Source organism: Poeciliopsis prolifica, unplaced genomic scaffold (assembly GCF_027474105.1).
Source record: "Poeciliopsis prolifica strain line A6 unplaced genomic scaffold, Auburn_PproV2 SCAFFOLD193, whole genome shotgun sequence".
Lineage (NCBI taxonomy): Eukaryota > Metazoa > Chordata > Actinopteri > Cyprinodontiformes > Poeciliidae > Poeciliopsis > Poeciliopsis prolifica.
Window position 1 is genome coordinate 74,508 of NW_026562568.1, and position 57,260 is coordinate 131,767.

Below are 57,260 nucleotides of genomic sequence, written 5' to 3' on the forward strand. Positions count from 1 at the left end.
CTGGAGAGAAATAAGAAGAATCAAATTAGCTCTGACATATTGGATGTAAATAAGAAGTAGTCAGGATGGAAATGTAAATTCAACAATATTAAAATATTGTTGGGAATACTCAAAGTTCCAGAGTAATGGATTTGGATGGATCATAAACAAATGGATTAAAATGTATGCATTAGAAGATAAAGAAATAGCTCAATTTAATCCCATTAGTGTTAGCCCTTCATGGATGTTTCCGGAGGTAAATGTAGACATGAAACTCCTTAAAATGAAACATGATTGGAATTTAAATGACATAGGGGGAAAGACTGAAGCATATTTAAAAAACTCATATTATAACTATATTAAAATATATTCAGATGGTTGTAAGAATTTAAAAGGACGTGTGGGAAAAGGAATATATATATATCTGAGTTTAAAATTGACATCTCTAAAAGATTATCTGATCAACTATCTGTATTCATGGCACAAATGGTGGCAGTTATTATCAGTTTACAGTGTAGAGGAGGTTTGTCCAGGCAGATGAACAGTAATTTGCACAGATACCAAAGCAGCAATAGAAAGTATTCAAGGAGAAGGAAACAACAGAAAAGATCTAGTACTTGAAATTCAACAGAGCTTATTTAGATTATATAGAGGTGGCATTGATATTTGGTTCTGTTGGTTGCAGCACGTGAAGGTGTAAAAGGCAATGAAAGGGCAGATAAATGAGCAAAAAGGGCTTTTGATGAGGCAATAACGATTAAAATACCTATTGGGAAAGGGGAAGGAAAATCCATTAGTAAGAGTAAAGAAATGGAAATTTGGCAAAAAAGGTGGAATGAAGATAAGAAAGGAAGGGAATTATATAAATACAGAAGTCAGTATTAAGTAGAAATATTAAGGAGAGAAATAGAAAGGAAGAAATAATGATGATTAGATTAACAGTAGGGCATACATATTGAAATGATACTTTATATTTAATAGGGAAGAAAAACAATGATATGTGTGAAGAATGTGGAGAGAATGTAAACATAGAACATGTATTAATGAACTGTAAAACATGAATGTGAAAGGGAGAAATTGAGAAGAATAGTTGGAAGGACAGATCAAGAATGGAGTTTGAAAGGAATACTGGGGAATGATGGAAATATAATGGATATTTGCATATTAAGGAAAGCACTATTTATTTATCTTCAAAATAAAACAATAGAATCTGACTGATGTAAAATACTGTTGCTACACACTCGTGTACAGTAGGTGGCGGTATGCACCTTAAAGTTGCTTGCGATCCGCCATAATAGAAAAGAAGAAGAAGAAGGCCAGGGTTCTTGAGTTATTCTGAAATGTTTGTTTTTTTTTTTATTTAGAAAAGTAAAAAACTATTTTAAACAGGATCAGGAACTGAAGTCGGTCATGTAGTGAAAGACGACTGGATGGATCCGACTGACTGAAACTTTAACAACAAACATCCACAAGTTACTGGATGATAAAAATTATTTCCTCCTTTCTGGGTCTTTTTCTTCTGCCCAGATCATTGATTAATATCTGGATCAATACAGTGGAGATGCAGAGGAGATAATAATGTTCCTGTAAAGCTGATCACAGTCAAAAGACGTTTTTACACCAAGATTGAATCTTTGGAGGGAAACAAAACAGACGACTTTAAAACTTTTACACAGTAATGTTTCATTTTTAGATGTTGTCTTTCATTATTATTGTAGCAGAATGAAGCCTGCCCTCAGGATTGAGGACATGTGGCACCTATTGCCTCATAATCAGTGTGAGCATAAAGGAGACTCTCTTCAGTGGGAAGGTCACCTGGTTGACTTGCAGTGGTCGAAACTCTGAAATCAGTAAGTAATGTTTCTCCTTCTGTATAAGGCCTGTAACTTGAGTTGGATAATTCAAATAGTTTAAATCTAGAAGCTTCCTGAAGTCTCCTGTTTGATGGTGGGGTGTGGCTGTAATTTACCCTCCCCAGTTCAGCTTGGCAACAGAAAACGGCTCAGTAGTTTTATATTGTACTCATGCAGTTCAATAACATGAAATGACAATTATTTCTATATTAAACATACTGGTAATCGGATCCTCCTGCCATTTGGCTGGAAGGCTCTCTGGTCGGGGTGGAGTCATCCAGCTCTGCTAGGTGACAATGGCTTCCTCTTCCTCCTGCCATTTTTCTAAATCTCTCCTATTAATCTAACTTCATTTCAGACATAAAGCTGCTGCAGCTCACTGGAGGCCCTGCTGCTTTGTTTTTGCTTTGTTTGTTTTTTATATCCTGCTTTGTTTTCAACTATTGGTTTCTGGGTTTATCATTTTTGATTAAATTTGCTTTGTTTGACCCCATCCTCTTGTCTCCAGGCTGAAGGCAGTAAGGGTGGTGGGGGGGCATCCAGGGGCCTGGACCCATGTGATGTGCAAGTGACCAGTGTTGGGATTTCTTCACGATCAAGTGTCTGTTCACAAGAGCTCGGTGATTTATTTTGTTTTAGGAACCAGGACCCCACATTTGGGCTGGTAAACCTCAGTACGATGCAAATCTCTTCCCATTGTGGTTCTTTAATTTTTGTTTTTAAAACATGGATCAATGATATTAACTATTTTATGGAGGAATAAAGTTTTGTTCTCGTTGTTTACGAACCTTAAGTGCCTTACTGACCAAGTTCTTGGGTGCAACTCCCAACGTGGCGTTGACACCTGTTGGTCACCCTGGTTTGAAGGGGCAGAGGAGTCGATTCATATACTCGTGTTGCCACAAGATTATTTTTACCTTTAATCTGCAGTAATGAAAATGGTTCCTCTCTTTGCTGCTCAGGTTATAAATGTTCAAACTGGTTGAACTGGTGGATGAAGAACTGGAGGCTGCAGAGCCAACAGGCTGGAAAACCATCAATCTGTCCAGATCTTCTGATCAGAACCAGAACCAGAACCAGGCACCAATAGAGAGCAAATCATTTAGTTTACAAAAACTAAATGAGCAAACTGATGAAGGAGGAAACATTCCTGCACAGCAGAGACAGAAACTGATAAACATCTTCCAGTGAACAGCTGCAGCAAGTTAAAACCTGTTTGTAACTCAGGGTTTTTAACTGTCATTGGAAACGTTTGAGACAAACTAGTTGAACAACTTAAAGCCTCCAGGCTAAAAGAGACAAAGATTAAAGAAGTTTATGTTCAGCAGTGAAGGAGGATCAGGTGAGAATCATCATGGAAAGTTTCCTTCATATCAACATTAAACAAGATTAAATAAATGAATAAAATCTGTATTTAATATGAACATGTCAGATGGAGAAACATCAACATTTCAAGGTTCTTGGTTCTGTTGGCTCAGATCATAACAAGCAGCAACTATTATTACTTTTATTTGTTAAATTTCTTTATAGATGAAACTGAAAATCTCCATTAATTTAATAAAATATTGATTAAAATCCTGAATATGTTTCAAACTTAAAGAAGCTTTAAACCTAAACGTGAACTTGTTGTTTAACATTTATTTCCTGGTTTCTTGTTATTCAACAGGTGAACACACCTCTGCTGTCAGGGGGCGGAGCCTCAGGTGGGTCCCATTAAAGTTCTGGAGAATCGGTCCGGTTCTCCAGTTCGCTCCCACTGGGTTTGTGTGAACAGAAGGAGAAGCAAAGATCTGATCAGGTGAGTTTTAACTCCACAATCTTCTGGTTTCCAGTCCTGACTGGTTTCTCTCTCTGAGCTGCTGGTTCTGGTTCTGGTTCTGGTTCAGCTGAGATGTCTGGTTCCTGGTTGGTGGATGAAAATTGTCAATAATTTATTGATCAGAGAGGATTTCTCCAGATTGAATCAGTCTGTGGAACCAGAGGACAGCTGATCACATTTCAATCAATTATTGATCAGTAATAAGTGATTATGGTGAAATATCAACACAGCGCCCCCTAGAGTATTTAAAAACATCCACTGCTGTTATTTAGACCTGAACTGAGTTAAAACGTCAAACCATCAGAACCAATAAAAATTACTATTGGACCCGTTTGCACACCCAGCAGGAAGTCGGCCATTTTGGATCAAATGTCTTGTTTGTTAGTTTGTTTGTTTCAATAGTGATGCGTAAATGACGCGTCATGAAACGTTTCCACCCCTTTACAAAACTGTATTGATTATGTGTCACTCAATAGTGACACCTGCTGGACATTGAACATCCCTACAGGCAAAGCAGTTGACAGACATATTTCATCACCTGGTCTATATAATAAGACTTAAATCATGGTATTTTATTGTATTTATAAATTGTATTATGTCATCAGTTAAATTCTAAATCTTAGATTCTAAAATTTAATATTTTTTGATTCAGTCAATAAATGAAGTGAACATGGACCATAAAGTGAAAATTTAAGTGAATGTGTTTGGAATGAGGATGCTTAAAGACTGAGTGTTTTTATTTTTGTTTTGTTTTTTTTTCACAAATTTTCATAAAAAAATGTTTTTCAGACATTTTGAAGTTTAGTTTGTTACGCTTTTGACACACGACTGCTACTGTAGAAAAAAAATGAAGTAAACAATACATTTATATGAAATAATTAATAAAAAGCCACTGAGTATTTAGTAGAATGATTATATACCTGAGTTTCTCCAGGTGTGTCTGGGATTCATTCTGATGCCCTGTGATGCCTCAGCATTGAGAAGGTGAATTTATTGAAATAAGTCATTTCTGTCAAAAATGTGCAACTCTAAACCTGCAGAGCATAATATGAAAGTAAACTAACAGCTGAATTTGGATTCAGATAGATCAAGTAGAAAGTGGAAAGAACCGGATGAAACAACGACAAAGTGAAAACCAATTCCTTATTTTCTAATTAAGATCAAAATGGTCAAAATTACAAAACCTTTTGTTTGCTTTGAAAGGTTTCATAGTTGTCGCTGTACCGTAAAAGATCAAGAATTAGTTTGGAAATGCATCAAGTTGACAGATTTGCTTCCTTATAAACACAGTTAGGCGCCTCAGTGTCATTTCAGTTCCTCTTGGTCATGTGACTGGATGAAAGCAACACGCACCGACACGATGTTTCGTCTAAGGGCTTCATGTATGCGCCAACACATCGGTGTTGCTGGACCCATCACTATATTTGACATTTTGACCTTCCAAGTAAAAAGTGAACTAAAAATCTGAGGTTTGTTTGTGAAAGCTCAGATGTTTGAGCTTCTTAAAAACCAAGAAAACTTTGCTCCACTCCGACCGTTGCTCTATTTCTGAGTCTCACTCTGTTTTTTTAATAATTCAGCAAATATCTGATGAATTATTGGTTCAACCACAGTAATAATTTTTACAAACCCTTAATAGTAAGTCTGAATTATGAATTATTCCACTGACGGATATTTCCAGTCCAGTTCAATTGGTGGCAAGATTTTGACCTTTGACCTTTGTGCTTGTGTGTTTTAAATAAATACTTTTGGGGTATTTTTAGTTTCCATTCAAACTGCATAAGATAAAGTAAATTATTTATGAGATAAAGTCTGAAACATAATAAATCCTTCATGTTTTCCAGATAAAAGATGGCGCAGCAGCAGGAAGTCCAGCAGGAAGTCCAGCAGGAAGTCCAGCAGGAAGTCCAGCAGGAAGTGGATTTCGGTAAGTGATCAGAAGCAGAAATGAACCTTCATGAAGGAACAAACTGACCAATCACAGCCCGTGTTGCTGCCATGTGATGAACCTCAGCCTCAGAGTATTTATTGTTTTCATGCTTCCTGTTCAGTGAAGATCTGCTGGAAACTGAGTTTCTGTGAAACCTGAAGATAAAAATTTATCCAATAATCACATCATTTATTACTAATTTATTATCAAAGGCTGTCTCTGTCTTTTATCCCAACATTTGGTGACAGAGATGCTAAAGCTTAGAGATGGAGATTAAAAACTTGTTGAAAGTAAAAGACAGAAAAGTGATGAAAATGTTAATCAGTCGATATTTTCACCAATAGGTCAGACAGAGGTCATGACTCCTCTTTCTGACCTAGAACTGCCTTAAAGTTCAGTTAACAGATAAAAACTGAACACATTCACAGCCTCAGAATAAACTGGTCCATGCTGATGAAACATCCCGGTGAAACAAAAACTGGTCTTTTATTTTGAAAAAGCAAGCAGCTGCTTCCACTTAGGATCCGTTAGACTGATCCAAAACCTTTTGAAGTAAATGAGAAGGCCAGTTCTCATATTCAATAGTACCGTAATTTGTATCTGTACCTCACTCACAGTAATAGCAGCGATGAGAGAGAAATGGTGAGCACTGAGCGCTGATATTTTTGATAAAAGAATGAAAATTAATAGTTAGGAGCCTAAGATATCCCAGTGACACCAGTACACTCTGGAGGACCTTGACAGAAAACCCCAGAGCAATTTCAAAAGATTGTAGGGAAGCTGACACTCGATGCAACGATCAAAATTTTCACCAATAGAGCAATGTTTGTAGGCGTGAGAGCAAGTTAAAAATGTTCAGCTATGTAATATGAGGTAAAGGTTAGGCAGTAGAAATCAATGGAAGTCAATGGGAAGTCTCCACAAAGACAGTCTGACAAACATGTGTGTGTGTGTGTGTGTGTGTGTGTGTGTGTGTGTGTGTGTGTGTGTGTGTGTGTGTGTGTGTGTGCGTGTGTGCGTGTGAGCATCTCAGCTGTAGGTCCTACAGACAGAGAGCTGATCGGGTCAGAACCCAGAGAACAGACACTAACAGGTCTAGTTTCTATTTTATTCACTTTAAAGGAAACGAAGTAAAGACACAAACATGATTCCAGTTTAGACCTGAAAATGTTTAAACTCAGTTCTATCTCTAATTTCCTTCCTAAGTTCTGCAGATGTTTGTGAGGAGATGAGCCAGCAGACATCAGAAGGTCATGAAGGACTGAAGGAGAGAACAATTCAAACCAGATGTTACCTGCTGGAATCTGGTTCCTCTGATGATGGGAACCAGCTTTCTGCTTCACAGGACAGTTACTGGGACTGGATCACTGGAATGACTGGGTCTGGTTTCTCTCTCCAGAAGTCCAGAAGACAGAATATCAGCATCAAAAGAAGGAGAGAGCAGAACCTCCAGGATCCATCAGTCCATCTATGAGGAGTGACGAGTCCAAAGGAAACAACCCAAAGTTCAGTGATGAACCTGGATCCTCAGACAGAAAGTAAGAAACCAGTTTCTAACTGATTCATGTGAATCTATAGAGATAAAATATAAATGATATGAATTGGTTGATCTCAGTGTTTGAATAAAAAGTATTTTTTATTGTAAATTAATTTAAAGCTGAATAAACATGAAGGATGTTGGTCAGAAAATCAGAGTTTGAATGAAGGTCTGAATGAATCAATGATGAAAATGTTGCATGAAAACAAAACCAACCAAGAATGTGAAGAGCAATGGTCCAGTTTATACTGGGAACACTGGGTCCAGTTGATCCAGGTAGGCTGATAACCTGGCCACGCCCACTGAGCCTCAGCAGCTCCAAACAGAAAGGTCAAAGGTCAAAGCGGCTCCAGAGGACTGGGCTGGACTTCTGGTTCTGAGGTTCTTCTTCCTGGTCGGTTCTTGGGTTCTGGTCTTTCATGATCCACATCGGCTCTTCAGACCAGATGAACAGCTTTAGTTCTGATCCTCTGCGCTCCACCTTCTACCACTAGATGGCAGCAGTGAGACTCTTTGCAGTGCATTCTGGGTATTGGACTTCTATCAATGGATACGATAGAAGAAATATAATATGATCAGCTCCATCAAACTGGAACATGAGCCTGTTGTTCTGCAGGTTCTGCTGTGACCCAGAGAAAATGTGCAGTTTGATCCAACAAATCAGTCTGAATGTTTTATTCTGAAGCTTTAAGCCTTCTGCTTCTCTGCAGCAGTTTGTGTTCAGATCTTCTTCTCTGATTTTTATCTCAGTTTCTCACTGATTGATGTGATTTGAATTACAACATGTTTGTGTTTCAGAGGGCAGAACCACAGATGGAGAGCAGAACCTCCAGGATCCATCTGTCCCTCCATGAAGAGTGACTGGTCCAAAGATCATCCTCCAGTCTTCAGTACTGAACCTGGATCATCAGAATCAGAGTAAGAAACCATTTTCTAACTGATTCATGTGAATCTATAGAGATAAAATATAAATTAACTGGTTGATCTCAGTGTTTTTTAATAAACAGTAACTTAATTTTCTTACTTATTAATTTAAAGTTAGACCTGAAGGATGTTGGTCAGTAAATCAGTTTGAATGAATTAATATGGATTAAAATGTTGCATGAAAACAAAAACATGTGAGGAGCAACAATTCAGATTGTCTGTAAACCCACTGAAGCAGTGAAACCAGCATCTTCCAGACTGGGAACACTGGCATCAGTCATCATACCAAATATAATTCAATGAAGTGCTTAAAACCAGAAATCATCAATGTTCTGAGGTTCTGTTCTGACCCAGTTTCTGGTCCCTGGTTCTTTGTGGACCTTCATGAACATGTTCAGCTCCAGCCTGTTGCTAGTGAAATTTCAGTGATGAAGAAATGTCTTCACAGGAGCAGCTTTAGTGAGGAGGAGCTTCCATCCTGCTGTGCTTTGGGTCAGAATGTTCTGATGGATCCGGGCTGTACCAGCTGCCCCCAGTGTGGGAAACGACCCAGAACAAGATCTGGACTGACAGCCAATCAGAGCAGCCGTGCTCCAGGTGAGACTGAACATGTCCAATAAGAGCTTCTTCCTTCCAGGGCCACGTCTTTAGTTGAGATTTGGACATTTAAGGATTAAAAGTCTTTTTGTGGTCAGTTGTTTCAACTGAATCTGACTTTTTTTCAGCTGGTGTAACTGGAACTTATGTCTCTGTAACTCGGCTTAAGAAAGTCCTCATTTAATTTGACTCTGTTCAAAAAATGGCCACGAGATAAATGTACAAATTATAATACAAATTTGAAACAAATTTGAAACACAACAGCAGGTTCAGACCTGAGGAGCTGATCAACAGACTCTGAGGAGAATCTCTGGATGGAGCAACAGGAAGAGTTGATCTTCATCACGTTTGTCTCTCAGATGTAAATTAATCCTGTTTCTGTTTCTGCCTGCAGAGGAAAAACTTTTCAAGGTTCGTGCTGACTTTGTGAAGAGAGTTTCTGAGGTACTCCTGAAACGGCTCCTCGATGACCTTCTATCAGATGGGGTCTTTATGCATTCGGAGATAGAAGATATACTGCAGAAGAACCAAACCAGAGCAGACAAGGCCCGTGACACCATAGATGCTGTGATGAAGAAAGGACAGAGAGCCTGCAGGTTGATGATCAAACATCTTCATCACAGGAATCTGACTCTGTCCAACCAGCTGGGTTTGTCCTCTGACTCCTTTGGTCCAGGTGAGACAGCCTGAGTTGACAAGATTTCAATTTGTCACCACAAAAAAAAGTTAAATAAATTAATCTGCTGAATGTATGAATAGACAATGGATTCTCGGTTCAGCTTGTTGAATATTAATGAAACAAAATGAAAACTAAATTCATTTGAATATGTAATTACTATGCCATATTCAAGTTTAGAAATTCATAGGTTAATATGGATTATGAAATTTTTTGATGAAAAGGTTTTGTACAACTTGTACAGCCAACAGAGATAAAATGAATGGTTCTGTTGATTTACTTCAAAATGAAGAGAAGCAGCTGTGGTGCATCAACACTCAGCGATGGAGAACCTCCAGGTTCTGGTTCTGTTGGGCTCAAATAGAAATTGTTTTATAGAAATTAATTGCTGAGCCAAACATAATGATAAAACTCAGATCAGCTGATTATGATGATGTATAAATATAACTACATTCTGACACTTGAAAGCCCTTTGAATTTAGGTCATAAGTAAGAAGATGTAAACCAGTAGCCACTTGTGAATTTCATTTCTTTTACATCCAAAGGAAAAATGTGAGAGAGGAAATACTATTTATGGAGTTGTTTTTGCGAAAGGATTCATGGCACCGCCCTGGGTCAAACTGACTTGGTGCTCTCCCTTCCCTTGCATACGAATCACAAAGTTGGACCAAATGTGACTTGGGAAAAGATGTGGTTTGGACAGATAAGAACACCAATCTGTGATGAATTGGCTTATTCTGCAAATCTGAAATGGAGCAGATGTTGAGGTCAAGAGGTCCCAAATATTCTTAAGGAGGTCCAACACACAATCAGTCTAGGACTTGCCAGGATCCTTACATCAGTCAAGGGTTGTAATGCTGTTGGTTGAAACTTTCCAGCTCACATCAGGAAAGATGAGATTGTATAAAAAAGGGTGATGTTAGGAATATGAGGAGATTTTTGTTTTTTGTACTGATGAAGTTGTAAGACATGTCCATGTAAGAATGATAAATCTCCCAACTCGCCATGGCCTGAAGCAGCAAAGAACCTGAGTCTGGAGTGCGTTATTTCCTTTACGTGTGTATATATATATAAATATAAGAGTTTAGCCACCTTTCTATTCTCCAACAAAAACAGTTAATATTACGTAGTTTGGTCTTTCATGTTTGTGCAAATGGCAGCTCCGACAGAACCCTGACACAGTCGCATCATTTCTCTCTTTTTTATTGCTTTCTGTTCCTCAGAGTAACAAATTCAAATCTTGAATATATTCATATCAACTTTGATGTAAATATTCCAAGAAGGCATGAGCATATATACAATCATAGAAAGGTGGTTAGTGGTTGCAGCATGGTCACTACAGGATAGATGATTGATGTGTTCAAAGCCAAAACATTTACATAGAATATCAGAGGAGGCGTATGTGTTACTGAGAATCTCTTGAGCTTTAGGTGCAAAAGAAAAAATTTTGAATTTTTCATCTTAAGGCTTTTATCACATCTGTTAGTCTGGTTCAACCTTCAACCAGAAAAAACCGTGAAAGAGTTTAATGATCAACTAATTCAAATCAGCTCTGTTCAGTAAGAACCAGGTTTATGGTTTTTCTTACCATGCAGATTTTTTATCAAATTTGAGGTTATTTATTGATTTACTTTTTTCTCATTCATTAAAGGTGATGCATAAATCATCTCTGAGAATATAAAAATTATTGTTTTCCTTATGTTCAGCTGAAATGTCTCATCTCCTGTCTTTGTCTCTTCTTTCAGATTTTGATATTCGGTGTCAACGTGACCTTAAAGAGTCTCTGAAGATGAAGATCCAGAGTCTCTCTGAAGGCGTCGCTGAACTTGGAAAGAAAACCGATCTGAACCAGATCTACACTGAGCTCTACATCACAGAGGGGTCAACTAGAGAGGTCAACCAGGAACATGAGGTCAGACAGATTGAAACAGCATCCAGGAAACAAGAAACAGTCAGAAGAGAAGACATCTTTAAAGTCCCACCTGGAGGAGATCAACCAATCAGAACAGTGATGACCATGGGCGTGGCTGGCATTGGGAAAACACTGTTAACACAGAAGTTCACTCTGGACTGGGCTGAAGGCAAAACCAACCAGAACATTGATTTTATATTTCCATTCACCTTCAAAGAACTGAATTTACTGAGAGAAGAAAAGTTCAGCTTATTAGAACTGATTCATGAACGTTTCACTAAAACCAAAGGAATCAGAAACTTTGAATCGTTCCAGGTTCTGTTCATCTTTGATGGTCTGGATGAAAGTCGATTTAATCTGGATTTCTACAACAATCTGATCCTGACTGATGTTACAGAGTCCAGCTCAGTGGATGTTCTGCTGACAAACCTCATCAGGAGGAAACTGCTTCCCTCTGCTCTCCTCTGGATAACCACACGACCTGCAGCAGCCAATCAGATCCTGCTCAGTGTGTTGACATGGTGACAGAGGTCAGAGGGTTCACTGACCCCAGAAGGAGGAGTACTTCAGGAAGAGATTCAGAGATGATGAAGAGAAGGCCAGCAGGATCATCTCCCACATCCAGAAATCCAAAAGTCTCCACATCATGTGTCACATCCCCGTCTTCTGCTGGATCACTGCTAAAGTTCTGGAGGATGTGATGAAGACCAGAGAGAGAGAAACTACCCAAGACTCTGACTGAGATGTACATAGAGTTCCTGCTGGTTCAACTCAACATCAAGGAGGAAAAGTATGATGGAGGAAAAAAGAGCAAATCTATCTGGAGTCCAGAGAACAGGAAGCTGATTGAGTCTCTAGGAAAACTGGCTTTTGATCAGCTGCTGGAGGGAAACCTGATCTTCTATGACAAAGATCTCACACAGTGCGGCATCAACATCCAAGATGCTGCGTTGTTCTCAGGAGTTTTCACTGAGATGTTTAAAAGAGAGAGAGGGACATGCGACGTCTCCGTCTACTCCTTTGTTCATCTGAGCATCCAGGAGTTTCTGGCTGCAGTCTACATGCTCCACTGCTTCACCAGCAGGAAGTCAGAGGAGATCAAGACGTTCCTGGGAGACGAATACAGAGAAACATCTCTAGATGAGTTCATGATGAAAGTCATGAAGAAATCCCTCAGCAGTCAAAATGGCCACCTGGACCTGTTTGTCCGCTTCCTTCATGGTCTCACTGTGGAGTCCAACCAGAGACTCTTAGAAGATCTGGTGGGTCAGACAGAGACCAGTCCAGAAACCATCCAGAGAATCATCACCAACCTGAAGAAGATGAACTCTGATACAATCTCTCCTGCCAGAAGCATCAACATCTTCTACTGTCTGGTGGAGATGAACGACGTCTCATTTTATCAGGAGATCCAACGGCTGCTGGATTCAGGAAGAAGCTCTCAGAGACTGACTGTTCAGCTCTGGCCTTCATGCTGCAGATGTCAGAGAAGGTTCTGGATGAGTTGGACCTGGAGAAGTACAACACATCAGCATCAGGACGACAGAGACTGGTTCCAGCTGTGAGGAACTGCAGAAAGGCTCGGTGAGTCCAGATGTTTTCATTGTGTGATGCTGATTCAGCTCTATTGTCCTCCTGTTTCTTCTTCTGTCTTCAAGTTGATTCTGGATGTTTTTGCTCTTTATCTACTTCCTTCATCCTCTGGATTATTTTTCATAAACTTTTATTTTGTTGTTTTTACAGTTTCAGAAATATAAATACTTTGAACATTCAAACCTCCACTAACAAAAGCTGCAAAGTATCTTGTTGAACAAAGACAATTAAATAATAAAACAATAAAACCCAAAGTGAGAACTTTCACAATAAAACTAGATGATTACATTGATCCTCCAGTTGGTTCCAGGTTCAGGTTTCTTCTCTTCCAATATTTTATTGATCAGCAGAAAGTCTTCATGACAGTCAGTCTCTCCACTGGATGAATTTCCTTAATTATTTCCTTCCAGTCTAATGTGAATGTTCTGATCATCATCATCATCATCATCATCAGTGTTGCATGTTATTCGCCCAGGAAAACATGAAAACATTCTGGGGAGGAAATTTTACATGTTCTCTGATGAGATTAAAATAAGTTTGTGTCAAACTGACTGTCTGTTCGTGTCTGCTGCTCCTTTGTGGTGTTAATTTAAAAACTCAGCATGCAGAAGCTGCTGGTTGCTTATCTTGACTCAGAGCATTCTGCTAAAGAAACCAGGTTCTGCAGAGCAAGAGAGACGTTTTGTAAAGCAGAAATATTAAGTAGGGAACTGGTTACAGGTCTGAGAACAAACACAAAGCGTTCGGTTCCCCATGTACACTCAATCAATCAATCAATCAATCAATCAATCAATCAATCAATCAATCAATCAATCAATCAGTCAATCTGATTGATTGATGTACACTCACTGCTAAGTTAATGATGAATATTCATGAATATTTATCTTATGCTAGTCGACACATACAGTTACATTTAGCTATCAAGCTGCAGCATTTATGATGCTGCACTATGCTGCAGCATCATAAATGCTGCATGCTGTAGCATCATAAATGCTGCAGCATAGTGCAGCATCATAAATGCTGCACTATGCTGCAGCATTTATGATGCTGCAGCTCGTGGTAAAAATGAGTCAATTTTTTAAAATAAAGTGTTTATCAGAAAACCTAAAGATCAAATCAGGATTGATTTAACACCAGAGACAGAAAAATAGAGCAAAAGGTGATTTGAACTGCAGTTGGAACAATTATTGACAATATATACAGGGGTTAAAGTTCATCAATAACTGGTTCAATCCTCCATTAATCACAAACACTGAAAAATAAGTTGATTAAATTCATAAAAAATGTCCAAATGCTGATAAAGATCCAGTTCAGTTTCACCAAACCAAGAACCAAAGTACTGAAGAGGGAGTTGGGAAAGCATTTATTGATTTAATATAGATCAGACATTGACTCGATCAATATCTGCCGATAACAGATATTGATCAGTTATCGGCGTTTGATTCATCAATTTCAACCTCAAATGATTCGTTGACACATTTTCAACTTTGGTTCTGACTAGAATTGGATGATTGTTTGCTGATTGATCATTGATTATGGACCAGAAATCAACCATTCTGACTATAATCCATCGTTGACGTAGCATCCTGTGCTATCAGGTCGGCTAACTCCGGGTCAGTTAGCGTTAGCAGTTAGCGTTAGCAGCTCATCGTCTGGTCTTGTTCCTTAATAGTTCCTCCCATAATGTTGTTGTTCTCTGATGGATCAATAAAAGCAGCAACGTGGCGATGAGGGTTCAGCCTCGGCCACAGACCCTTTCCTGAATCTGATAATCCACATTAATCTTAATCCTGGCAGAATGTGATTCATACAGACTGAAACAACTATAATCTGATTATTAAAGCCAAATCTGTCCAGAGCTCAATAAAGATATTTCCAACACATTGAATCAAAAGCCTTTTCAGCATCTAAATGACTTTATTGATTCTGTTTAACCTTTGACCTGTGAGGTCAGGAGCCCACGTTGTCATGGTTTGAATGTTGATGATAAAACCAGATTAAATCTGATCTGTGTCTGTAATTCCTGGGATTATAATATTTATCCAGTGTTGCTGCAGTGATCCTGTAATCAATGTTTCAAACTGATGTTGGTTTATGAACCACATCCAGTTTCATCTTTACCAGGTTTAGGAATCACTGACATCTCTGCTCTGATCCAAGATGGCGGCGTTTCCCCTCCACAAAGTTCTGATCAAATCAATCCTTCAGCAGCCGCTCTGCCGGGTCGCCTCCTCACCTGCCGTCTGATTCCCTTTCAGTCTTTAATGACTTTATTGATCAGTGATTAGTTGTTAGTGGATGATTTGGATCTGTTCCTATCGATGGTGAATCCAGAGCAGCAGCAAAAACTGCATGAGGCTGAGAGCAGAACTGAGTGGAGGATCATTCAACAGATTCTCATGTGTTTTAGAGATCGGTGTCTTTATCTGTTGGATTTTAATTTATTGATAAATCTATTAGTATGCTATCGGTTTCTTTGCTTTGATCTATTTCCATAATAGTTGAGTTGAATAAATTTATCCTTTTCCTCCATCTGGTTTCATAGAAACAGTTTCTCCTTGTTTCTCTGATTTGTTATTATTATTATTTTCCATACGTTGTATTTGTAGAGATTTTAGTTTTCTAATCTTTTAAACATTTCTCTCTTTATCGTTAGAGAACCAGATAATTACAGTTTTTGCTTCGTCCCATAAAATCCAGGGAGAAAAATCCTCTGTGTTGTTCTGGTTCAAATCATCTTTGAGTCGTTTTTTCTGAAATCTGTTACATTTAGTGTCATTAATAAACTATAATTATTGTTGATTCTCCACAGGGTTTCTTTGGTTCATGACCCAAATGGAGTCAGAAACACTCTGCATGATCAGACGTCTCTCATCTGTCACATTTTATGATTCATCCACCAAAACATGATTCATAAAACAGGATTTTAATATAAATGTTTCTGTCTGCAGTGGCGGAGCTCGACTTTTTTTCAAGGGGTGGCCAAAGGGTGAGCAGGGCTTTATCACAGGGGTCCATATACAAATGATGGTCTTGCGCTGGTCCGGCCCGGGTCCGGCCCTGGTCTGGCCCGGATCCGGCCCTTTCCAGGCCCTGGTCTGGCCCGGATCTGGCCCTTTCCAGGCCCTGGTCTGGCCCGGATCCGGCCCTTTCCTGGCCCGGGTCTGTCCCTGGTCTTGCGCTGGTCTGGCCCGGGTCCGTCCCTGGTTTTGCCGTGGCCCGGCCTTGGTCCGGCCCGGATCCGGCCCAGGTTCGGCCCGAGTCCGGCCCTTTCCTGGCCTGGGTCTATCCCTGGTCTTGCGCTGGTCCGGCCCGGATCTGGCCCTGGGCTGGCCCTGGTCCGGCCCTGGTCTGGCCCGGGTCCGGTCCTGGTCTGGCGCTGGTCCGGCGCTGGTCCGGCCCTGGTCCGGCCCGGGTCCGGCCCGGATCCGGCCCTTTCCTGGCCCGGTTCTGTCCCTGGCCTTGCGCTGGTCTGGCCCGGATCCGGGCCTTTCCTGGCCCGGGTCTGTCCCTGGTCTTGCGCTGGTCTGACTCGGGCCAGGCCCGGATCCGGCCCTTTCCTGGCCCTGGTTTTGCCGTGGCCCGGCCCTGGTCCATCCCAGGTTCGGCCCGAGTCCGGCCCTTTCCTGGCCCGGGTCTATCCCTGGTCTTGTGCTGGTCCGGCCCGGATCTGGCCCTGGCCTGGCCCTGGTCCGGCCCTGGTCTGGCCCTGGTCCGTCCCTGGTCTGGCCCGGGTCCGGTCCTGGTCTGGCCCGGGTCCGGCCCTTTCCTGGCCCGGGTTTGTCCCTGGTCTTGCGCTGGTCTGGCCCGGGTCCGGCCCTTTCCTGGCCCGGGTCCGTCCCTGGTTTTGCCGTGGCCCGGCCCTGGTCCGGCCCAGGTTCGGCCCGAGTCCGGCCCTTTCCTGGCCTGGGTCTATCCCTGGTCTTGCGCTGGTCTGACTCGGGCCAGGCCCGGATCCGGCCCTTTCCTGGCCCTGGTTTTTGCCGTGGCCCGGCCCTGGTCTGGCCTGGTCCGGCCCGGATCCGGCCCTTTCCAGTCCCTGGTCTGGCCCGGATCCAGCCCTTTCCTGGCCCGGTTCTGTCCCTGGCCTTGCGCTGGTCTGGCCCGGATCCGGCCCTTTCCTGGCCCGGGTCTGTCCCTGGTCTTGCGCTAGTCTGACTCGGGCCAGGCCTGGATCCGGCCCTTTCCTGGCCCTGGTTTTGCCGTGGCCCGGCCCTGGTCTGGCCCAGGTTCGGCCCGAGTCCGGCCCTTTTCTGGCCCGGGTCTATCCCTGGTCTTGCGCTGGTCCGGCCCGGATCTGGCCCTGGCCTGGCCCTGGTCCGGCCCTGGTCTGGCCCTGGTCCGGCCCTGGTCTGGCCCGGGTCCAGCCCTTTCCTGGCCCGGGTTTGTCCCTGGTCTTGCGCTGGTCTGGCCGGGTCCGGCCCTTTCCTGGCCCGGGAAAGTATATTTTAAAATGACCATTTCCAGTGGGTTGGCAGTAGGGGTGGCAAGGCCTCTGTTGGGGGTGGCAAATGCAATCCCTGCCTCCCCTCTGTCTCCGCCTCTGCTGTCTGAGACGTTTTAATTTTGCTGGAGACCAGAAAATGATTTTAGTGAAAGTTCCAGTTTCATATCAATATCTGATACTTTGAGTCCAAAATGTTCCTAATAATCATTACTTACTGTCAACACATTGAATCAGGAGATTCTCTATGATCCATGCAGCAGAAAATGGATCCCAACATCTTCTAGTTACTGGAGAAATTTCACTGCTTCATCATGAAAAATGGACCCAAACACTCTGGTTCTAGTTCTGTCCACCATGATCCATATCATCACTATAGTAGATCAGACTGATGGACTGAGAGTTTATCAGTCTGTCTCATGTCAATGTGTGCAGACATATTAATGAGGATCATCTGCAGATCCTGGGTCACCTGGACCCGGTTCTGACCCCGTCCAGACGGTTCAGACCAGAAGGAGCAGCAGGACCGGTTCTGCTGCTGCTCTGCAGGACGACCAGAACAACGTGAAGCTTTTAGCTGCAGCAGGTTGACGACTGTCCACTTTCTACTTTGTTAAAGCATCAAATCCAGCAGATGAACGGAGACAGAACTGGAGCATCATGTGTTTGTTCTGCTCCCAGTTTCCTCTGTGGCAGCATTTAATAACCTGCTGCTGGGAAACATGTTTCTATACAATATATTACTATTATTAATGATGATGCAGCAGATAGTGGCTCAACAAACCCAGAGATGCCAGAGGTCCACAGCAGCTGGACTTCCTGTTCTGCTCACTTCTTTTATAACTCACTTCCTGCTTGGTGGAAGATCTAAACGGTCTAGTCCAAGTCAGAGCTGTGAGCAGTTCCTCCTCCTCTCCATCATCTCCAGTCGTTTCCTTCATTCAGCTCAGTCAGCCTCTTCATCAGCTGCTGCAGAGAAACTGAACTTTCCTTCACTGATGATAGAAGATCTTCAACATCTGACTGCAGCTGAAGGTCTGAGGAGATGAAGCCTGGACCAGAACCAGAACCAGAACCTGGACCAGAACCAGAACCAGAACCAGGAACTGCACAGATTCTCTGTGGGGTCAAACTCAGTAGATATTGATCAGATGATGATCAGATGATGATCAGATGATGACATCACTGTTATCATATTTTAGTCTGTTTTTGATCCAGATTGATTTCATTAGAACTGAATTTATTTCTTCTCCAATCACAGACTTGGTGACTGTTGGATCCAAAAGGCTGAATGTGAAGTTTTGGCCTCGGCTCTGAAGTCCAACCCAGATCTGACTGAACTGGAAATAAATCAGATCTACATAGATGAAGCTGGAGAATCTGATATGAAGCATCTGGTTGAGATCCTGGAGAATTCAGTCAGTAAAGTGAAGAATCTGAGGTTTGTTTCTCTATTTATTCAATAAAATCATTTATTGATTCTTTAATCAATAGTTAATCAATTTAATGTTAATATATATTATTTTAAAACAACCTGTTTAATCATGAGAATAAAATCTCTAAAACTTTTGACCTTATTAATTATTTTCTTATTTCAGACTTTGAGATTATTGAACTTTGTTTTTCAGTTTTTCTCTTTAAAATGTTTTTGATGAACAAAATGAGTAAAATAATTGAAATGCTGTGAATGAATGATGGAGATGTTTCAGTTTGGTAAAGATTCAGATGCTTTTATTTCTGATTCTTTACATCAGAATGAAATGTTGATCCTCCAGAGCCACAAACACTGACGAGTTCAAATCCTCATTAATGAACGTCTAAGAAACCACTGATTGTAGAAAAACAAATCTAGATGCAATGAATGAAAGTGAGGTTTGCAGCAGCAGCAGGTTCCTCAGCTTTGTCCTGAGGCTGTGGTTCTGTTGGGCCAGGTCAGAGAGGAACCGTCTCCTGAGGAAATAATGGCCTCCATTGGCTTTCAGCAGCTTTAATAGGAACCCAAAGGCCATTAATGAAGAACCTGACTGGTTCTGATCCAGTTACCAAGTCGGGTCTGATGATCAGGAACCAGCAGAAATAGCTCAACTCATCCAGACTGATAGAAAACTTTGAGTTTCTTTGTTGATCAAATGTTCTGGTTCTGCTGGTTTGGACTCTTTAAACCAGTTTGACTGGATCAGATGTTAGAATCAGTTCATCATGTTTCTTTTACATTCAGGGAAATTAATTTATACATTTTATTATTTATTTCTTCATATTTCAGTTTTAACTGCATCCTGTTGGTTCACATCTTTTTTATCTTTATTCAGATTGGGTGGCTGCAGTTTCTCAGAGACCAGCTGGACGTCTCTGTTCTCAGCTCTGAAGTCCAACCCGACCCGTCTGACAGAACTGGACCTGAACTGGACCAACCTGGAAGGTTCTGGACTGAAGGATCTCTGTGGTTTTCTACAGACTGAAGGCTGCAGACTGGAGACATTGAAGTATTTTAATGATATAATTATTGATATTTCTGTGAATAATTCTATATAATTGATCATCAATCAAAGTTCATTTCTTCTGATCTAATCAATATTTTCTGAGTTTGTTCCTGGATCCAGAGTTTAATTTAGTTTCTCTGTGTAACTGAGTTGGACCTGCTGATCTGAGGTCAGAACAGGACAGCATTCGGACCCCAGTGTGTAGAAATCCCCCTCAGGTCAAGCAGGTCAAAGGTCAACATGAAATGTCCCTTTATTGAAGATCCATAAATCCCACATTAGCTTTAAATCTTCTGCTATTAGTTGATGATGATCCAGTCCAGGTTTACAGAGTCCAGGTGTTGCAGTGCTTTTACTAGACCAGATTAAAGAAGCTGATATCCTGATCAATATTCCCATTTCTGCAGCGTCTCTGATGAACGATTCAGAACCAGAACCAAATGACCCACAATGACCTCACAGAGAAAAGGATCAATATTTTCTAGTTGATGGTTCAGAAACTGAATCAGCACAAAATGATCAACTTTCAGAATGTGATGATATTATAAAAGGATTGAAATCAACCCGTTTCCATCTGTCATACTGAGCAATGAGCTGCAGTTCAAATACAAGCAGCAAGAAAAACATCATTAATAGATTAATGAAGAAAAACTGGAGCCATAAAATATCAGCAGATCAATGATGGACAGAGCAGTCGGAGAATCCAGAGCCTGGAAGGAAACATGGAGAGAAAAACATCCACTGAGTTTAAGATCCTCAGAAACTTTGAGACAAACTTTGAGTTTCTTTGTTGATCAAATGTTCTGGTTCTGCTGGTTTGGACTCTTTAAACCAGTTTGACTGGATCAGATGTTAGAATCAGTTCATCATGTTTCTTTTACATTCAGAGAAATTAATTTATACATTTTATTATTTATTTGTTCATATTTCAGTTTTAACTGCATCCTGTTGGTTCACATCTTTTATTCTTTATTCAGATTGTATCACTGCAGTTTCTCAGAGACCAGCTGCACGTCTCTGTTCTCAGCTCTGAAGTCCAACCCGACCCGTCTGACAGAACTGATCCTGAGCGGAACCAACCTGGAAGATTCTGGACTGAAGGATCTCTGTGGTTTTCTACAGACTGAAGGCTGCAGACTGGAGACATTGAAGTATTTTAATGATATAATTATTGATATTTCTGTGAATAATTCTATATAATTGATCATCAATCAAAGTTCATTTCTTCTGATCTAATCAATATTTTCTGAGTTTGTTCCTGGATCCAGAGTTTAATTTAGTTTCTCTGTGTAACTGAGTTGGACCTGCTGATCTGAGGTCAGAACAGGACAGCATTCGGACCCCAGTGTGTAGAAATCCCCCTCAGGTCAAGCAGGTCAAAGGTCAACATGAAATGTCCCTTTATTGAAGATCCATAAATCCCACATTAGCTTTAAATCTTCTGCTATTAGTGATGATGATCCAGTCCAGGTTTACAGAGTCCAGGTGTTGCAGTGCTTTAACTAGACCAGATTAAAGATGCTGATATCCTGATCAATATTCCCATTTCTGCAGCGTCTCTGATGAACGATTCAGAACCAGAACCAAATGACCCACAATGACCTCACAGAGAAAAGGATCAATATTTTCTAGTTGATGGTTCAGAAACTGAATCAGCACAAAATGATCAACTTTCAGAATGTGATGATATTATAAAAGGATTGAAATCAACCCGTTTCCATTTGTCATACTGAGCAATGAGCTGCAGTTCAAATACAAGCAGCAAAAAAACATCATAATAGATTAATGAAGAAAAACTGGAGCCATAAAATATCAGCAGATCAATGATGGACAGAGCAGTCGGAGAATCCAGAGCCTGGAAGGAAACATGGAGAGAAAAACATCCACTGAGTTTAAGATCCTCAGAAACTTTGAGACAAACTTTGAGTTTCTTTGTTGATCAAATGTTCTGGTTCTGCTGGTTTGGACTCTTTAAACCAGTTTGACTGGATCAGATGTTAGAATCACTTCATCATGTTTCTTTTACATTCAGGGAAATTAATTTATACATTTTATTATTTATTTGTTCATATTTCAGTTTAACTGCATCCTGTTGGTTCACATCTTTTATTCTTTATTCAGATTGAGGAGCTGCAGTTTCTCAGAGACCAGCTGGACGTCTCTGTTCTCAGCTCTGAAGTCCAACCCGACCCATCTGACAGAACTGATCCTGAGCGGAACCAACTGGAAGGTTCTGGACTGAAGGATCTCTGTGGTTTTCTACAGACTGAAGGCTGCAGACTGGAGATATTGAGGTATTTTAATGATATAATTATTGATATTTCTGTGAATAATTCTATATAATTGATCATAAATCAAAGTTCATTTTTTCTGATCTAATCAATATTTTCTGAGTTTGTTCCTGGATCCAGAGTTTAATTTAGTTTCTCTGTGTAACTGAGTTGGACCTGCTGATCTGAGGTCAGAACAAGACAGCATTCGGACCCCAGTGTGTAGAAATCCCCCTCAGGTCAAGCAGGTCAAAGGTCATCCAGTCTAGAAAAGTGAATTCCTGGAATCTGACAGGAACAAAATCAATAATCAATGATTGATGCTTCAACACTTGATCAGAACCTGGAATGATTTTATTGACTAAAATCCTCCAACACATCATGACCCAGTACCAGGTTCTGGTTCTGGTTCTGGTTCTGAAGTCAGCAGGTCTTTATTGGAGCAGCAGCTTGTTGGCATATTCATGAGAATCTTTAACTGGTTCTGTTGGACTGGTTAACCTGCATCCTGTTGGTTCACATCTTTTATTCTTTATTCAGGTTGATTTGCTGCAGGTTGTCAAAGATCAGCTGTGATTATTTGGTCTCAGCTCTGAAGTCCAACCCGACCCGTCTGACAAGACTGGACCTGAGAGGAAACAACCTGAAGAAATCAGATGTTCAGCAGCTGATGGATCTTGTAAAGACTTTATGGTAAGTAAATGTTGCAGTGAGTCCAGCTGCTGTCAGCATATTGAACTAAACCCAGTCAGCATCAAAGCAAAGATCCAGTGTTCCCAGTAAAGCTGCAGCTTCTCAGTGGGAGGAGAATGGTTCAGGCTTCCTGATTGGACACAGCAATCAGCCAATCAGAGGAGCAGCAACTTGCTGTGTTGTGCTGTGTCCATGTCTCCAGGACGTCCAGCTGGACTCCAGCGTCCAGCCGTCCAACATGTCTAGAGACAGTGGTCCTCATTCATCAAGCAGCAGCAGATCTGATCTCAGACCTGCTTGTTCTCTCAGTTCAACAGGAAACAACTGATCAGGTTCATCTTGGTCACAGCTCTGAGATCAGTCTGACTGGAAACCATCTACTGGATGTGCTGCGTCACTGACTGCTACTGGAAACACTCACTGATCTGCTCTCCTTCCTTCTTCTCTCTGCAGGTGGAAGTACTGGTGATCTCTGTAAAGTAGAGAACGTCTCTGTGTCCTGCTGATCCTCACAGGTTGAAGCTGCAGCAGTTTGAGTCTAAAGAGACTCTGGATCAAGATGACCTCTGACCTCAGAACATTTTCTTTTTCAAATATTTTTCCAGATGTCGATTGTTGAAGATTTTCAGTTTTATTTTTCATCTGATCTGTTTGATGATCTGCAGGAACAAAAGAGAGAAAAATACTCTGAGTTTGTTAGAAAAGTTGAATTGAGCAAAACATGAAGCATAAATTTCATTAAAAAGCTTTAAAGAGTTTGTTAATGGGACAAAATGTCATTTTATTCTGTTGAGGTGAAAAAAGTTGATCTAAAATCAGACATGATAGCAGCTCTATAGATTCAGAGCCAAACAGTAAAACTTCCTCTGGATCTGTGGCATTAAATCCACTTGAGATCCAGACGTCCTGACCAGATCCTGCAGAGAAAAGAAACAATATTTGAACGTGGATCATTTGGACTCGGCTGCTTGGATGTGTGTTTGGATTTGAAAGGTTTTGTTGTGAAGCAGAAAGTTGATGAAGTTCACAGTGAAGACGACTTCAGTCCACCTGAAACCTGGTTTCACTCAAACGTCTTTATTCACTTTAAGTTTCTGATGCAACAAGAAGGAAGAAAAGGTCAAAGGTGAACCAGAGATCGACTCCATGTTGCTCACAGATGTGATGGGATCAGTTTGCACAGCTGTTGTTCAAGAACAGTTTTATTTTCCAGCTTTGTTGATGGATGCAAATTTGCATCAGAAGATGAGAAAATAACTTTCTGTGGTTTATTTGTGTGGATTTAAAGTGGAACAAGTTTAAAGAAAAACTAGAGGAGAAACCTGAGCCAGCGTTCTGACAGACCAAACACTGAGGAAGCAGAGTTTGCATCGTCAAAGTGACGAAATCATCTGAATGTTGTGACTCGTTTCCCATCAAATCCCTGACAGGAGAAGCAAAACCTCACGTCTCCAACATGAAGCTGCAACAGGATGCAGAACTTCCACCGAGCGTCACGTCACTCACAGCAGATCAGGAGCCTCGCTTCACCTCAACACCATTTAAAACCTGGGACAAAGGGTTAAAGGTCATCTCCTGCACCTAGTGCAACATTTCACTCCTTATGAGAGAGCGCGTCTCAGTTTAGAGGCCAAAACCAGTAAGAAGCTTCAGAGTTTTCCTGCAACGTAGCTCTGGTCTATTGGCTTCAGTGAGGCTGGTTTACTGAAGATGTGTTCAGGTACGCAGGAAAATTCAGCGCTGATACAGACGGGACGAGCGACTCCACCTCTGATGATGCTTGGATAAAAGTTTATATGTTCATGAGATGAAACAGTTAATTTTCCTCACATATCAGGACATTCTCCATCGGTCATCCTGCCGTCGTTCTGGATTTATTCATTATTTACATCATCAATAGAAATTGTTCAACCAGATGTTTCTCTTTGTTTTAATTTCACTGTTATAAAGTCAGATCAAGTCAGTTTACATTACTGTCATTAAATAAGAGTCACTGCAGGATTTTATTCAGTTTGATTAGAAATAAAACGTCTTGTAAAGAGTTTAATACAGCAGCTATTTTATAATTTTAAACAGTTTTTAAAATAATAAAGAACAGTTGTTCTTATGTCAGCTGGTTTTTTTCTTGATATTTGAAGCTTTTTCATACTTTCATTCTCAAAATTAGCCACAGTTAATATTCTGGGATTGTTACACAATAAAATGTAGGATTTTTTCAAACTAAATTTCCATCTATAGTAAAATAAAATATTACTTTATAAGTAGTTGTTCACTTTGTATCTAAATTATTCTAATAATTAATCTCATCTCTAATAACATACATGTATGAAATATATAAATTATTATTCACAGGATTAAGTTAATATAATGTTGTCATTAGAAACTAGTGAAAAGTTTAAAGTATTAATTTTATGATGGTTGATTGAGTTCTTACTGCCCTCTGGTGGTGAACTATCATAACTACAGACATTATTCATATAAATTGTTAAACCGGATGTTTGTTTTAATGTAAAATTTTATAACGTCAGATCAAAGTTAACTCCAAACAGTGAATCAAAATATGTCTGAATAATATACGAGTCAGAAATCTGTGATAATGACTCAGGATGTCTTTTAGTTTTTCTCTAAACTCCACATTAATGGATATTAAACATAAATAATGCGGCATTATCAGGGCTGTAGTTCCCACTATGGGCACCAGAGGGCGTAAATACCCGCTCTGAATATAGAGGTGAGTTTGAAGAGCTGCAGCTGGTTTCTGGAAATCAGTGTTTTATCTGTCAGTGAACTAGAAGCATCTCCACAGAGACGAAAACATCACGCAGAGACTCTGAGCGGAGCTAACGATGCTAACAGACTAGCAGCGGCTTCAGAGGAGCTGTGGTTCTTAAAACTGGAGCTTCAGCTCCAACAGAGCTGAAACAAACTCTGGTTTAGGCGATAAGATGCTGAGCTTCCGGTCTGAAGGTAGGAAAATATTTATGAAAAGTTAATTATCCTGTAAAAAGTCAGAATAATGTTGATATTTTAGCTGCAGAGCCGCGAACTGAACTATTATATCAGAGCAGGGCGGTTTCTGCCCTCTAGCGGACCCAGATGATAATTACACCTACTTGATAAAGTTAGAATGTTACGAACTACATTCACTTCCGGTGAGTACTTTCACATTAAGAGCCATAGAAACGAGTTCCTTTGTTAGCTTTTATTTGAAATAATAAATTTTACTTCTGTTGTTTTTCCTCTGAAACAATAAACTGTTATTCAAAAGCAGCAAATTAAATTTTACTCATCTCAAACTGAAATGATATCAATTCATAAAAGTATTTTAATAACATTAAGAGCAGCCCCATCTGACCCGGTTCCCTCTCTGACCCGGTTCTCTCTCTGACCCGGTTCCTCTCTGACCCGGTTCTCTCTGACCCGGTTTCCTCTGACTCTCTTGCGTTCATGAAATCAGTTCCTTCATTCAGAGACTCAAACTGAAATGTTCTTTAGTGAAGAAGAAACTTCATCTGGTTCTGATGTTGAAGCTGCAGCTTGAATCCGTCTCAGGATTCGGATCAGAATCCAGTTCGTATCACCGATCGGCATCACTGTGGCTCCAGAACCTGGCCTATCTCTACCTACAGGCCGGAGGAGGCTAAGAGGTCAGAGGGCAGAACCAGAACTGGACCTGGTGCCGTCATGTCGATGTTTTTTAGATTTAATCTAAAAATTAAAGATTAAATCTCTCTAATGTAGAATTAGAGAGATTTTAGATTCTCTCTAAAGTCTCAATTTTTAGAGATTCTCTGGAGATAAAACAGAAAATTACAGTTGGAATAACAAAGGTCAACAGTTTGAATTATGAGACAAGAGTTTGTGATAATTTATTAAAGAATGTGACTTTTACACTAAAAGGTGTGGAAAGAAGAATCCAGTCAAACTTTTGCTGTTCTGCCAACAAAGTTTATTTATTGAGTCATTTGCACCAAAGCAGCTTTCAAAATGGCCGCCCTTACATCCAGCAGTTCATCAATTAACCAGTGAAGCCCCGCCTCTCAATTTGCCCGGCCAATCAAAGTGCAGCCGGTTCTATAAAAGAGCTGTGTTTGAGGCGGGCCTCTTCTTTAGCAGAATCCCAAGATGGCTGCTGCAAAGGACTCACCCTGAAGGTAGCAAACATTTCACAGACAAAGACTCATTTACACGCTGGAATTCAACAAGTTTTAGAAAAACTGAGTCCTTCCTAACAGAGACATGAAGCAACACGACAATGACCTGATTTCTGGAGCCTCGGCTCAAAACTCTGAGCTAAATAGAGGCTAAAAGCAGCTCAAGGTTCTGAAGCTACGATTCATAAGATGCAGGAGGAGAAACTCTGGAGAGTTTTTAGTTATTTAGTAATAAACTTTTCACAGTATTGCTGCATTTCATCTGCCATATATAATTATCAATAATGACTTGTTCATCTCTTTCCAGGTGAGCTGTGGTCTCCACTGGATGCAACAGCCAGAAGAGAAGCAGCACCAGTGCAGCAGAGGGCGCTGTTCAGGTGAGCGGTACCTCACCTGAAACCCACCGGAGGAGACAGGAAGTGATTTCATGTGTCCTCAACTCCTCAGGATGTCGATTGACTTCATTCTTACTGCAGCATCCAGTAAAAACAGAATCGGTTCAAACTTTGGCACTTTGCTGTTCAGGCCAACAGCTTTAGGTCTGTTGGACTTAAAGCTCAGAGTTTCTCTTTGAATAACTATATTTAAATCATTTTTCAGTTTCCAGTCTGCCATTTTCACCGTCTCTGCCAAAGGAGAGCGTCTTCATTCCCGCCTCCCAGATGGTTGTAGCTCTGTAAGGTGATGGAGTTCAGGGCTGAGAGCTTCCAGCCTCAAATACTCACATGTTCAAGTTTAAAGAACGACTTCAAAACTAAAGTATAAAGAATCTAAGAACTGAAATCGCCCAAAAACAAATGATTGAACAAATAAAGCAAGCTGAGCCTGATGAACCAGATGTATCTGGCTCTGTTTGTACTTGTATGACTTTGTTAGCAGCTTTGACCTCTCAGTCTGAGAAGAGTCTCCTCTGAAGGAGAATCCTTTTCCAGATCAAACTCATCCAGATCTTTTTCTGATGACGGTAAGATGAAGACCAGAGCCGACCACCGAGCAGGAGACAGTTTACCAGAGGACAGATGTCCTGAACTCAGAGACTGTTGGATCTCCTCCACTAGAGAACGATGGTTCAGTTCATTCAGACAGTGGAAAAGGTTGATGATCTTCTCTACAGGCAGATTGTCGCTGATGTTCTTCTTTATGTACTGAACTGTCTCCTCATTGGTCTGAGCTGCTTCCTGTCTGTGTGTACGAGTCTCTGATTGGTCTGCAGCGACAGACCCAGCAGGAAGCGGACGACCAGGTCCAGGTTTCCATTTGGACTTCTTGAACAGCCATCTACTGCTCTGATGAATCATTTGTTTCTGTTCTTCACTGCAGTTCTGTTTCCAGGATGTTGAAGAAAAGTCCTAAATCAGTAACTGGCAGAGTGAGAGAAACGAAAACCTGCTGCTGGTGTTGATGTGTCAGTTCACTGGAAAAGGTTTTCACTGGAAAAGGTTTTCACTGGAAAAGGTTTTCACTGGGTGTAATTGTGACGTGCAGAAGAGAAATCCTGAACCAGGAAATATTTCAGTTTAGTTAAGATTCCTCAGATATTCCTGAGCTGAAAGCTGCGACACTTTGTGTGAACATTTGTGGAAAGTAGTTTCAGTTCATGAGGTTTGAATGTGAATCTGAGTCGCCTTTTCTTGTTTTTCTCCGGGCAGAGGAGACGTGGAGATCAGCCTGGCTCCTGACGGTTCCACTCCGACCCAGATCTACAGAAACAGGTCGGTTCTAAGGTCCGGTCCAAACGACTCTCTGGACCCGAAACGCAGCAGAACATTCCTGCATCCAATCAAATGCGATGCAGACGTGCAAACATGCAGGAGAAATGTTGCAACCATTCAGCTCAAAAGCAGAAATTCGTAACAGACACAGAGTCTCTTTACAGACAGGAATATAATATTTATATATGTAACGTAGAAGCGACGGCCATTTTAGACAGTTTAACGTCTGGATGCAGCGATCCGATGTTTCGTATTGACCATCTGAATTCATTTAAAACGGTTTTATGATTTGAAAACTGGTGTAAAAGTTGTGGATTATAAATGTAGCTGATAAGCAGCATCAGTGCAGCTGAATCCACCAGAAGCTCCAGTAGTTAATAAATAATAAAGAAACAGATGAAAGCAACAAGTTGACCAACTCAGTTCAACATGTCGATAAACGGCGACAAACATTTGAAACGGTTCAGAAAGTCCGATTAGTAATTCTAAGTAAAACGCAAATTAAATAACGAAGCATTTTAAACATAACTGGCCTCTGGTCTAGTTAAAGCTCACAGATGAGCTACTTTCTGTTTTGCTTTTGTTTTTAGTGCATCATGGAGCTGGCAGATGCGCTCCACTACAGAGACATCAAACCAGAGAACCTGTTGCTGGGAGGAAACGGGGAGCTGAAGATCGCTGACTTTGGTTCTTCTGTTCACATTCCATCTTTAAGGTATGTGCATGCTGACATGTTAGCATGCTCTGTAGTCATTTCAGCTCTGACATTGTGTTGTTCTGTCCATGCAGGAGGTCCACCCTGTGTGGATCGCTGGACGACCAAACTCAGGATGAGAAGGTGGACCTGTGGAGTCTGGGGTTCTTTGCTATGAGTGTCTTGTTGGAAAACGTCCATTTGAAACAAAAAGTCACGATGAACCTACCGTAGGATTTCTAAGGTAAGAATGCTGATGAATGCAATAATTCAATTCCTAATTTTCACAGGAGTTTTATCCAAATATTTGAGCTTTTTGGAGCACAGAGATCCAAAATAAAAATCTTTTAGGCAGACGGACCAGCTAACATGTTGTTAATATTTATTATTGGTGTAGGTGGAGTACAGTTCCCCTCCACATGCTTCCATTAGTGCCGGAGCTAAAGACTTGCTGGCCAAGCTGCTGCAGCCCAACCCCATGCACAGGTTGCCCATTGAAGGCGTCGTCTCCCATCCCTGGGTCCTCAAACGCTCCACCAAGACGCCCACGACTTGTGAGTCATTTCTGAGTACGTCTTTCCCAGCACCGGCTCCATCTTCCGTGTCCAGGATCCACTGATTTGGAAGGACAGTTATCAATATTTTAAAAGTACATGACAGCCAAGAGGAATCATGTTAATAAAAGTCCTTTCATGTTTTGAATTTTTTGGGGGGTTTGAATTCTGTTTCTGTAAACATATTTACACACGAGAGGAAAGAGACAAATTAGCTGTAGATTTTTTGGTGGAGATGTTTTTAATCCAGCAGAAATTGAAGGGAGATTATCCCCATTTCTGAACTGAAACATGTGTTCTGAACTTTTAGATTTATTTTTCAAAAGAGTATTAAAAGGTAAAGCAGCAGTCACATTGAAACATTGAAGTATTATGGATATATGATTTTATGTTGTTCCTTTTAGTCTGCTTCCAGGAAGACGTCCGCTCCATTTTATGTCACTCTGCATGACTTGTAAGATTTGATCCTTTTCTTTATGCTGAACAAATGTGTTTATTTGTCAAGCTGAAACGTCCGAGGGGTTTTGTTGAGTCCAGTGGCCGAAATGGAGCCGATAAGAACAGGAAGGCCCAACATTTTTGCAGGAAAGTCAATTATCTCTGCAGGTTTTCCATGAAAACTAACTGGTAAGTCGTTGTCAGTTTGAGATTTCTTCCCTCTGTGTCCTTCTAGGTGAGACGCAGCCGCGGGAAAACAAAAAGACCAATGTTCACGTCCTCTACGGAACCAGAGAGACGGACTTTCAGACGGGGAAACAGCCGGAGACCATAACAGAACAGCCTTACCTCTGGTCATGTGCTCGGCCTCGCACATTCTGGGCGAGCCGTTGGACGCATTCAGAGCTGAAGCTCAAATAAACATGCTTCTTAATGAAGCAAGAGCCACAACTGGCTAATGAAGTGGAGGAGGTGGCAATAGGTCAAATGAGCAACTTGAGGAAGCTGCTGCAATGGTATGTCGTTTTTCTTCATTTTTTCGACAACATACTATATAGTATGTCATTTTTTTCAATATTTCGGACGACATACTATATAGTATGTAGAAATGATAATATTGAAATGATACTTTATATTTAATAGGGAAAAAACAATGATATGTGTGAAGAATGTGGAGAGAATGTAAACATAGAACATGTATTAATGAACTGTAAAACATGAATGTGAAAGGGAGAAATTGAGAAGAATAGTTGGAAGGACAGATCAAGAATGGAGTTTGAAAGGAATACTGGGGATGGAATATAATGGATATTTGCATATTAAAGAAAGCACTATTTATTTATCTTCAAAATATGTAACAGATGTAAAATACTGTTGCTACACACTCGTGTACAGTAGGTGGCGGTATGCACCTTAAAGTTGCTTGAGATCCGCCATATAGGCCAGAATATTCTTTTGTTTTTTATTCTGAAATGTTTGTTTTTTATTTAGAAAAGTAAACAAAAACTATTTTAAACAGGATCAGGAACTGAAGTCGGTCATGTAGTGAAAGACGACTGGATGGATCCGACTGACTGAAACTTTAACAACAAACATCCACAAGTTACTGGATGATAAAAACTATTTCCTCCTTTCTGGGTCTTTTTCTTCTGCCCATATCATTGATTAATATCTGGATCAATACAGTGGAGATGCAGAGGAGATAATAATGTTCCTGTAAAGCTGATCACAGTCAAAAGACGTTTTTACACCAAGATTGAATCAAACTGACGGCTTTAAAACTTTTACACAGTAATGTTTCATTTTTAGATGTTCATTATTATTTTACCTTTAATTTTTCTACTAATCTGCACTAATGAAACCGTTTCCTCTGTTTATTTCTCAGGTTATAAATAAATGTTCAAACTGGTTGACAGGCTGGAAAACCATCAATCTGTCCTGATCAGAACCAGAACCAGAACCAGGCACCACAGAGAGCAAATCAATCTCTAAAATGTCACATTTTAAGCTTTATCAGAAGCAGTTTGTTAGAAAATGCAGCAAAGACATTAAATTAAAATATTGTAGAGTTAAAAGTGAGGCCATCTGTGTGACAGATGAACCTCGACCCAAACTGAGGAAGGAGGAAACATTCCTGCACAGCAGAGACAGAAACTCATAAACATCTTCCAGTGAACGGCTGCAGCAACTTAAAACCTGTTTGTAACTCTGCAGGTTTTTAACTTTCGTTGGAAACGTTTGAGACAAACTATTTGAACAACTTAAAGCCTCCAGGCTAAAAGAGACAAAGATTAAAGAAGTTTATGTTCACGAATGAAGGAGGATCAGGTGAGTTAGTAACACGACTGGGATAAAGTTAGTTTTGTTCTGTGGCCTGTAAAGAACCGAGACGTAAACGCCTCACTACGTCTGACCCAGTGATGTTGGTTCTGAAGCTTTATTAGCCAATAGAGGAGCTGAAGGCAGATGGACTCGGTTTCATCCATCAGGTTTGCTAAATGTTTCCCAGGCTGAATGTAACTCTGGTTCTGATCCGTTTGGATCACATTATGGCTTGTAACACCTGATCATTTTCAGCATTAAAATCTGTTTTTATAAAACCAAATGTCATTATTTCTCAGGGTTCTGGTCGGTCCTGAAACCGGTAAACGGACCTGGAGGATCACAGAGACAGAAATGATGAAACTCCAACAAAACTATGAGGAAACTGAAGCTCCTGACCTTTAACCTCCTCACAGCTCCATGGCTGAATGAGGAAACTGAAGGTCCCACCTTTCCTCGGAACTGGATCAGAACCGGTTCAGCAGCGTCTGAATCAGCCAATCAGCAGTGGAGTTTCTTCCTGCGTGTCTCTGCTGGTTCCAGTAGAAACGGTGATCTGGAGTCAGAGGTGATCCGCTGCTGGGATCCGATGGACGACTCTCTGTTCTGAGAGGAAGATGATGATGATGATGATCCTTCTGCTCGGTAAGATCATCTTCCTCTCTGCTCCTCATCCTCTCCAGTCTCTGCAAGCTGCTGATCAGACTCAGAGCTTCTGGGTTCTGGTCCGTTCTTCTCTCTAAATGACCCCTGGTGACCTCAGCTGGTTGATGGTTCTGGATCAGAACCTCAGGTTCTGGTTCCAGTGACTCGTCTCTCACACAGTCCTCCCAGTAGATCTCACTGGTTTATTGTTGCTGGTTGGATTCTGGTCTCTTCCATCCAACCAGTGGCTCCACTTTGCCGTTTTCTGTCTGGATTCAATTTCTCTGTTTTGGGTTCAGCAGCTGATCTGGTTCTGATGTTTTCTATCAGGTTGTAGTTCTATGAGCTTCAGAACCACTGAGACCCATTCAGACCAGTAATCTGGACTTAAGCTCCCAGAAACCAGTGATGAATGTTTGCAGATGTTGAAGGTTCTGCGTTTCCTTCCTGCCTTCAGTTTTTCACATTCATGTTCATTTGAATCCAAGATGGCCGCCTGCTGGTTGTACTTTATTTCTCCTGAATTCACCTCAGTCTCAGGTTGGTGGTCATAATGTTCTGCCGCTGATGCATGATGCTGGTCTGACCATTAAAGGAGAACCAGGTTCTGGTGGGTCCGGTTCTTCTCTGGTTTACTGGTTGATCTGTGGATGATATTCAGAATGAAATGATGAGTTTTTGGATCAAACAGCGATTCTTTAGAAATGTCCAAATTGTTGTTTTATCAACAAAATGCTTCAGTTTCACAGCAGAAAGTGACTGAAAGTTACTGGAAGGTTTAAACTCTGTAACTAGAAAGAATCAGAACCAGAAACCCAGAAAATAAAGTCAGAAGAATTTTATTTTTTTATAAAGTCACAGAAATAAAATCTGCCCAACAATCACAAGATACTAAAACAAAAATCTTTCTCATCAAATAGATAAAACAAGCTGAAAACTGACAGCAGGATTTCTGCTAATAAACAGCAACTCTGAAAATTCATGCTTTTCAGTTTCATCTGTTTCCATCTTTCAGTTTTAAATGTATTTATTTTAATGCACTTTTATCAGTTTTCTGACTTTTTGCTCAATGTGAGTTAATGTTACATAACAGATCAGAGTTCAGGATCACTGAGCCGTTTAGCAGACAGACTGAAATCTTTCATCTCTAGTGAAGAACTGATCATTATTTCTACACTAAACCCTCATCTTGTGTCCTCAGTTTCCCAGCATGCACTGGGAGGAGTGGTGGAGGTCAATGAGGGGGCGGAGTCTGTCCTGCTGCCCTGCATCTACTCTGGTCAAATACCTGAAGACAATCCGTTACTCATCTGGACTCGCAGTGACCTCAGTCCGAACTCCGTCCACCTGCAGAGAGAAAACGGCGACGATCTTCAGAACCAGAACCAGCGTTTCAGGAACCGGACCTCCATGAATCCTGACGCTCTGGACACTGGAAACTTCAGCCTGACTCTGAGGAAACCTGAGCAGATTGATGGAGGAAACTACAGCTGCAGCATCTCTGATGGAAGAGAAGAACTGAACCTGAAACAGATTCACCTGAAGGTCAAAGGTCAGATAAACAAGCAGCACAACCTATGTTAAAGTTCTATGAATGAATGAATTTGTTCAAATGAGAAAATGAATAATTGATCCTAGTGTCTGTAACCATGGAGACAGTGATGAGACTAAATCTGACATGAAAGCAGAAAATGATCCAAACTGTTTCTGATCATTTTCTTCTTTTTTCCTCTCAGCTGATCAGCAGGAGGTCGAGGTCACTGAGGGGTCAGATTCTGTCGTCCTGCCCTGCACAACATCGTCCCTCCTTCCTGAGGACACATCAGTGGAGTGGACCCGCTCAGAACCAGAATTTATGATGGTTCACTCAAGCAGCAACCAGAGAAACCAGGACGGATTTACCGCGACCGAACAGAGATGGACCAAGATTTCCTGAGGACCGGAGACGTCGGCCTGACCCTGAGGAATCCCACACACAGAGACGCTGGACGCTACGTCTGCACCGTCTACAGAGACCAGGACGTCCTGAGACACACGCTGGTTCTGAAATATGTACAGAAAGGTCAGAGCATCAGGTCAGAGCTGCTGGTAAAGGTCAAAGGTCAGAGTGAGGTCAATCTTTCTCTGTTTTCCACAGAACCCTTTCCATCCTGGGCCACAGCTCTGCTGGTTCTGCTGGTTCTGGTTCTCATCGTCTCTGCAGGATTTTTATATCATTTTAAAGATTTTTTCCTGCCAGGTGAGTCTGAATGTTTCTGACCCAGAATGTGAGAGAGATCATGTGACCTGTCCTAGGGTCAGAGGTCAACAGTTTGTTCCTGTCATCAGTTCAGATCGTTGTGTTCATTCATGTTCAGATCAAATGCAGCATCAGAAACATGAACAGAACCAGAACCAGCAGCTGCTGCTTCTCTACAGTCTGTTAGAGGATCTCAGTGTTTCTGCTGTTTTTCAGTTTTCTGGAAGTTTGTTCCAGATTTATATGTACAGAAAGGTGCTAGCCGGCTGCATGCTAGCCGGCTGCATGCTAGCGTTGGCTAATTTCTCCCCGTAAAAAAACCCACAGTGCCTGGAGGGTCAGAGATTGTGGACGTAAATCCCATTAAAACATACTTTTCCATGTATGTTCTGTACTTATTCGGCTCGGGTTTTGCCTTCTTTTTCACTTTATCTGAACTTTCATCAACATTGCTGCTAGGCTTTAGCCAGTCTCCATAGTTACAGTGTAGTAATGGTAACAGTGCGCTGGGTCCGTTTTATTTTAAAGGATATTGAAACTAAATACTGAATATAAAATCCAGTGCATGAACACACATTTATATTTTATCAAACTTTTTACAAAATAATTTTTCCCAAGACTTATTATGAGGAGCCGACTGATTTTTTTAAGATATTTTGAAAAGCTTCACGTACCCCTGCAGTACCTCCACGTACCCCCAGGGGTTCGCGTACCCCCAGGGGTTCGCGTACCCCCATTTGAGAACCATTGTGTTAGAGGATCTCAGTGATTCTGCTGTTTTTCACTTTTCTGGAAGTTTGTTCCAGATTTTTGGTGCATAGAAGCTGAAAGCTGCTTCTCCATGGTTCTGGTTCTGGATGCAGAGCAGAACCAGAACCAGCAGGTTGATGCAGCAGCTGCAGATCTTTAATCGTTCAGTGATTTATAAACTAGCAGCAGGTTTAAAGTCTCTTCCTGTCAGTGAAGGACTGTGGAAGTGGGCGGAGTTTGGATGTTTCATTAGTTACTGATAAAGTTAAATAAAGTAAAAGAGAGAAACTAAACACAACAGAATTCACCACTTTAAAGTTAAACTCAGCTTCTTCTGGGCAAAATGAGCAAACAGAAAATGTCTAAAGCAGTGGGGCCCAAAGTGGCCCCTGAGGGCCCAAACCTGCATGTTTCAGTCTCAGGTTTAATCCAACTGGATCCAATGAGGCTCGTTAGGAGAACATTGACCTGCTGAACAGGTTGTTGGTACCAGGAGAGAATAAAACCTGCAGGATGCAACCGCCCTCCAGGACCCACTTGGGGCCGACTGGTCTAAAGTTATAAAATACAAACATTATGCTCTGAAACACAAATAGACTGATTGTCATAATTACACATAAACTACCAACAAACTCAACTTCAACTGATCTGCACTGATTCCTGAACTAAACATTACTCACTAAATGGCTGCGGCCCCTAGTGGTGAAGATGGAAACTACAAGGGAGGAAGGAAGGAAGGGTCTCTCTCTCTCTCTCATCTTGTCCTCTGTGTCTCTCAGCTCCACAGGTGAAGGTGGATTCAGGGGTTAAATCTGTCCTGCTGCCCTGCAGAACCAACATTTACCTGCCAGGTGGCGCCAGAGTGGAGTGGAGAGACGGAGAGAAGAAGACGGTCCATGTGTATCCGAGCGGTTCTGATGATCATGAACAAGACAGAACCTGACCAGCAGAACCAGGATGGATGACGACCCACTGAAGACTAAAGACCTCAGTCTGACTCTGGACTGCCCCTCAGTGGCAGACAGCGGGATCTACACCTGCAGAGTCAGGAAACGAGTCACCCTGATGATGAAACAGGTTCATCTGCAGGTCAAAGGTCAGTGGCGTAAATGTTGGATTTTCCAATCAGATGATTGGTGGTGATCAATAGCGATTATTATAAGGTGAAAGGTCAATGTGATGAGTGAGGAAGAGGAGGAACCAGATCAGGAGGTTTGATTTATCAGTCAAAATCACAGAGAAAAAAAACTGGTTGATTTTTAGCTCTTTGCTCAGGTTGATGACATCAGTGGATAAAATCGGCCGATTATTGATTTCCCAAAATGAAGGAAATCAATACCGATCAATGTTCTGGCAATAACTCAGCGGCTAACCGGGAACTGAGACTTTAGAGCAGAAACACAGAGTCAGCATGCAGACACAAACACACAGCTGCACTTTCTCACCTCAACACAAACCTCTAAATGTAGCTGAGAACTCTGAGAGCTCACTGTGAACATTGAGCTACACATTGAGCCACAGCTAAAGCAGTGGACTTAAACTTGACTTCTTCCTTGATCAATTCTCCAAAGACACATGGATTCTCATCCTCATGATATTAATGTCCATAAAGCTGAGCCGAGATGAGCTGAGCCTGTAAACGATCTGCAGCAACCTGATTGGTCCTTGTTCAATGCATCCACTGTTAAAACTAGAAACTCGTCTTTCTGTCAGGAATTATTCTCCCTGAAGAGAGGCTTGCAGTCAAGCTTATTAAAGAATAAATCTTTTAAACAAAAATAGTTTTTTTCTTTTAATAGAAGCAGAAACACACAAAGCTTCGCCTGGCAGCACGGCATGTAAAGCATGGTGGCCTGCCAGGCCTGTGATGCACTGGGGGAACCTGAGTGGTTGTGGGCACTGAACCTGAATAACAGATAAAAGTTGCAATAAATTTCAGGAGGTTCGGCTGCAGGATGAGTTTCAGAGGAGAAAGAAAATGGAAACACGAAAGGAAAGACAACAGGTTCCCTGATCTGATAGGAGCAGCGATGAGCCTTTCATTGGCCGTCCGCTCGCTGCTGTCGGCTCTGAACCCTAAACATCTAGACAGGAACAGAACTGCTTTCACATTCTTTAGCCACTTCAGAATAAGAGCACGAATAACCAAAACTGCAACAACAGACAGACTTTATTCAAGGAACATTAGTTTAGGGCAGTGTTTCTCCTGCCCTGCATGTTTTAGTTGTTCCTCTTCTGCCTGGATTCAATCTGTGGTGATTAACAGGCTTCTGCAGGACTTGATGACTGCAGAAAAAGTCATACAGTCATTTGGATCAGCTGTTCTGAAATAGAGACACTAAAACAAGCAGAGCAGCACTGAGGACTGGAACTGAGAAGCTCTGGTTTAGGGGAAGCTTAGTGCAGGTATAATTATCTCTGCTATTATCGTCCCAATGTTAATTAATGCAATATGCATATGAAGAGGAAGCAATGCAGGGTTTATCCCAGCGTTCAGCAGCATCATTGCATGTTTAGGGTTAGGGTAATGATGATCAACAAAAACTTCAGCACAACTTGTGAACCCAGTGCAGATAAAATAAATGCTTCTGTACATTTTTTAAATAATCAAATATTTTCAGTACATTTTAAAATAAATGTACTCAATTATATTTCTTTACTGCAGAGATATATAAATCATCAGAGGCCAATTCTCCTCTGTTTGCAGCAATGGAGAACCTCCAGGTTCTGGTTCTGATTGACTCAAATGAAGCCAAATATTAATATTTTCTTGCAGAAATTCATTGCTGGATCTAAACATAATAATAAAGACTCACTAGAAATATAAATAGATTTCGGTATTCTATGCAGTAAAAGATGTAAACCATTAGTCACGCCTGAACTTTATGTATTTTAAATGCAAATTCACACAACAGCAAGCTAATATTATTTACTTTGGTCTTTTGTGCAAACAGCAGCTGCATCGTTTCTCTCGTCTTTATTGTTTTCTGTTCTTCAGAGCGACAAAGTAAAATCTGGAACATGGAATATATTTTGATGTAAATCTTCCCAATAGACATGTGTACTGTGTATATACAATCATAGAAAGTTAGTCAGTGGTCTCAGCTTTGTTTCAGGACAGATGATTAATAAATTCAAGGCCTAAACATTTACATGGATCATCAGACGATGGTTTGAGCTGCTGAGAATCTCTTCTGCTTTAGGTACAATAAGACATTTGTAAAACTTTGATCTTAGTGCTTTTTTTTTCTAGATTTATTTTGATCAGGATTACAATAAAAAAACTGTTTGATAAAACTCAAAGGTCAGAGGTCACTCTGCGTTAAACATTTCTGAAACCTCAATTAGAGAAAAACATGAAAAATTTAAGAGCAAAACTAATTTTAATCATCTCTGTGCAGTAAGAAATATATTTACATTTTTTGTTACCTAGCAGATTTTATCAGGTTTGAGCTTTTTACTTATTTATTTACTTTTTTTCATTTATCTGTCGCCTCAGTGAGATCAAGCCTGAGTTTTCACAGAATTACAAATTAAATCTCAAAATTTCTCCCTCAAAGACTAAAGTTGGAATGTTTTCTTGTTTACATGAGAAAATATTATTGTTATCTATAAAAATGTAATTATTTCTTCATTAAAGTTTCTATTCAAACCTCCTCAGAGAAAATCAAATGTAATTGTTTCATTGTGATTAACTGAAGTGTCTACTGTCTTTGTCTGTTTTATCAGATATTGTTGGTCTGTATCAGCCTGACCTTAAAGAGTCTCTGAAGATGATGTTCCAAAGTCTCTCTGAAGGCGTCGCTGAACTTGGAAATAAAACCAATCTGAACCAGATCTACACTGAGCTCTACATCACAGAGGGGTCAACTAGAGAGGTCAACCAGGAACATGAGGTCAGACAGATTGAAACAGCATCCAGGAATCAAGAAACAGTCAGAAGAGAAGACATCTTTAAAGTCCCACCTGGAGGAGATCAACCAATCAGAACAGTGATGACCATGGGCGTGGCTGGCATTGGGAAAACACTGTTAACACAGAAGTTCACTCTGGACTGGGCTGAAGGCAAAACCAACCAGAACATTGATTTCATATTTCCATTCACCTTCAGAGAACTGAATTTACTGAGAGAGAAAAAGTTCAGCTTATTAGAACTGATTCATGAACGATTCACTAAAACCAAAGGAATCAGAAACTTTGAATCGTTCCAGGTTCTGTTCATCTTTGATGGTCTGGATGAAAGTCGACTTAGTCTGGATTTCAACAACAATCCGATCCTGACTGATGTTACAGAGTCCAGCTCACTGGATGTTCTGCTGACAAACCTCATCGGGAGGAAACTGTTTCCCTCTGCTCTCCTCTGGATAACCACACGACCTGCAGCAGCCAATCAGATCCCTGCTCAGTGTGTTGACATGGTAACAGAGGTCAGAGGGTTCACTGACCCCCCAGAAGGAGAATACTTCAGGAAGAGATTCAGAGATGATGAAGAGAAGGCAGCAGGATCATCTCCCACATCCAGAAATCCAAAAGTCTCCACATCATGTGTCACATCCCCGTCTTCTGCTGGATCACTGCTAAAGTTCTGGAGGATGTGATGGAGACCAGAGAGAGAGAGAAACTACCCAAGACTCTGACTGAGATGTACATAGAGTTCCTGAAGGTTCAACTCAACATCAAGGAGGAAAAGTATGATGGAGGAAAAAAGACCAAATCTATCTGGAGTCCAGAGAACAGGAAGCTGATTGAGTCTCTAGGAAAACTGGCTTTTGATCAGCTGCTGAAGGGAAACCTGATCTTCTATGACAAAGATCTCACACAGTGCGGCATCAACATCCAAGATGCTGCGTTGTTCTCAGGAGTTTTCACTGAGATGTTTAAAAGAGAGAGAGGGACACGCGACGTCTCCGTCTACTCCTTTGTTCATCTGAGCATCCAGGAGTTCTGGCTGCAGTCTACATGCTCCACTGCTTCACCAGCAGGAAGTCAGAGGAGATCGACGTTCCTGGGAGACGAATACAGAGAAACATCTCTAGATGAGTTCATGATGAAAGTCATGAAGAAATCCCTCCGCAGTCAAATGGCCACCTGGACCTGTTTGTCCGTTCCTTCATGGTCTCACTGTGGAGTCCAACCAGAGAGTCTTAGAAGATCTACTGGGTCAGACAGAGACCAGTCCAGAAACCATCCAGAGATCATCACCAACCTGAAGGAGATGAACACTGATAGAATCTCTGCTGCCAGAAGCATCAACATCTTCTACTGTCTGGTGGAGATGAACGACGTCTCATTTTATCAGGAGATCCAACGGCTGCTGGATTCAGGGAAGGAGCTTTCAGTGACTGACTGTTCAGCTCTGGCCTTCATGCTGCAGATGTCAGAGAAGGTTCTGGATGAGTTGGACCTGAAGAAGTACAACACATCAGAATCAGGACGACTGAGACTGGTTCCAGCTGTGAGGAACTGCAGAAAGGCTCGGTGAGTCCAGATGTTTTCATTGTGATGCTGATTCAGCTCTATTGTCCTCCTGTTTCTTCTTCTGTCTTCAAGTTGATTCTGGATGTTTTTGCTCTTTATCTACTTCCTTCATCCTCTGGATTATTTCAGCCAATCAAACATCTAAACATTCAGCTCATCCAGGACAGATGCAGCTTCTGGTTTTACACATTTTGATCATTTTAAAAATATTTCACTTTTTATCAGTTTTCAGGATGAAATGAATAGAAAACCCTGAACTCTAGAAAATCTATTTTCTCTAAGATCCAATCAGCCAGAGAAACTTTTAAACTTTAAACTCTTCACTCATTGAGCCGCTGCTCCATTATTCATATTTAGGATCTTTGACTGTTTTATAAAATTATTGTTGGGTTTAATAAAATGTTGACCATTGAAATAAATCATTGCATTAATTATAAACTATGTGAACAGTGTTGATCTTCATCATCCTCTCCTCTTCCTCCTCCCTCTAGTTTCCTCTGAGTTTGTAAATGAGACCAAAATGTGGTTTTTGTCGTCTGGTTCCAGAAAAAGTTCTAGTTTCTGTCAGATCCTCCCAAAGCTCTGAGAATCTGCTTCCAGAGCTGGAACCATTTTCCTCATCACTCTTCATCTGCAGCCTTTGTTGAAGCTGTTAGCTGTCCTCCATGAAGACCTGCAGAGACATGAGCTTCAACTCTGGAGACATCCAGCCTCTTCTAGTGACTGGAGAACTTTCACTGCTTCACCATGAAATGCTGCTGGACCCAAACGCTCCGTCTCCTCCAGGGGTTTTGCTCTTCAGCTCTTTAGGAGTTTAGCAACAATTTCTCCTGACATCCAAACCTTTATTCCTCTGAGACAATGGACAGACCACTGCAGAGACATGTGTCCCTCTTCCAACCAGTTTGTCCCAGTTCCTCTCAGATCAACAGTCTGAGAGGACGGTTCAGACCCGAAGGAGCAGCAGGACCGGTTTCTGCTGCTGCTCTGCAGGACGACCAGAACAACGTGAAGCTTTTAGCTGCAGCAGGTTGACGACTGTCCACTTTCTACTTTGTTAAAGCATCAAATCCAGCAGATGGACGGAGACAGAACTGGAGCATCATGTGTTTGTTCTGCTCCCATTTCCTCTGTGGCAGCATTTAATACCTGCTGCTGGGAAACATGTTTCTATACAATATATTACTATTATTCATGATGATGCAGCAGATATTGGCTCAACAAACCCAGAGATGCCAGAGGTCCACAGCTGGACTTCCTGTTCTGCTCACTTCATTTATAACTCACTTCCTGCTTGGTGGAAGATCTAAACGGTCTAGTCCAAGTCAGAGCTGTGAGCAGTTCCTCCTCCTCTCCATCATCTCCAGTCGTTTCCTTCATTCAGCTCAGTCAGCCTCTTCATCAGCTGCTGCAGAGAAACTGAACTTTCCTTCACTGATGATAGAAGATCTTCACATCTGACTGCAGCTGAAGGTCTGAGGACATGAAGCCTGGACCAGAACCAGAACCAGAACCTGGACCAGAACCAGAACCAGAACCTGGACCAGAACCAGAACCAGAACCAGAACCTGGACTCTAACCAGGAACTGCACAGATTCTCTGTGGGGTTAAACTCAGTAGATATTGATCAGATGATGATCAGATGATGACATCACTGTTATCATATTTTAGTCTGTTTATGATCCAGATTGATTTCATCAGAACTGAATTTATTTCTTCTCTAATCACAGACTTGGTGACTGTTCGCTCCAAAAGGCTGAATGTGAAGTTTTGGCCTCGGCTCTGAAGTCCAACCCAGATCTGACTGAACTGGAAATAAATCAGATCTACATAGAAAAAGGTGGAGAATCTGATATGAAGCATCTGGTTGAGATCCTGGAGAATTCAGTCAGTAAAGTGAAGATTCTGAGGTTTGTTTTCTCTATTTATTCAATAAAATCATTTATTGATTCTTTAATCAATAGTTAATCAATTTAATGTTAATATATATTATTTTAAAACAACATGTTTAATCATCAGAATAAAATCTCTAAACTTTTGACCTTATTAATTATTTTCTTATTTCAGACTTTGAGATTATTGAACTTTGTTTTTCAGTTTTTCTCTTTAAAATGTTTTTGATGAACAAATGAGTAAAATAATTGAAATGCTGTGAATGAATGATGGAGATGTTTCAGTTTGGTAAAGATTCAGATGCTTTTATTTCTGATTCTTTACATCAGAATGAAATGTTGATCCTCCAGAGCCACAAACACTGACGAGTTCAAATCCTCATTAATGAACGTCTAAGAAACCACTGATTGTAGAAAAGCAATCTAGATGCAATGAATGAAAGTGAGGTTTGCAGCAGCAGCAGGTTCCTCAGCTTTGTCCTGAGGCTGTGGTTCTGTTGGGCCGGGTCAGAGAGGAACCGTCTCCTGAGGAAATAATGGCCTCCATTGGCTTTCAGCAGCTTTAATAGGAACCCAAAGGCCATTAATGAAGAACCGACTGGTCTGATCCAGTTACCAAGTCGGGTCTGATGATCAGGAACCAGCAGAAATAGCTCAACTCATCCAGACTGATAGAAAACTTTGACTTTCTTTGTTGATCAAATGTTCTGGTTCTGCTGGTTTGGACTCTTTAAACCAGTTTGACTGGATCAGATGTTAGAATCAGTTCATCATGTTTCTTTTACATTCAGGGAAATTAATTTATACATTTTATTATTGATTTGTTCATATTTCAGTTTTAACTGCATCCTGTTGGTTCACATCTTTTTCTTTATTCAGATTGATTGACTGCAGTTTCTCAGAGACCAGCTGGACGTCTCTGTTCTCAGCTCTGAAGTCCAACCCGACCCATCTGACAGAACTGGACCTGACCAGAACCAACCTGGGAGATTCTGGACTGAAGGATCTCTGTGGTTTTCTACAGACTGAAGGCTGCAGACTGGAGACATTGAGGTATTTTAATGATATAATTATTGATATTTCTGTGAATAATTCTATATAATTGATCATCAATCAAAGTTCATTTCTTCTGATCTAATCAATATTTTCTGAGTTTGTTCCTGGATCCAGAGTTTAATTTAGTTTCTCTGTGTAACTAAGTTGGACTGCTGATCTGAGGTCAGAACAGGACAGCATTCGGACCCCAGTGTGTAGAAATCCCCCTCAGGTCAAGCAGGTCAAAGGTCAACATTAAATCTCCCTTCATTGAAGATCCATAAATCCCACATTAGTTTTAAATCTTCTGCTATTAGTTGATGATGATCCAGTCCAGGTTTACAGTCCAGGTGTTGCAGTGCTTTAACAGACCAGATTAAAGATGCTGATATCCTGATCAATATTCCCATTTCTGCAGCGTCTCTGATGAAACGATTCAGAACCAGAACCAAATGACCCACAATGACCTCACAGAGAAAAGATCAATATTTTCTAGTTGATGTTCAGAACTGATCAGCACAAAATGATCAACTTTCAGAATGTGATGATATGATAAAAGGATTGAAATCAACCCGTTTCCATCTGTCATACTGAGCAATGAGCTGCAGTTCAAATACAAGCAGCAAGAAAAACATCATTAATAGATTAATGAAGAAAAACTGGAGCCATAAAATATCAGCAGATCAATGATGGACAGAGCAGTCGGAGAATCCAGAGCCTGGAAGGAAACATGGAGAGAAAAACATCCACTGAGTTTAAGATCCTCAGAAACTTTGAGACAAACTTTGAGTTTCTTTGTTGATCAAATGTTCTGGTTCTGCTGGTTTGGACTCTTTAAACCAGTTTGACTGGATCAGATGTTAGAATCAGTTCATCATGTTTCTTTTACATTCAGGAAATTAATTTATACATTTTTATTATTAATTTGTTCATATTTCAGTTTTAACTGCATCCTGTTGGTTCACATCTTTTATTCTTTTCAATTGGGTGGCTGCAGTTTATCAGAGACCAGCTGGACGTCTCTGTTCTCAGCTCTGAAGTCCAACCCGACCCATCTGACAGAACTGGACCTGAACAGAACCAACCTGGGAGATTCTGGACTGAAGGATCTCTGTCGTTTTCTACAGACTGAAGGCTGCAGACTGAAGACATTGAGGTATTTTAATGATATAATTATTGATATTTCTGTGAATAATTCTATATAATTGATCATCAATCAAAGTTCATTTCTTCTGATCTAATCATATTTTCTGAGTTTGTTCCTGGATCCAGAGTTTAATTTAGTTTCTCTGTGTAACTGAGTTGGACCTGCTGATCTGAGGTCAGAACAGGACAGCATTCGGACCCAGTGTGTAGAAATCCCCCTCAGGTCAAGCAGGTCAAAGGTCAACATGAAATGTCCCTTTATTGAAGATCCATAAATCCCACATTAGCTTTAAATCTTCTGCTATTAGTTGATGATCCAGTCCAGTTACAGAGTCCAGGTGTGCAGTGCTTTAACTAGACCAGATTAAAGAAGCTGATATCTGATCAATATTCCCATTTCTGCAGCGTCTCTGATGAACGATCAGAACCAGAACCAAATGACCCACAATGACCTCACAGAGAAAAGGATCATATTTTTCTAGTTGACGGTTCAGAACTGAATCAGCACAAAATGATCAACTTTCAGAATGTGATGATATGATAAAAGGATTGAAATCAACCCGTTTCCATCTGTCATACTGAGCAATGAGCTGCAGTTCAAATACAAGCAGCAAGAAAACATCATTAATAGATTAATGAAGAAAAACTGGAGCCATAAAATATCAGCAGATCAATGGACAGAGCATCGGAGAATCCAGAGCCTGGAAGGAAACATGGAGAGAAAAACATCCACTGAGTTTAAGATCCTCAGAAACTTTGAGACAACTTGACTTTCTTTGTTGATCAAATGTTCTGGTTCTGCTGGTTTGGACTCTTTAAACCAGTTTGACTGGATCAGACGTTAGAATCATTCATCATGTTTTTTTACATTCAGGGAAATTAATTTATACATTTTATTCTTTATTTGTTCATATTTCAGTTTTAACTGCATCCTGTTGGTTCACATCTTTTATTCTTTATTCAGATTGATTGACTGCAGGTTATCAGAGACCAGCTGGACGTCTCTGTTCTCAGCTCTGAAGTCCAACCCGACCCATCTGACAGAACTGGACCTGTACAGAACCAACCCGGAAGGTTCTGGACTGAAGGATCTCTGTGGTTTTCTACAGACTGAATCCTGCAGACTGGAGACATTGATGTATGTAATAATGTAATTATTGATATTTCTGTGAATAATTCTATATAATTGATCATAAATCAAAGTTCATTTCTTCTGATCTAATCAATATTTTCTGAGTTTGTTCCTGGATCCAGAGTTTAATTTTTAGTTTCTCTGTGTAACTGAGTTGGACCTGCTGATCTGAGGTCAGAACAGGACAGCATTCGGACCCCAGTGTGTAGAAATCCCCCTCAGGTCAAGCAGGTCAAAGGCCATCCAGTCTAGAAAAGTGAATTTCTGGAATCTGACAGGAACAAATCAATAATCAATGATAGATGCTTCAACACTTTGATCAGAACCTGGAATGATTTTACTGACTAAAATCCTCCAACACATCATGACCCAGTACCAGGTTCTGGTTCTGGTTCTGGTTCTGGTTCTGAAGTCAGCAGGTCTTTATTGGAGCAGCAGCTTGTTGGCATTAATATTCATGAGAATCTTTAACTGGTTCTGTTGGACTGGTTAACCTGCATCCTGTTGGTTCACATCTTTTATTCTTTATTCAGGTTGGAGTGGTGCAGGTTGTCAAAGATCAGCTGTGATTATTTGGTCTCAGCTCTGAAGTCCAACCCGACCCGTCTGACAGAACTGGACCTGTATGGAAACAACCTGGAGAAATCAGATGTTCAGCAGCTGATGGATCTTGTAGAGACTTTAGAGTAAGTAAATGTTTGCAGTGAGTCCAGCTGCTGTCAGCATATTGAACTAAACCCAGTCAGCATCAAAGCAAAGATCCAGTGTTCCCAGTAAAGCTGCAGCTTCTCAGTGGGAGGAGAATGGTTCAGGCTTCCTGATTGACACAGCAATCAGCCAATCAGAGGAGCAGCAGCTTGCTGTGTTGTTGCTGTGTCCATGTCTCCAGGACGTCCAGCTGGACTCCAGCGTCCAACATGTCTAGAGACAGTGGTCCTCATTCATCAAACAGCAGCAGATCTGATCTCAGACCTGCTTGTTCTCTCAGTTCAACAGGAAACAACTGATCAGGTTCATCTTGGTCACAGCTCTGAGATCAGTCTGACTGGAAACCATCTACTGGATGTGCTGCGTCACTGACTGCTACTGGAAACACTCACTGATCTGCTCTCCTTCCTTCTTCTCTCTGCAGGTGGGAGGACTGATGATCTCTGTAAAGTAGAGAATGTCTCTGTGTCCTGCTGATCCTCACAGGTTGAAGCTGCAGCAGTTTGAGTCTAAAGAGACTCTGGATCAAGATGATGACCTTTGACCTCAGAACATTTTCCATCTCTATTTCAAATGTTTTCCAGACGTCGATTGTTGAAGATTTTCAGTTTTATTTTCATCTGATCTGTTTGATGATCTGCAGGAACAAAAGAGAGAAAAATACTCTGAGTTTGTTAGAAAAGTTGAATTGAGCAAAAACATGAAGCATAAATTTCATTAAAAAGCTTTAAAGAGTTTGTTAATGGGACAAAATGTCATTTTATTCTGTTGAGGTGAAAAAAGTTGATCTAACATCAGACATGATAGCAGCTCTATAGATTCAGAGCCAAACAGTAAAACTTCCTCTGGATCTGTGGCATTAAATCCACTTGAGATCCAGACGTCCTGACCAGATCCTGCAGAGAAAAGAAACAATATTTGAACGTGGATCATTTGGACTCGGCTGCTTGGATGTGTGTTTGGATTTGAAAGGTTTTGTTGTGAAGCAGAAAGTTGAAGAAGTTCACAGTGAAGACGACTTCAGTCCACCTGAACCTGGTTTCACTCAAACCGTCTTTATTCACTTTAAGTTTCTGATGCAACAAGAAGGAAGAAAAGGTCAAAGGTGAACCAGAGATTAACTCCTTGTTGCTCACAGATGTGATGGGATCAGTTTGCACAGCTGTTGTTCAAGGAGAACAGTTTTATTTTCTGCTTTTGTTGATGGATGCAAATTTGCATCAGAAGATGAGAAAATAACTTTCTGTGGTTTATTTGTGTGGATTTAAAGTGGAACGAGTTTAAAGAAAACTAGAGGAGAAACCTGAGCCAGCGTTCTGACAGACCAAACACTGAGGAACCAGAGTCTGCATCGTCAAAGTGACGAAATCATCTGAATGTTGTGACTCGTTTCCCATCAAATCCCTGACAGGAGAAGCAAAACCTCACGTCTCCAACATGAAGCTGCAACAGGATGCAGAACTTCCACGAGCGTCACGTCACTCACAGCAGATCAGGAGCCTCGCTCTTCACCTCAACACCGCCTAAAACCTGGGACCAGGGGTTAAAGGTCATCTCCTGCACCTAGTGCAACATTTCACTCCTTATGAGAGCGCGTCTCAGTTTAGAGGCCAAAACCAGCAAGAAGCTTCAGAGTTTTCCTGCAACGTAGCTCTGGTCTGTTGGCTTCAGTGAGGCTGGTTTTACTGAAGATGTGTTCAGGTACGCAGGAAAATTCAGCGCTGATACAGACGAGTAGAGCGACTCCACCTCTGATGATGCTTGGATAAAAGTTTATATGTTCATGAGATGAAACAGTTAATTTTCCTCACTTATCAGGACATTCTCCATCGGTCATCCTGCCGTCGTTCTGGATTTATTCATTATTTACATCATCAATAGAAATTGTTCAACCAGATGTTTCTCTTTGTTTTAATTTTCACTGTTATAAAGTCAGATCAGTCAGCTTACATTACTATCATTAAATAAGAGTCACTGCAGGATTTTATTCAGTCTGATTAGAAATAAAACGTCTTGTAAAGAGTTTAATACAGCAGCTTTATTTTATGATTTTAAACAGTTTTTAAAATAATAAAGAACAGTTGTTCTTATGTCAGCTGGTTGTTTTTTCTTGATATTTGAAGCTTTTTCATACTTTCATTCTCAAAATTAGCCACAGTTAATATTTCTGGGATTGTTACACAATAAAATGTAGGATTTTTTCAAACTAAATTTCCATCTATAGTAAAATAAAATATTACTTTATAAGTAGTTGTTGTTCACTTTGTGTCTAAATTATTCTAATAATTAATCTCCATCTCTAATAACTTACAAGTATGAAACATAAATTATCATTCACAGGATTAAGTTAATATAACTTGTCATTAGAAACTAGTGAAAAGTTTAAAGTATTAGTTTTATGATGGTTGATTGAGTTCTTACTGCCCTCTGGTGGTGAACTATCATAACTACAGACATTCTTCATATAAATTGTTAAACCGGATGTTTGTTTTAATGTAAAATTTTATAACGTCAGATCAAAGTTAACTCCAAACAGTGAATCAAAATATGTCTGAATAATATACGAGTCAGAAATCTGTGATAATGACTCAAGATGTCTTTTAGTTTTTCTCTAAACTCCACATTAATGGATATTAAACATAAATAATGCAGCATTATCAGGGCTGTAGTTCCCACTAAGGCCACCAGAGGACGTAAATACCCCGCTCTGAATATAGAGGTGAGTTTGAAGAGCTGCAGCTGGTTTCTGGAAATCAGAGTTTTATCTGTCAGTGTGAACTAGAAGCATCTCCACAGAGACGAAAACATCCCGCAGAGACTCTGAGCGGAGCTAACGATGCTAACAGACTAGCAGCGGCTTCAGGGGAGCTGTGGTTCTTAAAACTGGAGCTTCAGCTCCAACAGAGCTGAAACAAACTCTGGTTTAGGCGATAAGATGCTGAGCTTCCGGTCTGAAGGTAGGAAAATATTTATGAAAAGTTAAATTATCCTGCAAACAGTCAGAATAATGTTGATATTTTAGCTGCAGAGCCGCGAACTGAACTATTAATATCAGAGCAGGGCGGTTTCTGCCCTCTAGTGGACACAGATGATAATTACACCTACTTGATAAAGTTAGAGCGTTTACAAACTACATTCACTTTCCGGTGAGTACTTTCACATTAAGAGCCATAGAAACGAGTTCCTCTGTTAGCTTTCATTTGAAATAATAAATTTTACTTCTGTTGTTTTTCTCTCTGAAACAATAAACTGTTATTCAAAAGCAGCAAATTAAATTTTACTCATCTCAAACTGAAATGATTATCAATTCATAAAAGTATTTAAATAACATTAACATCTAATCTCTGACCGGTTCTCTCTCTGACCCGGTTCCATCTCTGACCCGGTTCCCTCTCTGACCCGGTTCCATCTCTGACCCGGTTCCATCTCTGACCCGGTTCCCTCTCTGACCCGGTTCCATCTCTGACCCGGTTCCATCTCTGACCCGGTTCTCTCTGACCCGGTTCCCTCTGACTCTCTTGTGTTCATGAAATCAGTTCCTTCATTCAGAGACTCAATCTGAAATGTTCTTTAGTGAAGAAGAAACTTCATCTGGTTCTGATGTTGAAGCTGCAGCTTGAATCCGTCTCAGGATTCGGATCAGAATCCAGTTCGTATCACCGATCAGCATCACTGTGGCTCCAGAACCTGGCCTATCTCTACCTGTGCAGGCCGGTTGAGGCCAAGAGGTCAGAGGGCAGAACCAGAACTGGACCTGGTGCCGTCATGTCGATGTTTTTTAGTTTTTTTAGAAATCTCTCTAATGTAGAATTAGATTTTGAGATTTAATTTATTTCTTTTCCTTGCTGCGAATCTCCGGTGAGTTCTGTGCTATAATTAGCTCGTTAGCTATCGATTAGCCACAAGCTAATGTTTTGCTGTTATGTATTAAAGGTTGGATTGTCATGAAATTTTATAGTTTAAAGTTGAAAGGAAAAAACAAAAACAATCGGCGATACTTGTTTATGGGTCAGAATGCATGTTTCTACATGATGTTTGTAAGTGAATTAGAAATGTTTCTCGCTAACTCAAAGGCTATTCTGCTAATATTGCACCTTTTCTTTTGAAATGGTGATACTGATGAGGTATTTAATTTATTTCGCTGTATGGAATTTAAGAGTGCTAAAAAAATAAGATATTGATATCAATTCAGTGAATAGTATTTTTGTGATGTTTGTTGAGTTAAAAGACAAAAGTTATTTATCACAAGTACAAATAATTTTATCTACACGGAGAGGAGATAAAATTTCACTGAGGTGACTTAGAGTTGCATAAAACACTATAGTGAAAGATATTTCTGCTACATGCAGGTTGTTGGTTTTTTGTGTTGAGGAACAACACATGAAGAACAGCGAGCCAGGATCCACAAAATCAGATTCACATTGTGTCCACTACGATGCCAAAGAAGAACCTTCTGTTCCACTAGATGGGTGGGATTGGGTTAGGGTTAGCTACAACATGACATTCAGATCTGAAAACTGAACTGAAACCGAATCAAAGGAAAAGAAACCCCTGAACTTGACTGACTTGACTTAGGACTCCTAGAGGAAAACATTGACTATTTTGTTCTGTTCGTGTTATTGCCAAAATGTGTAATAAATATGTGTTTTGTTCAACTCTTTGTTTCACTTTTTCCTCCTGAGATGAACCTAGTTTCTGATACGCTAATTGATCATAAAGATTTATAGTCACTGATTCCCTTGTCGTACGTGACTACCAGGTTAGTAGACCTTACATTTATGATTAGAGTAATAATAAATACAAAATGTTTAAATTCTCAGTAAGCAGTGACCAGACTCTAAATTTGTGTGTTCTCTGCAGGTTTCTTATTTTGAAATCTACCTGGGTAAAATCAGAGACCTGCTGGACGGTGAGTCTGTTCTCCCACTTCCACGTTCTGACCTTCAGGAATCCACATTTTACTGAGGATCTTTCTCAATTCTAGCACCAGCTGAGTTTTGAGATCTTTGTCTTGCTTTCAGTGTCGAAGACGAACCTCGCTGTGCATGAAGACAAGAACAGAGTGCCCTATGTGAAGGTCAGTAAGACGAGTTTCAACTTCTTCAATGAGGGTTAGATCTGGTTTGACACAAACATATTTTCGATGTTTTTATCTGTAAATGATGTTGTTCCAGCTGTAACGGCCTGCTCTCTGTTTCAGGGCTGCACTGAGCGCTTCGTGTCCAGTCCTGAGGAAGTGATGGACGTCATCGACGAGGGAAAGGCCAATCGGCACGTGGCAGTGACAAGTACGTAAACATATTTATTTATCACATTTATTCAATTATAACTTTTTACAAAAACAGAAAATATGTAGAACAAGTCTAAGACATGTTTTGTGCCTGCTGCAGATTTACCATTTTTTGTTTTATACTGAAGTCTAATTCTGCAATCATGAACTTTTTGATCTGTGTTTTGTTGCTGCATGCCTTTATTGATATCATTTAGACAAATAACACATTTTCTCTCAGTTTCAGCTGCTATACTGTGGATTTCTTTGGCAAAATGAAATTTCACATCAAAAAGTACAAAAATAACCCTGAACTACCTACTGTTGGCCAGTAGGGTGCAGTAAGCCCGAGAGCATTTAAAATGCATTTGCAAAAAAAATTCGGTTAAAAATTATATTTCCATAAAGATATCAAAAATCTTGTTCAAAAACATATTTTTGCTGGTAAAATATTTCCTGTTAGGGTTTATTTTTCCTACTAAATATCTTTATTATGTTGTTGGGTGGAGTAAAATCAGACGATCTTTTGGGAAATTTAGTTTTTCTCACCAAAAAACACAATCTGGTAAAATGATTATATGTGCAACTGCTGCAGAAAATGGATTAAAACAACATTTGATTGACTTTTTTATCTTCTGTCATCATTGCCTATGTGGCGTTGGCTTATTTAAAAGGGACTTTTTTTTACATAAAATGAGCAGAAGATGATTTATGAATCAAATATTTTTTTAATGAATGATTTTTCTTTTTTCTGCTGCAGACATGAATGAGCACAGCTCTCGCAGCCACAGCATCTTTCTGATCAACATCAAGCAGGAAAACGTGGAAACGGAGAAGAAACTGTCAGGGAAGCTTTACCTGGTGGATCTGGCCGGCAGCGAGAAGGTCAGTCTGAGATTAATGAGGTCGCATTCCTCTGCTGAGCTGTGAGATTCATAAAGTCCGATTGTTTGACAGGTCAGCAAGACCGGAGCAGAGGGGGCGGTGCATCAACAAATCTCTGTCGGCGTTGGGGAACGTCATCTCGGCTCTGGCTGAGGGAACGGTGAGTTGGTTCTCCCTGAGGTTCTGATGGAGCGAGTTGGAGATGGTTGATCTGATCCCGGTTCCCCCAGAAAACCCACGTGCCGTACAGAGACAGCAAGATGACCCGGATCCTGCAGGACTCCCTGGGAGGAAACTGCCGCACCACCATCATCATCTGCTGCTCGCCGTCCGTCTACAACGAGGCCGAGACCAAGTCCACGCTCATGTTTGGACAGAGGTACTCCTGGCTTCTTCTCTGGAGCGACAGCTAAAGGAAACACATTCAGGTTTTGGATCTCGGCTGCTTCTAGGAACAGTCCAAACGCTGCGAAAAACTAAATGTTAATGTTATTTTGTTGTTGTTTTCTTTGGTTTACTAAAAACCTCCAGAATGTAACGTCACAAATTAGCAAACAGTTACCTAGCAACCCAAGATGAGCTTCAGTATGTTTGATACAATGGCTGCTGGAAAAGACAAGTGTTTTGTGGTTGTCTTACCATCCAGAAACCATTCGCTGCATTCTTGTTGCTTGTGCTGGAGGCTCTTCTTGACTTGTTGTCTGGAGGCCGACAAATATCATTTCAGGGGCCTCAAATGGCCCTCAGACCGCAGTTTGGACACCCCATCTGTAGATGTTGATTTGAAGTAAAGTTGGGGAATTTAAAAGTGATGCTCCCTTTTTTTATTGTGTCCTCTCTCTGCAATGAATTGAGAGTGTAATCAGCTCCACATCATGATACTGCCACCACCATGCGTGTCAGATGTCATGTATGTTCGCCTGCAGTGTTTCAGATCTTTGGGTCGTGTGCAGGTGAAAGTTGATGTCAGTTCTGCAAACTAACTCAGGTGTTCAAAGTGAGGGACGCGGCCATTTACGGCCCGAGGACTGATTTAGTGCGGGACTCAAAGCACAAAAAGAAAATAAATCAGGACAAAACTACAACTTTTAAATGAAAATCATGTTAGATGCATCACACAGTGATCATCTGTTTCTAGCTTTTGGTTCCCTTCTATTGTCATGGTATCTAGAACATGCACTCATTGTCTTTTACTCAAAACTTCACATCTATGAACTAAAATCTGCTTTTAGTTGCTGGATTCAAGCTTCCAGGACATTTTATTTTTATTAGCAAGAGTAGATAAATACTTTTTCAGTTTTTTTCAATTTACAAAAAATTCTACAAAAACCCTCTGAGTAATTTTACTTTTTAAATTTAAATATTTATGCTTTGTTTATTGTTGAGTATATTAAAAGAATCACAACAATTTTTGTGATTTTATTTGTTAAAAATGTCATTTTTTTGGCTTTCAGTTATTTTGTCCCAAATACATTTGAACCCTCCTGATGTGCAGATGTTGTGATGGACTGATGGTGGCCATCTTGTCTGGTTCAGGGCGAAGACCATCAAGAACACGGTGTGTGTGAACCTGGAGCTGACCGCAGAGGAGTGGAAGAAGAAATACGAGAAGGAGAAGAACAAGAGCCTGAAGAGCGCCATCCAGAGGCTGGAGGCTGAACTGAACCGCTGGAGGAACGGTACGTGGAAAACGTTACAATCTGCTGAGTCTGCATTGTGTCCCCATCCTCACTCTTCCTCATCCGCTGTTGGTTAGTAACCACAGAGACTCCTCCTCCTCCTCTGTAGCCATTGTTCTTTAAATCTTGCTGAGTTTGTTGCTGATGGAAAATGTTCCTAAGCATTAAATCAACATCCCCTCTACACACACACACACACACACACAAACACACACACACCACACACACACACACACACACACACACACACACACACACACACACACATATTCTAGCAGCTGCAGCCAGACCTGGACGGGTTTCTGGGTCTCTACGGCCTCATCATGACCGGCATGTTCATCAAGGAGAAGGTGGGTCCAAACCCAACAGAACCAGGCAGAACCAGGCAGAACATGTTTCCATGACGGGTCAAACCAGGAACACATTATTATTTAAGACCAAGATTATCATAATCAAGAAGACAGATCAGTGAACTTTACATTTTAATGACCATTTAGCTCTAGAACTGAAAAACATTTTAAATATCTAAAATCAATAAAACAAGTGAAATAAAATATCAAAACTATCCTTCAATAAAATTCTGGTTGAGATTAAAACCTGTTTGTTTGGTAGAAAAAGGAAAACAAACAGTTTTCCTGAAACATAAAGTCATTTTTCTGCCTTTAACACATTCAGCAGTGAATACATGAGGATGATTGACAGCACTAAGCCCCTCCTCCTGGCTCTGATTGGTGGTTTTGCTGCAGGTCGATATTTTCACAGTCGATCAGCTTCATAACAAACTGTCATCACAAACATATTTTTATAAATTCGTTCTTTCAGACGGTTTGTGAGTTTTCAGAACTTATTCTGGACCTTCTGTGTTCCAGTTCTTCAGAACCAAAGCGAAGGGCTCAGACGATGGAACCTACGCTGTGAGTCCCGTCGTCTCGTCGTGTCGCAGCTCAGATTTTCTCTTGAATTCGTCTTCATGTGTTTTTGTGTTCAGTCTCTCAGCAGAGCGACGGGCGACACCTACGAGCCGCTGATGACCGACCCGGAGCGAGGACGGGTGAGTCCAGATGTCCGGTTCTGAAGGTTCTGGTTCTGTTCAGATGCTTCATCTTGTTTCTTCTCGTTGTGTCTCTCAGAACCGCAGAGCGCCGGATGACTCCACCTACACGGTACCAGACGAACCGTCCAGAACAGAACCGCAGTGACCTCTGGATGTTTATCTAACTGGTTCTGTTTGGGTTTCAGGGCCTGCAGAAACGATCAGAACCGACGTATAAAGAGCTTCCTGTGAGGAGAGAGGTGAGCGTCTGAACACGATGAGGTTCTGTCAGGTTCTGGAACCGGTTGCATTAAAAACTCTTGTTTTTGCAGCGTCAGCGGAAGAACGAGCAGGTTTACCAGGTGAGTACCGACCCCACCGGACCGCTCTGGACCGGACCGCTCCGACCCGTCCAACATCTGCTCTGATCAGCTGATTGATTAACTGATGGGCTGCTTTCAGGGTCTGAGCTCGGTCACCAGAGACACCTACGACTCCCTGCAGATGCAGCCGCTTCCGGCCCGCTAACCGGGTCGGTTCTGAAGAATCCTGCAGATCAGCACCAAGTTTTACTCTGATTGGACCCGACGGCTCCTCAACATCTGGGAATTTAAGGCTTTTCCCACCAGATTTGGAGCTTTAAAATTCTGAAATATGACAGTTTTTTATTTAGAGCTCATCAATGTGATCAATAGTTTTGATTAGTTTAAAGGGAAATCAATAATTCCACTCATTAATTAGCATTCTATGCCGAGAAGTTTCACTGTTGTGTAAATATTTGTATGAGGATGAGAAACAGGAGGAAACCTGCTCAATAGTTTCTGCTTCTAATGTCTGACTGTGTGAAGTCTGAAGAACCTGAAGTCAGTTTGAACTGGATGGAAACACAAGAAGGACAATTTAAACACATTTAGTCAAATCAGAGATAAAATCAAATGAAAATAGATATTTAGGTTAACATTAATATGATGGACATTATGATCATTTAATTGTTATTCTGCTGGTTTTAATCATATTTCTTGTCTCCTATGACTCATTTTATTAACTTTTGTTGTTTTTTTATGTTTTCTGAGAATTTCTGCTGTTTTTAGAATGTTATTAAATGTAAAGCTTTTATCTGATGATTAAATGAGTCTTAAATAAACATCTGTTACTCATTTCTGCCTCCTGGTGGACAGAATGAAGGTTTGCAATAATAAAGATTTACCTATAATTTATTCAATTTTGCCAGGAGAATTAGTTACTTATTTAATTGGAAGATTGTTTCACTCATAATTTGGGTAAAT

General features: G+C 40.8%; 1 protein-coding gene and 3 pseudogenes across 1 annotated transcript; all 4 read left to right on the plus strand.

Annotated features, from left to right (window-relative positions):
• Positions 1 to 3,088: 3,088 nt before the first annotated feature.
• On the plus strand, positions 3,089 to 47,155 carry LOC129356776 (NACHT, LRR and PYD domains-containing protein 12-like; annotated as a pseudogene).
• On the plus strand, positions 11,837 to 27,544 carry LOC129356782 (NLR family CARD domain-containing protein 3-like). Its single transcript, XM_055026334.1, has 3 exons — positions 11,837 to 12,432; positions 27,169 to 27,241; positions 27,465 to 27,544. The coding sequence occupies exons 1-3, from the start codon at positions 11,971 to 11,973 to the stop codon at positions 27,542 to 27,544; spliced, it is 615 nt and encodes a 204-aa protein (XP_054882309.1). The 5' UTR covers positions 11,837 to 11,970.
• LOC129356774 (aurora kinase A-B-like) lies at positions 28,337 to 29,894 on the plus strand (annotated as a pseudogene).
• A 4,333-nt stretch (positions 47,156 to 51,488) lies between the features above and the next one.
• LOC129356783 (kinesin heavy chain-like) lies at positions 51,489 to 56,336 on the plus strand (annotated as a pseudogene).
• Positions 56,337 to 57,260: the final 924 nt, after the last annotated feature.

What these genes read in the sequence shown, in the direction of transcription:
- LOC129356782 (XM_055026334.1), top strand. Translation starts at nt 11,971, where the DNA reads ATGTACATAGAGTTCCTGCTGGTTCAACTCAACATCAAGGAGGAAAAG. An exon ending in ATGGCCACCTGGACCTGTTT is followed by an intron (nt 12,433 to 27,168) that starts GTCCGCTTCCTT and finishes ATCTCTTTCCAG; the next exon opens with GTGAGCTGTGGTCTCCACTG. An exon ending in CAGCAGAGGGCGCTGTTCAG is followed by an intron (nt 27,242 to 27,464) that starts GTGAGCGGTACC and finishes ATCATTTTTCAG; the next exon opens with TTTCCAGTCTGCCATTTTCA.